The sequence below is a fragment of the Leucoraja erinacea genome, chromosome 1, assembly GCF_028641065.1.
Source record: "Leucoraja erinacea ecotype New England chromosome 1, Leri_hhj_1, whole genome shotgun sequence".
NCBI classification, from domain to species: domain Eukaryota; kingdom Metazoa; phylum Chordata; class Chondrichthyes; order Rajiformes; family Rajidae; genus Leucoraja; species Leucoraja erinaceus.
The window spans coordinates 28,465,779-28,537,867 of NC_073377.1; the positions used below are offsets into that span (position 1 = coordinate 28,465,779).

At 43.6% G+C, this 72,089-nt stretch overlaps 1 long non-coding RNA gene across 1 annotated transcript; it reads left to right on the top strand.

The window, feature by feature from the left end:
• The first annotated feature begins 31,794 nt into the window (after nt 1-31,794).
• LOC129698429 (uncharacterized) lies at nt 31,795-33,488 on the top strand. The gene is made up of 3 exons (XR_008723673.1): nt 31,795-31,981; nt 32,091-32,258; nt 32,410-33,488. It is a non-coding gene; the product is annotated as an uncharacterized LOC129698429 (long non-coding RNA).
• The last annotated feature ends 38,601 nt before the right edge of the window (nt 33,489-72,089 follow it).

The window sequence follows — 72,089 nt, forward strand, 5'->3', positions numbered from 1 at the left end:
TGATATTTTTGAAATAACTTCAGAAGTTATTAATACAAAACTGGACCCAGACACAAAATTAATAATACTTGGAATATCAGAACAAAGTTTAACACTCACAACAAACCAAATAAATTTCCCCAACTACAGTATAATAATCGGGAAAAAATTAATATTAAAATTTTGGAAAGGCCCTACAACCCCCACAATTAAAATGTGGATTGCGGAAATGTTGGAGACCCTATACTTTGAAAGAATTAGACTCGTCTTAATGGACAAAGAAGATATTTTCGTTAAAATCTGGGCTCCATTCATTAAAAATCTGAAGGGATAGATTGGCACAGCACGAGGACCCAACTAAAACTTGAACTCAGGATCGGATGAAAAGCTATACTTTCTACGAACCTATCTCCATTGACGTATTACAGGTAACCCATTCCACCTCTTCCGTTTTTCTGTTTTTTTTTTAATTTGTAACTTTCTACCCTCACTTTCTCTCTCTTTCTATAAAAAATGAAAACACCAGAAGCAGAAGTAATTGATCATTGAAAATTTTAGTAATGTATGACTGATGTATATTAAAAGTCTTTTTACTATAATATGTAACTATACTTTATAATATGTCTACTTCTAATAAAAATATTATAAAAAAAATAAAATAAATAAAGTGTAAAGATGTCACGGCCGATCATTTATCTTCTTGGCATTTTCCAGCACCGTCACGTTCTCACCTTAAAACTATGCCTTTAAATTAGTCATAGAGTGATACTTTCAGCTCAACTTTCCCACACCAGCCAACATGTCCTTGGTACATTAATCCCACCTGCCCGCGTTTGGCCCATATCCCTAGAAACCTGGCCTGTCAATGTACCTCTCTAACTGTTTCTTAAATGTTGAGATAATCCCCACAACTACCTTCTCTGACAGTTTGTTCCATACATCCACCACCCTCAGATTCCTATTAAATCTACCCCCCTTCACCTTAATATTCTTGATTCCCCTACCCAGGGGAAAAAATGTGCATTCACACTATCTATTGCCCTCATGATTTTATACACCTCGAAAAATCACAACCTTAGCCTCCTGCATTCCAAGAAAAAAAATAAAAGTGGCACAGTGGCGCAGTGGTAGAGTTGCTTTCTTACAGAGATCTGGGTTTAACCCTGACTAAAAGTGGTGGCTGTAGGGAGTTTGTGCATTCTCCATGTGACCACGTGGGTTTTCTCTAGGTGCTCTAGCTTTCTCCTACACTCCAAAGATGTACAGGTTTGTAGATTAATTGGCTTTTACAATTGTAAAATTGTCCTAGTGTGTAGGATAATGTTAATATAGAAACATAGAAAATAGGTGCAGGAGTAGGCCATTCAGCCCTTCGAGCCTGCACTGCCATTCAATATGATCATGGCTGATCATCCAACTCAGTATCCTGTACCTGCCTTCTCTCCATACCCCCTGATCCCTTTAGCCACAAGGGCCACATCTAACTCCTTCTTAAATATAGCCAATGAACTGGCCTCAACTACCTTCTGTGGCAGAGAATTCCAGAGATTCACCACTCTGTGTGAAAAATGTTTTCCTCATCTCGGTCCTAAAAGATCCCTTATCCTTAAACTGTGACCCCCTTGTTCTGGACTTCCCCAACATCGGGAACAATCTTCCTGCATCTAGCCTGTCCAACCTCTTAAGAATTTTGTGAGTTACTATAAGATCCCCCCTCAATCTTCTAAATTCTAGCGAGTACAAGCCGAGTCTATCCAGTCTTTCTTCATATGAAAGTCCTGACATCCCAGGAATCAGTCTGGTGAAACTTCTCTGTACTCCCTCTATGGCAAGAATGTCTTTCCTCAGATTAGGAGACCAAAACTGTACGCAATACTCCAGGTGTGGTCTCACCAAGACCCTGTACAACTGCTGTAGAACCTGCCTGCTCCTATACTCAAATCCTTTTGCTATGAATGCTAACATACCATTCGCTTTCTTCACTGCCTGCTGCACCTGCATGCCTACTTTCAATGACTGGTGTACCATGACACCCAGGTCTCGTTGCATCTCCCCTTTTCCTAATTGGCCACCATTCAGATAATAATTCCTGTTTTTGCCACCAAAGTGGATAACCTCACATTTATCCACATTATTCTGCATCTGCCATGCATTTGCCATGCATTTGCCCACTCACCCAGCCTATCCAAGTCACCTTGCAGCCTCCTAGCATTCTCTTCACAGCTAACACTGCCCCCCAGCTTCATGTCATCCGCAAACTTGGAGATGTTGCATTCAATTCCCCTCATCCAAATCATTAATATATATTGTATATAGCTGGGGTCCCAGCACTGAGCCTTGCGGTACCCCACTAGTCACTGCCTGCCATTGTGAAAAGGACCCGTTTACTCCTACTCTTTGCTTCCTGTCTGCCAGCCAGTTCTCTATCCACATCAATACTGAACCCCCAATACCGTGGGCTTTAAGTTTGCATACTAATCTCTTATGTGGGACCTTGTCGAAAGCCTTCTGAAAGTCCAGATATAACACATCCACTGGTTCTCCCTTATCCACTCTACTAGTTACATCCTCAAAAAATTCTATAAGATTTGTCAGACATGATTTACCTTTCATAAATCCATGCTGACTTTGTCCAATGATTTCACCAAGTGAAACTGTAACGTAATGTCCAAACTTCGATACTCTAATCCACGACTGATGAAAGCAAAGCTTTCTTAACAACCATATCTCTCTGTAATGCCGCTTTCAGTGAACAATCTGCTAGTACTGGAGTCACAAGGAACTGCAGATGTTGCTTTTAAAAAATGCACAATGTGCTGGAGTACTTTAGTACATCAGGTAGCATCTCTGGAAGGGTCCTGAACCAAAACATCACCTATCCATGTTCTCCAGAGACCCTGCCTGACCCGCTGAGTTACTCCAGCATTTTGTGTCTTTTTATGTACTAGTATTCATTGATCTCCCTGTTCTACCACAGACCCCAGTGTCCCATCATTCACTGTGAAGGTTATGCCGTGGTTTGAAATCCCAAAGTGCAAAATCTCACAAATATCTAAAGTAAACTCCATTAACCATTCCTCAGTCTACTTGCCCAACTGATCAAGATCCTGCTGTAATTCTTGATACAGCAGGCAGTGAAGAAAGCGAATGGCATGTTGGCCTTTATAACAAGAGTAGTCGAGTATAGGAGCAAAGAGGTCCTTCTGCAGTTGTATAGGGCCCTTGTGAGACAACACCTGGAGTATTATGTGCAGTTTTGGTCCCCTAATTTGAGGAAGGACATTCTTGCTATTGAGGGAGTGCAGCGTAGGTTTACAAAGTTAATTCATAGGATGGTGGGACTGTCATATGCTGAGAGAATGGAGCAGCTGGGCTTGTACCCTCTGGAATTTAGAAGGATGAGAGGGAATCTTATTGAAACATATAAGATTATTAAGGGTTTGGACACGCTAGAGGAAGGAAACATGTTCCCCCCGATTTTGGGGGAGTCCAGAACCAGGGGCCACAGTTTAAGAATAAGGTGTAAGCCATTTAGAACGGTGATGAGGAAACACTTTTTCTCACAGAGAGTTGTGAGTCTGTGGAATTCTTTGCCTCAGAGGGTGATGGAGGCTGGTTCTCTGGATACTTTCAAGAGAGAGTTAGATAGGGCTCTTAAAGATAGCGAAGTCAGGGGATATGGGAAGAAGGCAGGAACAGGGTACTGATTGGGGATGATCAGCCATGATCACATTGAATGCCGGTGCTGGCTCGAAGGGCCGAATGGCCTACTCCTGCACCTATTGTCTATTAACTATTGATAAACATCTGCACTGTCTATGACCTCGCCTATTTTAATGTCATGTGCAAACTTACTAATCATGCCTTGTACATTCTCATCCAAATCACTGATACAGATGGCAAACAACATTGGACCCAGCACCAACCCCTGAGGCACACCACTTGCCTCAGGCCTTCAGACTGATTGCTTTGGCTTCAAGTTCTTAAGTGCAAAGTTGGCAAGTAATGCTGAAATTCTAAATTATGTTATTTTTACCAGCTTTATTAATGATAGATTGTAAATACTGGTTAGAATAATAATTTTTAATAACACATTTCAAAATACTTAAATTTTACAAGGCAAGTGGAAACTAGCCTGCAATCTGTGTGCTAAACTTTGATCTACACTTAAAATTATCTGTGTCAACACCATCCATTTCATTTCAGCAAAATAATAAATGATCTGTCTATTTTCTCTGCAAACACAGGCATGTCAATACACTTTATGTTAAAACATTCAATGCCATGTTCGTACACAAATCAAATTTGTCTTTTCATGTCATCTGTAAATGTATACGAGCCATTTTCCAATTATAATACATCAGGAGAGCAGTGGGTAGTAAATATATGATAGTAAATTGGCATGAGGCCTGAACTAGTTCCAAGGTTAGGGCCTATTTGAGTTCGATCAGTATACTATTGAGTGGAGTGTGTTCAGTACAGATGAGACCAGTGTCATAAATGGTGTTCAACTTCCACAACTGTCAAGGTACTCATTTTTAAATCATTAAGGATGGCTTTGCCTATTTCAAATACACACTGGGACTCTTTAAGTGTGCTTACACTGCACTGTTTAAAATTAAACTCATTATGGTTCTTGTATGGAGATGAGATGGAAGCAGACATGTGATAAATGAAACAGAGATTTTTAGTTTATTGTCATGTGTACCAAAGTACTGTGAAGAGCTTTTGTTGCATTCCAACCAATGAAAAATGAAACTGAGTGAGAGATTGAAGGACCGTTATTGACCCCTGTGTCTTCAGCAGTCATGATCCAAATCTTAGGAATGCTTCACTAAGCCTCTCTTACATTAATTCCTTATTAATAACATTCATTTATGTCTAGCTTTTTGACCATGTTTTGGGGGAATCTGTCCTGTTATTATATATCTTTGTATACATTTTCCTTTGATTCATATCCTATAAAACATCTAAGGATATCTTACTGCATTAAAGTTGCTACATCCTTGCTATTTTTTAATGTCTGTGATTGTCATTGAATTCAAAAAGGAGAGATAGAGTCATAGAGTGATACTGCATGGAAACAGGCCCTTCGGCCCAACTTGCCCACATTGCCAACCTGTCCCAGTGACACTAGTCCCACCCACCTGCCTGGTCGATATCCCTCCAAACCTGTCCTATCCATGGATCTGTCTAACTGTTTCTTAAATGTTGGGATAGTCCCAGCCTCAACTACCACTTCTGGCAGCTTGTTCCATACACCCACCACCCTTTGAGTGAAAAGGTTACCACTCAGATTCCTAGTAAATCTTTTCCCCTTTACCTTCAGCTTATATCCTCTGGTCCTCGATTCACCTACTCTGGGCAAGAGACTCTGTGCACCTACCCGATCTATTCCATTCATGATTTTATATAGATACAGTGAAACTATTTTCTTTGTGCGGTCTCCAGAAGAGAGCATAATAGAACTGGAATAGTCAGGAAGCTCCATTAAAACAAAAGATGGTGGAAGTCTGGTATTCTCTCCTTAAGATGTAATAGATGCTGGCTATACTGACAAGTTCAAACTGAAATTGATTGATATTTGTTGGTTAAGCGTATCAACGGATTTGAAACAAAGGCTGGGAACTAGAGTTGAAATAAGATCATCCAAGATAAAATTGCATAGTAGGATGCTCAAGGGACTACATGACTTATATAACTTTAATCTAACACAGATGATGTGGCAGTAAAGATTATATATGATACCAGCAAGTCTGAATACTGCCAAGTAACATTAACAACATCACTGCATCTGGCTCTGATAACATCATTTATTTCCCATTTGCCAAATAATAACCTTTATCCCATTTGTTTCACCTCAACCAAGATGCTGTAATCCCTTATCGCATATGCTAATATTTAGTGTGATGTGTTATTAAATATCTATTTGAGAATCCAAATATGTCCTGACCTCCATATTATATTGGGATGGGTGGTATTAATTTTTCTCATTCCTCTAGAGAAGACTTGACAAGGTGGGACCCATTAGGTCCCATGTTCACACGGGAGGGCTGGTTCCCCAACACAATATTCCACCTCTTCACCAATTCCAATATTGGTGGCCAGTGGGGGGGGGGGTGTCAGGAGGGCTGAAGGGACTGGTTTTCAGAGGGCTAGTATGGACATTGTGGGTCAAATGGATTCTTGGGCTGGCAGCTCAGTCACTCGTGGCTGGTCGACTTGCAGCTCAGTCACTCAAGCCTGATGGGCTGGCAGCCCAGTCACTCGGGCCTGGTGGGCTGGCAGCTCAGTCACTCAGGGATGGTGGGCTGGCAGCTCAGTCACTCAGGGATGGTGGGCTGGCAGTTCACACAGCTATTCCTTGAAATAGCATTTCACGCAGAGTGCAGGCCACCAAATTCAGTTTCATAGCATTTCAGCCAGAGTGCAGGCCACCAAATTCAGTTTCATAGTACTTCAGGCAGAGTGCAGGTCACCAAATTCAGTTTCATAGCATTTCAGCCAGAGTGCAGGCCACCAAATTCAGTTTCATAGTACTTCAGGCAGAGTGCAGGGCACCAAATTCAGTTTCATAGCATTTCAGGCAGAGTGCAGGGCACCAAATTCCATTTCATAGCATTTCAGGCAGTGTGCAGGCCACCAAATTCAGTTGCATAGCATTTCAGGCAGTGTGCAGGCCACAAAACTCTAGTTCATAGCATTTCAAGAAGAGTGCAGGCCACCAAATTGCCAAACAACTCATTACATTGTCCTTAAGGGCTAACAAATCATTTATTGCAGACATTGCAGACTCACAATTCCGTTGATTCACAGCTTAGAATCACAGTTGTGGACTCTCCCTCACAATCTTCCAGAGTGATTGACTCATGTCCAGGCATCCAGGGATTTATAATCCTGCTCCCCCCCTCCCCCCCCCCCCCCCCCAGAAGAGGGCGTTACCTTCATCGTGGTGATTGACAGGCGAGGGGTCCAATCAGCTGATCTCAAGATTTTTTAAACACACATAACTTTTTTTATTTTTCATCGATTGGAAAAATCCTCAGAGCTGCCTCAGCGGAGGAGGACTGTGAGTAAGATGGCCAATCATAGCAATATATGGTAGTGTTTCTTCTAAAATCATTATACAGCGCAGGCAGGAAGTGGTCAAGATGAGACTTTAAGTTATATAGATGTTTGACAAAACCCCACATGAAAAACTGATGAGCAAAGCTGAGTCCCTTAGAATAAGAGAGTCATTGGAAGGAAAGGAGAGAGCCAAGATAAAATAAATAAAAAATGCTGGAAATACTTGGGAATTCAGGCACTTTATGTGGAGAAATAGAGTGAACCGGAGCACTGGGGGAAAACCCACGTGGTCAGTGGGAGAACGTACAAACTCCGTACACATAGTCAGGATCAAACCCGGGTCTCTGGCGCTACCGTTGCGCACTGTGTTGCCCTTATCAAGCTCATGACATTTTATTTCAAAATTGGTTCTGATGAAAGATCATTGATGTGAAACTTTAGATTTGTTTCTCTCTTCATGCTGCCTGGCCTATTGAATATTTTCAGGATTTGCTGCCCTATTGCAGTCTCAGCATCACCGCTCGAGTTTTTTTTAATATGAGGGCAGTAGATAGTGGTCAGTGCTTATGTCTCTATTTTATTTATCTAGATTAATATCTCGAATATAGGTGTGTAGCATAATGGTTAACACAAGACTTGAAAATTTGATAAAAGATAGGGATGATAGAAATGATACAAGAGGGTGTAAATAGGTAAAAGGTCAGGGTGGATGAATGCAGTCAAATTAATATAGAGGAGTCCAGAAAGAGTCTATAAAACTGGACGGTCAGCAGCCACATTATATAAAGTTTGGCTTTGTTACAAGAAGTTGGAAGGAAGTTGTGGATATAGTAACTGTGCAGCCTGGAGAAACCATTGAGAAGAAAGACCACAGATGCATACATCACTTTTCAATCAAACTCTATGTCGGATCATCGAGCCATGCTCACTGACAATGTATCATTACGATTACCTATACCCCCTTTAATTAGACTAACTGTAGTGATTCTCATTACCGCGAGTGCTATTAAATCGTTATAAAGCTGCTTTATAATGGAACTATCTTCTGTCTTGTATTTGTAGAGTTTCAGTTTGTGTTCAGTTCCGTGTACCATGTTATAGGGAAGATGTTATCGAGTTGGAAAGGGTGCAGAGAAAATTTACAAGGATGTTGCCAGGACGAGGATCTGAGCGGATAGCAGTAAAAGGATTAGTCCAAGTTGGATAGCAGTAAAAGGATTAGTCCAAGTCAGCATGGATTTATGAAAGGAAAATCATGCTTGACTAATCTTCTGGAATTTTTTGAGGATGTGACAAGTAAAATGGATGAAGGGGAGCCAGTAGATGTAGTGTATCTAGACTTTCAGAAAGCCTTTGATAAGGTCACGCACGGGGGACTGGTGACTAAAATTAGAGCACATGGTATTGGGGGTAGCATGTTGACGTGGATAGAAAATTGGTTGGCAGACAGGAAGCAAAGAGTAGGTATGAACGGGTTCTTTTCAGAATGGCAGGCAGTGGCGAGTGGAGTGCCACAAGGCTCGGTGTTGGGGCCAAAACTGTTTACCATATATATTAATGATTTGGAAGAGGGAATTAGGAGCAACACTAGCAAGTTTGCGGATGACACAAAGCTGGGTGGCAGTGTGAAATGTGAAGAGGATGTTAGGAGGTTGCAGGGTGACCTGGACAGGTTGAGTGAGTGGGCAGATGCGTGGCAGATGCAGTATAATATAGATAAATGTGAGGTTATCCACTTTGGTGGCAAAAACAAGGGGGCAGATTATTATCTCAATGGGATTAGGTTAGGTAAGGGGGAGGTACAGCGAGAACTGGGTGTCCTTGTACACCGGTCACTGAAAGTTGGCGTGCAGGTACAATGGAATGTTGGCCTTCATAACAAGAGGATTTCAGTATAGGAGTAGAGAGGTTCTTCTGCAGTTTTATAGGGCTCTGGTAAGACCACATCTGGAATATTGTGCACAGTTTTGGTCTCCTAATTTGAGGAAGGACATCCTTGTGATTGAGGCAGTGCAGCATAGGTTCACGAGATTGATCCCTGGGATGGCGGGACTGTTATATTAGGAAAGATTGAAAAGACTAGGCTTGTATTCACTGTAGTTTAGAAGGATGAGGGGGTATCTTGTAGAAACATATACAATTAGAATCTGAAGAAGGGTTTCGGCCCGAACCGTCGCCTATTTTCTTCACTCCATAGATGCTGCTGCACCCGCTGAGTTTCTCCAGCAATTTTGTGTACCTACAATTATAAAAGGACTGGACAAGCTAGATGCAGGAATAATGTTTCCAATGTTGGGCGAGTCCACAACCAGGGGCCACAGTCTTAGAATAAAGGGGAGGTCATTTAAGACTGAGGTGAGAAAAAACTTTTTCACCCAGAGAGTTGTGAATTTGTGGAATTCCCTGCCACAGAGGGCAGTGGAGGCCAAATCACTGGATGGATTTAAGAGAGAGTTTGTAGAGCTCTAGGGGCTAGTGGAATCAAGGGATATGGGGAGAAGGCAGGCACGGGTTATTGATTGGGGACGATCAGCCATGATCGCAATAAATGGCGGTGCTGGCTAGAAGGGCCGAATGGCCTCCTCCTGTACCTATTTTCAATGTTTCTATGTTTCTATGAGGGAGATGTTGAGCAGGCTGGGACTCTATTCCCTGGAGCACAGGAGGATGAGGGGTGTTCTTATAGAGGTGTATAAAATCATGAGAGGAATAGTTTGGGTAAGCGCACATAGTCTCTTGCCCTGATCCCCAATACTAGGGAACTGAGGATCTAGTGGGAAGGATGAACTGAAAGGAGTCCACATTAGTCAGGAACTGGTGTTAGGTAAACTGTTGGGACTGAAGGCAGATACATCCCCAAGGCCTGATGGTCTTCATCCCAGAGTACTGAAGGAGGTGGCCCTAGAAATCATGGATGCATTGGTGATCATTTTCCAATGTTCTCTCAACTCTGGATCAGTTCTTGTGGACTGGAGGGTAGCCAATGTAACTCCGCTTTTTAAGAAAGGAGGGAGAGAAAAAATGGTGAATTTAGCCTTACATCGGTACTGGGGAAGATGCTTGAGTCGATTATTAAAGATGTTCTAGCAGCGTATTTGGAAAGCAGTGACAGAATCAGTCAAAGTCAGCATGGATTTATGAAGGGTAAGTCATGCTTGACTAATCTTCTGGAATTTTTTGAGGATGTAACAAGTAGAATGGATAAGGGAGAGCCAGTGAATGTGGTGTAACTGGAACTTCAAAAAGCCTTTGACAAAGGTCCCATGCAAGAGATTAGTGTGCAAAATTAGAGCACATGGTAATGGGGGTAGGGTATTGTCATGGATAGAGAACTGGTTGGCAGGCAGGAAGCAAAGAGCAGGAATTAATGGGACCTTTTCAGAATGGCATGCAGTGAATAGTGGGGTGCTGCAAGGCTTGATGCTGGGACCCCAGCTATTTACAAAAATATTAATGATTTAGATAGGAAAATTAAATGTGACATCTCAAGTTTGCGGATGACACAAAGCTGGGTGGCAGTGTGAGCTGCGATGAGGATGCTTTGAGGCTGCAGGGTGACTTGGATATGTTGGGTGAGTGGGTAGATACATGGCAGATGCAGTATAATGTGGATACATGTGAGGTTATCCACTTTGGTGGTAAGAACAGGAAGGCACATTATTATCTGAATGGTGTCAGATTCGGAGAAAGGGAGGTGCAACGAGACCTGGGTGTGCTTGTACATCAGTCACTGAAAGTAAGCATGAAGGTACAGCAGGCAGTGAAGAAAGCTAATGGCATGTTGGCCTTCAGTGTGAGAGGATTTGAGTTTAGGAGCAAAGAGGTTGTACAGGGCCCTGGTGAGCCCGCACCTGGAGTATTGTGTGCAATTTTGGTCTCCTAATTTGAGGAAGGACATTATTGCCATTGAGGGAGTGCAGCATAGGTTCACCAGGTTAATTCCCAGGATGGCAGGACTGACATATGATGAAATAATGGGTCGACTGGGCTTGTATTCACTGGAATTTAGAAGGATGAGAGGGTATCTTATAGAAACATAAAATTCTTAAAGGATTGAACAGGTTAGATGCAGGAAAAATGTTCCCGATGTTGGGGGAGTCCAGAACCAGGTGTCACAGTTTAAGAATAAGGGGTAGACCAGTTAGGACTGAGATGAGGAAACATTTCCTTACCCCGAGAGTTGTAAATCTGTGGAACTATCCACCACAGAAGGCAGTGGAGGCCAATTCACTGGACGTTTTCAAAAGAGAGTTAGATTTAGCTCTTAGGGTAAAGGAATCAAGGGATATGGGGAAAAAGCAGAAATGGGGTACTTATTTTAGATGATCAGCCATGATCGAAGGGCCGAATGGCCTACTCCTGCACCTATTTTTCTATGTTTCTATGTTTCTATGTAGGGGAATCAAGAACCAGAGGGCATAGGCTTAAGGTGAAGGGATAAAGATTTCATAGGAATCTGAGGGATACTTTTTTCACACAAACGGAGGTGAGTGTATGGAATGAGCTGCTGGATGAGGTAATTGAGGCAATGTTTAAGAAGCAATTAGACAGGTACATGGATAGGACAGGTTTAGAAGGGTATGGGCACATGGTACAGATAGAACACGTTTGTTGGTATGCGCAAGTTGGGCCGAAGGGCCCATTTCTATGTTGTATGACTCTATAAGGCCCTGGTTTACTTCCCAAACAACAGTGACAAAGTAGGAGGAGGAAGAGGGGTCTGAAGGGGGAGGAGGAAGAAGGGTAAGCGATTGGTAAAGATGATACTAAAAGCTTTTCATTTGCCCAACCCCTCAGAACATCATCTGGGGGACCAACATCGCAAGGGACCAGCAGAATAGATGATACTGAGTTCCTGGTTGCCTGTCACTTTAATTAACCATGCCTCTCCTGCTCCGGACTCTCACTCTTTGGCTTCCTGCACCATTCCAACAAGGTCCAATGTACGCTCAAGCTACAATACCTTGTCATTTATCGAGACACATAACAGATCGCTTTCTCAGTGGCTAGGGGCACCAGTCTGAAGCCAGTCCACTTGGGACAAAAGCTTCTCATAGTTCATCAAGGCTATCTGCGCAGATTAATATGGAAAGGAGAGACCTTCCAGCAGTCAATAATGGTTCCAGGATGTCCACATCCATCTGCAAAGGTATTAAATCACACGTTGATGAACATTTGCAATGATTTTCTTTTAAAGAGCATTTGACAAAGGTTAGTCATGTACAGTTATCGAATATTAACATGGTTCTCAATTAATCCATGTAATGTATTGTTCAGAGACAATTCACATTGGAGTGATGGCCCGGTCTTTGTTGCCTGCATTACCTTTCCTCACTAAGAAAGATTGTGAATATTATACATGTCATATGAACTTACTCAAGCAAAATCTTGAATGCAACTGGACACAATGATGTTTTCTTCTTAAAAATTATAGCCTCACTACAGCCAACCACACAATTGTGAAATAATTAGACTCCTGGCATGGCTGCCATATTATCGTGGCGATGATTGCTTTTGACTTCTGATGTAAAGGTAATAACTACCTTGTCATTCTTATCCCCTAATGTTTCTGCTCTTACAAGACTCATCATGGCCACCTTTGAAGAAAGTCATATGAAGAGGGGGGGAGGGGGTTCGCATCTCAAGATGAAACATCTGTTTCATATTGTGCCCTCCCCTGAGGCTGACTTTACGCAAGAGATTAAAAGCAACAGGATTAGGTGAGAGAGCATAGTGAAATGTGATGGCTTTTCTCGGGAAAACATGTTCTGATCCAATTATTTTGAACTGAATGCAATGCAATGGTTCTGCCTCATTGGGCATCTTGAGGTGGTCGATTGGAGCAATGACTTTCTGAATAAGGGTCTCGACCCGAAACGTGATCCATTCCTTCTCTCCAGAGATGCTGCTTGTCCCGCTGAGTTACTCCAGCTTTTTGTGTCCATCTTTTGTCTTGAATGTTTTTTTTCTCATTGCTAATTTCACTGCCATGAAATGATAGCTTCAAAAAGCATCTTTCCACCCAATAAATTCTAACCAGCAGAAAGTGTTGCCGTGCGCATTATTGATGGGGTAAATCCAATTTAGCCCTCAATAATTGGATCCGTTCAATGTTATGTCCATGAAAAAAAGCCATCATATTTCCGTCATGTTCATAAATTCATAAGTTCCAGGAGCAGAATTAGGCCATTCGGCACATCAAGTCTACTCCATCACTCAATCATGGCCGATCTATCTCCCTCTCAACCCCATTCTCCTGCTTTTGCCCCATAACCCCTGACACCCTTACTAATCACTAATGTAAACTAATGATCTCTCGCATAATCCTATGGCTCACAATCCCTCGCATAAAGCAAAACTCCTGGAAAAGAAATGTGGATAAAATCTTTCATTTCGGCACGCAACCTCTCTCGTGTTCTCAGCTTCATTGGCTAATGTGCTGACTAACCAGCATCAATGTTGAGCAAAAGTCTCAGGGTTGAAGATTTCAACCAGAGGTTGAACCTGCAGAATGGAGTTCATCCACGAGAGCTCGTTTCAGTGCCAGAGTTTATTATTTGTACAAGGTGCCATTCCTCAGGAAGTACAGAGATTTTATGATAGTTTAAGTTGTAAGATCAGAGAATGTTTTATATTCTGTGCAGATGGGCTTGCACACCAGGACACGAGGGGAAATTAAATAATCATGATTTTACAGCCTCTTTACAAAAATCATTCCCCTCACAGGGAGACCCTATATGCCCCTTTTTGCCAATGCCTGTCTCCTCCACTTAGTTGGGACATGAAGTGTGAATGCGAAGCTTGCATGTATTGCATTGATACAGGCAGGAGATGCAGCCTGGAGTGATGTAGGCAACACAATGTCATTTTCAAGAAACCACTGGGATTTCCAACAGCAATCCAGCAACTCACATGGCTTGTTTGATATGTGCGCAGCTCCTGTTGTTCGAGATTACATTGGCTTTAGACTTCAGAGATCAGCACGGAAACAGGCCATCTCGACTCTCTGAGTCCAGGCCGAACAGCAATCCCCCCGTCACTAGTCCTATATACATGCGCTCAGACCATTTTACCCTCCAATTCCCTTCCATCGACTATAACTATCCAATTTATGAGAGGAAAAACGAACCTCGCCTCCACCACGTGGTCACTGGAAGAACGTATTCATTCCGTACAGCTACCACTCCTGAGTAAGAATCGAACGTGGGCCTCATGTTACCCTGTAAACTTCAGCAACTAATTCTCGTCCCCTGTGCCACTGTGAATCTTCCTACTCTCAGTGGGAAAGTTAAAGACCTTTGGAACATCAAAAACTAATGTATATACTGTACTGTAATTTAAAAACCTCATCAAGTGAATATTAACCTTTGCGCTCCAAAGTGGACAAAGCCCAGGACACTTGTCAACCTTTCTTTTAACTTAGTTGCTGAAACCCAGAAGGGTCTCAAAATCTGTTGTTCGAGATAGATAGATAGATAGATAGAGATGCTGCCTGATAGATAGCTAGATAGATAGATAGATCCGGCATAGATGGGTGGATAGATAGATACAGCGATAGAATAGCTAGATAGATTCCTTGTTATTGTCATTCAACAATAGTCTAAAGGAAATTGCAGCAGTCATGTTATATAATACAATAAAAAACAACACGGACACATGTTTCCCCTCCACTTTTAGCTGAGTCCACCCCAGCTGGCACTCACTGTGACACAGGCAAAAGTCAATCAGGTCCCAGCAAACCTATACTGTCCCTGCCTGCTTCAGTCTCCACTATTTTCCCTGTACCCAACAAGGCAAGGATTGCTGGTCTTAATGACTCCAGGCCTTGGTGTGCTGGCCTTTATAAATCGAAGCCATTGAGTATAGACTTGGGATGTAATGTTAAAATTGTGAGAGGCAATCGGAGCCCTCGGAGGAAACCACGTTTGGTCACAATTATAGGAAGGATTCAATCAAAATAGAGAGAGTACAGAGGAGATTTACTAGAACGTGGCCTGGGCGCTTCAGCAGCAACTCTATCGTCCCCTGTGCCACTGTGAGGCCTCCTAACTGGTGTGAACAAGTTAAAGACCTTTGGAACATAAAAACTAATGTATCTACTGTACTGTAATGAATCAGTGAATATGAGAATTTGGTGGGAAAGTGGACAAATCACAGGACACTTGTCAAGACGGTTGTTCAGACCGAAGAATGGGTCTCAACCCGAAACGTCACCTAGTCCTTTTCTCCAGAGATGAGGGGGAACTTCTGAGTAACTCATTTAGGGGTGGCACGGTGGAATGAGCGATCCAGTGAAGGTGGTGGAGGCAGTTATTGTTTTTTCATTACAAATAAAGGAAATTGGAGAGGCTGTTCAGAAGACAGAAAGGGAATGGAAGGTTATGGTCCACTTTTAAGCTCTGTATATGGGACTAGGGCACCAGTCTACACAGTGTTTTTCAATCGGATCCCTGCAAACCGTCGAGATGGCCTGCCTGCTTCCGTGCTCCACTATTTTATATGCACCCATTAAGGATTGTGGTCTTAATGACTACAGGCCTGTCGCGCTGACTTCTGTAGTCATGAAAACCCTTGAAAGGCTTGTGCTGGCCAAGCTGAAAATATCATGAACCCTAAAACAAGCTGCATGCAGTTTGCATATCAGGCCAATAGATCTGTGGATGATGCAGTCAACCCTGGCCTGCACTTCATCCTCCAGCACCTAGACCGCCAGGGCACCTGAGCAAAGACTTTGTTTGTTGATTTTAGCTCTGCATTCAACGCCATTGTGCCAGAACTACTACACTCCAAACTTTCCAAGTTGACTGTGCCTGAACCCATCTGTCAGCGGATCACCAGCTTCCTGACAGACAGGAAGCAGCATGTGAGGCTGGGAAAGCACATCTCGGACCCATAGACCCTCAGCATAGGAGCACCGCAAGGCCCTCTCCTCTCCTCTACTCTCTCTACACCAACGACTGTACCTCCACTGACTCCTCTGTCAAGGTTCTCAAGTTTGCGGACGACACAACCCCGATTGGACTGATCCAGGATGGGGAGGAATTTGCCTACAGACAGGAAGTGACACAGCTGGCATCCTAGTGCCATCGCAACAACCTGGAGCTCAATGTTCTTAAGACAGTGGAATTGATTGTAGACTTTAGGAGAGCTCCCCCTCCCCTCACCCGACGAACCATCAACAACACCACAGTCATATCTGTGGAGTCTTTTAAGTTCCTGGGAACCATCATCTCCAAGGACCTTAAATGAGGGGCCACCATCGACTCCACAGTCAAAAAGGCATGACAGAGGATGTACTTCCTGCGGCAGCTGAGGAAACACAATCTGCCACATGCAATGATGGTCCAATTCTATACGGCCATCGTAGTCAGTCCTCACCTTCTCCATCATGGTCTGGTTTGGCTCGGCCACCAAGTATGACATCCGGAGGCTGCAACGAATCGTCCGATCAGCTGAGAAGGTTATTCGCTGCAACCTTCCCTCCATTGACGAACTGCACACTGCAAGGGCCAGGAACTGAGCGGGTAAGATCATCTCTGACCCATCTCACCCTGGCCACAAACTCTTTGAATCACTTCCCTCTGGAAGGCGACTCCGGACTGTCAAAGCTGCCACAGCCAGAAATAAAAGCAGCTTTTTCCCCATTAGTAGTAGCTCTACTCAATAACCAAAAATCTATAGCCTCCTTTTGCTCTGGTATTTTATTTAATTCACATGTTTAATCGATGATGTTTAATGTTTTATGTGTAATTTCTAACTGTCACTGTATGTCACTGTCACTTGTGGGCTGAGCACCAAGGCAAATTCCTTGTACAAAGGACAAGGATAAAGGACATTTATTGTCACATACACCAATTGGTGTAGTGAAATTTGAGTTGCCATTTGCAGCACAGCAATAAAAATAAGTCACAACATTAAAGAAGAATTTAACATTAAAAATAAAAACATCCCCCCACAATGGTTCCCACTGTGAGGAAAGGCAGCAAAGTCCAGTCTTCTTCCTCTTGTTCACCCCGTGGTCGGGGCTTATTTGAGGCCTCCACAGTCGCTGCAACGGCAACCCAATGTTTCAGGCCCTCTCGCCGGATGATGGAGCTCTGGTGTTGGGAGAACACCTTTCAGCGGCTTGGAGTGTATGGAACGGCCGCTTCCTACCGGAGATGGCGGCTCCCGAAGTCCACAGGCCGCGCTGGTCAGAGCTCCAACACTGGCGATCTCGGCGAGAGATCCCAGGCTCCGCAGTGTTCAAAGTCAGCGCCACCCACGGCTGGACACTCCACAACATCAGATCCGCGATGTTGGAGTCGCCGGTCACAGCACTCCGGAGCTTATCGCAGGACGGCCCTCGGTAAGGCATCGCCCGCTCTGCGCTGGTACTTCAACGCTGCGCCGCCACCGAAACTGAAATTCTGGCCGGTCCCGGCAGGAAACGCCGCTCCAGTCCCGTTGGTAGGCCACAAAGAGGGGGGCGAAGATGCGGCTCGGAGGAAAGACGCATCACCGACCTGGTAGGGACTGAGATAAAAGTTCCCCCCCCCCACATTAAATGACTAGACCTCCAAAACAAGACTTTTTTAAATACCAAAAATTTAAAAATGGGTGAAAGGACGGACAGCTGCAGGCTGGGCAGCCATCCTCAACGGCGCCCACACACATTGTATGTGAATACTTGGCCGATAAACGTATTCATTCATTCATTATAGAGACCCGGGTTTGATCCCGACCATGGGTGCTATTCTGCCCCTGATCGAATGGGGTTTCTCCGAGATATTCAGTTTCCTCCTCCCACACTCCAAAGACATACAGATATGTAGGTAAATTAGCTTGGTAATTGTAAAAATTGTCCCTAGCGTGTACAGCATAGTGTGCGGGGATTACTGGTGCGCGCGAACTCGATGGGCCGAAGTGCCTGTTTCCCTAAACTAAACTAAAGATTTTGTGTCTATCTTCAACATAAACTGGTGTTGACCAAATGGAATCAGATGGGCAATCAAACCACCTTAGAACCGCAACCGCAAGAGATGCAACACTTGTCCCTTTACCTCCCCCCTCGACTCCGTTCAAGGACCCAAGCAATCGTTCCAGGTGCGACAGAGGTTTACCTGCATCTCTTCCAACCTCATCTATTGCGTCCGCTGCTCTAGATGTCAGCAGATCTATATCGGTGAGACCAAGCGGAGGTTGGGCGATCGTTTTGCAGAACACCTCCGCTCGGTCCGCAATAACCAAGCTGACCTCCCGGTGGCTTAGCACTTCAACTCCCCCTCCCACTCCGTCTCCGACCTCTCTGTCCTGGGTCTCCTCCATGGCCACAGCGAGCAGCACCGGAAATTGGAGGAACAGCACCTCATATTCCGTTTGGGGAGTCTGCATCCCGGGGGCATGAACATCGAATTCTCCCAATTTTGTTAGTCCTTGCTGTCTCCTCCCCCTCCTCAGTCCCCTGCTGTCTCCTCCCATCCCCCAGCCTTCGGGCTCCTCCTCCTCCTTTTCCCTTTCTTGTCCCCGCCCACCCCCGTCCCCGATCAGTCTGAAGAAGGGTTTCGGCCCGAAACGTTGCCTATTTCCTTCGCTCCATAGATGCTGCTGCACCCGCTGAGTTTCTCCAGCTTTTTTGTGTCACCTTAGAATATCAATACATATATCCCTAATCTTATCTTCATGCGTCCTCCTCGAGAACTCCAAGTGTGATCAATGTGAACAAGGTCCAAGAAAAACGAACTGAAAATTGCCTGAAGCATTAGCCGGAACAGACGCCTATAGAATAGGCTTAACCCTCATGCATATGAAAGGCAAATGCTGGAGTACATTAGGCATACGTGGACAAGATATTTGTTTGTATATATTGCCTGTAATTAATCCAAATAAACTCTCCGTAATCATTGCATTCCAACAGCAACATGCAGCTAATGAAGTAAAGACAACCATTCCCGTATTCCTCTATAAAATACTGAATGTTCTGTTTAGCGAAATAAAAATAATGTATGAAAGGCAACCACAGTACACTGGAGTCAGCCCAAATATAACTCTCAGTCATCAGCAACACTTTCAAATTACTAACAAAAAGACAACAAGGGCAATCAAAATCCGAATTTTACTGACAAACACAGATTATTCCAATGAGATCTGCCAGCTTCTGGCTGTCAAAACTGAAGCAATACCCAGATCTGGGCAGTTGTGGTGTCAAAAGTGGGCATCCAGAATCATAAGGAGTCCAGCAGTGAAACCTAGTCTTACCAGCATTGCCCACCATTAAGCTGAAGAATTGCCCCATGAATGGCAAGGCAGTGACTAGTGGGGTACTGCAAGGCTCAGTGCTGGGACCACAGCTATTTACAATATATATTAATGATTTGGATGAGGGAATTGAGTGCAACATCTCCAAGTTTGCGGATGACACGGAGCTGGGGGGCAGCGTTAGCTGTGAGGAGGATGCTAGGAGGCTGCAAGGTGACTTGGATAGGCTGGGTGAGTGGGCAAATGCATGGCAGATGCAGTATTATGTGGATAAATGTGAGGTTATCCACTTTGGTGACAAAAACAGGAAAGTAGACTATTATCTGAATGGTGGCCGATTAGGAAAAGGGGAGATGCAGCGAGACCTGGGTGTCATGGTACACCAGTCATTGAAAGTAGGCATGCAGGTGCAGCAGGCATGGAAGAAAGCGAATGGTATGCGAGCATTCATAACAAAAGGATTTGAGTATAGGAGCAGGGAGGTTCTACTGCAGTTGTACAGGATCTTGGTGAGACCACAGCTGGAGTATTGTGTACAGTTTTGGTCTCCTAATCTGAGAAAAGACATTCTTGCCATAGAGGGAGTACAGAGAAGGTTCACCAGACTGATCCCTGGATGTCAGGACTTTCATATGAAGAAATACTGGATAGACTCGGCTACTACTCACTAGAATTTAGAAGATTGAGGGGGGATCTTATAGAAACTTACAAAATTCTTAATGGGTTGGACAGGCTAGATGCAGGAAGATTGTTCCTGATGTTGGGGAAGTCCAGAACAAGGGGTCACAGTTTAAGGATAAGGGGGAAATCTTTTAGGACCAAGATGAGAAAAACATTTTTCACACAGAGAGTGGTGAATCTCTGGAATTCTCTGCCACAGAAGGTAGTTGAGGCCAGTTCATTGGCTATATTTAAGAGGGAGTTAGATGTGGCCCTTGTGGCTAAAGTGATCAGGGGGTATGGAGAGAAGGCAGGTACAGGATACTGAGTTGGATGATCAGCCATGTTCATATTGAATGGCGGTGCAGGCTCGAAGGGTTGAATGGCCTACTCCTGCACCTATTTTCTATGTTTCTATGTTTCTATGAATCCTGTGACAGGTCTCAAAATCCCCATTATTTTCAATTAGGATTGTAGGGCAATTAGGAGCAAAAATGACTGGACATTTTGTTAAATTGTTTTGCTTTAATGTAACATTTTTAAATTAGTTTTTTAATGTTTTCCAGTACATATGACAATGCTCCTTCCTGCCTCATGAACTGCTGCCTCATAGCTTTAGCACCTCAACCTCCATCCTGATCTCTCATGCAAACTGTGAGTAGTTTTCACATTCTTCCTATGACCACATAGGTTTGGTCTAGATGCTCTGCTTTCCTCCCACATCTCACATCCCAAGGACGTGCAGGTTGGTTGCTTAATTGGCCACTGCAAGGTACTCTTCGCCTGCAGGTGCGTGGCAAGATCTGGGGGGAGGATGTGGCAATGTAGGAAGAATAAAATCGCATTAGTGTTGGATTAGTGCAAATGGGTCCTTGGTGGTGGGCCTGGATTCAATGGACTGAGAAGTCTATTTCTGTGCAGAATTACTCTCCTATGTCTTGCCTGGAAACAGTAGTCTCTTTCTGAGGTGAAATAGCCACAGTTAACCCATTAAAGATCATTCTAGCCATTACAGCAGGAAAAACCCTGCCCCATGATGTGTTGGATGTCAAAGCATAACTGTGGTGTCTTGAGGCAAGTAACTAGTAACGTATTTTCAAGTCAGGATGGTGTGTGACCAAGATGGGAATCTGCAAACGGTGGTGTTCCCGTGCACCTGCTGCCCTTACCCCCTCTCTGTGGTGGAGGTCACAGATGTGGGAGGTACTGTTGAATAATGTGGCGAATACCCAGATCCACACACTGGTGTCATTGTGCCTCGGTGCTGGGACGAATGAATAGTTAGGATGGTTGACAGGATGCCAATCAAATGGGCTGATTTGGCTCAGAAGGTGACGAGCTTCCTGAGAATTCTTGGCACTGCACTCATCCAGATGAGCATAGAACAGTACAGTAAAGAAACAGACTCCATGGCCCACCATGCCTGCACCGAACATGATGCCAATCTAATTTAATCCTATCAGCCGGTACATCCCTCTATGTGTGCCTGTTCATATGTCTGTCAAAATGTCTCTTACACGGTGTTATCATATCTGCTTCTGTCATTTCCAATGTAGCATATTCCAGGCGCCTACTGCTTTGTGTAAAAAAAAAAAACTTTCTTTGTGTGTCTCCTGTGAACTATTTTCCTATCAGCTTAAAGTGAAGCCATCTGGTATTTGACATTATCACTCAGGGAAGAAGTTTCTGACTATCTACTCTCCCTATGCCTATCTTAATTGTATATAGTTCTATCGGCCAGCTCTCAGTCTCCGATGCTCCAGCAAAAACAAGCCAACAGCTAATATACTCCAATACAGTCAACATCCTGGCGATCCCTTCTTTACCTCGTCCAAACCTTTCACATCCGTCCTGTTGTGCGGTGACTAGAACTGCATACGGATATTTCCAATACTCCAAATGTTCCTTTCATAAACATTTATACAGCTGCAACATGACTTTCCCACTTTTATATTTGATGCCCCAATTGATGAAGGCATGCCATATGCCCTCCTTACTGCTCTATCCACTTGTATTGCCCTAAACTGCTTGTAGCTTACCATACATTAAATATGCTTCCTTTTCCGAAGCTTAAATATCTTGTAATGCAAGGTTCACAAATATTGCCATCGTTATCATTCATCATTCGTTAATTCGTCAATGCATTTCGTTGTCTCTGTACTGTACACTGACAATGACAATTAAAATTGAATCTGAATCTGAATCATTCTAGATATATGCCAGTCCTGAATTCTAATCAGTTGGCCTTCAAAATACCCTCCTATGTCAGCCTCTCCCAATCCACAGCCCCCAGATTCCTGACTAATATTGTTGTTGTTAACTATCCCCCAGTTTAACACTGTTACCCAAGGACTTTATCAATAGTTTTATCCTTATCCATATCTCTATTAGAAACATAGAAACATAGAAAATAGGTGCAGGAGTAGGCCATTCGGCCCTTCGAGACTGCACCGCCATTCGATATGATCATGGCTGATCATCCAACTCAGTATCCTGTACCTGCCTTCTCTCCATACCCCCTGATCCCTTTAGCCACAAGGGCTACATCTAACTTCCTCTTAAATATAGCCAATGAACTGGCCTCAATTACCTTCTGTGGCAGTGAATTCCAGAGATTTACCACTCTCTGTGTGAAAAATGTTTTCCTCATCTCGGTCCTAAAAGATTTCCCCCTTACCCTTAAACTGTGACCCCTTGTTCTGGACTTCCCCAACATCGGGAGCAATCTTCCTGCATCTAGCCTGTCCAACCCATTAAGAATTTTGTAAGTTTCTATAAGATCCCCATTCAATCTTCTAAATTATAGCGAGTACAAACCGAGTCTATCCAGTCTTTCTTCATATGAAAGTCCTGACATCCCAGGAATCAGTCTGGTGAACCTTCTCTGTGGCAAGAATGTCAAGAATGTCTTTCCTCAGATATAATCCTCTGATTAAACCTTATGAGTGGAATGTATTCCATCATATTACTGGTGTGTACCTTATGAATGATGGAAAGACCTGGGGGCATCATCAGGATGACCAGCTTAAAGCCATGCTATCTATGTAGCTGGTGCAACTAATTGTCTGGCCAATGGTGAGTCCAGGATGTTGGCGATGGTACTGCTATGAAAAACCATTAGGTTTCAATTATTAAAGAAGTAATAATGGCGCATTTGGATAGCAGTGAAAGGATTGGTCCAAGTCAGCATGGATTTATGACGGGGAAATCCTGTTTGACTAATCTTCTGTCATTTTTTGAGGATGTGACAAGTAAAATGGATGAAGTAGTGCCAGTGGATATGGGGTATCTGGACTTTCAGAAAGCCTTTGATATGGTCCTACAGGAGATTAGTTGGCAAAATTGGAGCACATGGTATTGGGGGTAGAGTATTGACATGGATAGAGAATTGGTTGGCAGACAGGAAACAAAGAGTAGGAATAAATGGGTCCCTGTCAGAATGGCAGGCAGTGGCAAGTGGATTGCCGCAAGGCTCGGTGCTGGGCCACAACTATTTACAATACCTGTATATATTCATGATTTGGATAATGGAAATAAAAATAACACTAGCAAATTTGCAGATGACACAAAGCTGGGTGGCAGTGTGAACAGCGAAGAGCATGCCAGGAGGTTGCAGGGTGACTTGGACAGGTTGAGTGAGTGGGCAGATGCAGTATAATGTTGATAAATTGAAGGTTATCCACTTTGGTGGCAAGAACAAGGAGGCAGATTATTATCTCAATGTTGTCAGATTAGGAAAAAGGGAAGTGCAACAAAACCTGGGTGTCCTTGTACATCAATCACTGAGACTAAACATGCAGATACAACAGGCAGTGAAGAAAGCTAATGGCATGTTGGCCTTCATAACGAGAGGATTTGGGTAGAGGGGTAAAGAGGTCCTTCTGCAGTTGTACAGGGCCCTGGACCACATCTGGAGTAATGTGTGCAGTTTTGGTCTCCTAATTTGAGGAAGGACATCCTTGCTATTGAGGGAGTGCAGCGTAGGTTCATGAGGTTAATCCCCGGGATGGCGGGACTGTCATATGAGGAAAGATTGGAAAAACTGGGCTTGTAATCACACAAATTTAGAAGGATGAGGGGGATCTTATAGAAACATATAAAATTATAAAAGGACTGGACAAGCTAGATGCAGGAAAATGTTCCCAGTTGGGAGAGTCTAGAACCAGGGGCCACAGTCTAAGAATAAAGGATGTAACTAGTAGCGTGGATAGGGGAGAACCAGTGGATGTGGTATATCTGGACTTCCAGAAGGCTTTCGCCAAGGTCCCACATAAGAGATTAGTATACAAAATTAAAGCACACGGCATTGGGGGTTCAGTATTGATGTGGATAGAGAACTGGCTGGCAAACAGGAAACAAAGAGTAGGAGTAAACGGGTCCTTTTCACAATGGCAGGCAGTGACTAGTGGGGTACCGCAAGGCTCAGTGCTGGGATCCCAGCTATTTACAATATATATTAATGATCTGGATGAGGGAATTGAAGGCAATATCTCCAAGTTTGCGGATGACACTAAGCTGGGGGGCAGTGTTAGCTGTGAGGAGGATGCTAGGAGACTGCAAGATGACTTGGATAGGCTGGGTGAGTGGGCAAATGTTTGGCAGATGCAGTATAATGTGGATAAATGTGAGGTTATCCATTTTGGTGGCAAAAACGGGAAAGTAGACTATTATCTAAATGGTGGCCGATTGGGAAAGGGGGAGATGCAGCGAGACCTGGGTGTCATGGTACACCAGTCATTGAAGGTAGGCATGCAGGTGCAGCAGGCAGTAAAGAAAGCGAATGGTATGTTGGCTTTCATATCAAAAGGATTTGAGTAAAGGAGCAGGGAGGTTCTACTGCAGTTGTACAGGGCCTTGGTGAGACCACACCTGGAGTATTGCGTACAGTTTTGGTCTCCAAATCTGAGGAAGGACATTATTGCCATAGAGGGAGTGCAGAGAAGGTTCACCAGACTGATTCCTGGGATGTCAGGATTGTCTTATGAAGAAAGACTGGATAGACTTGGTTTATACTCTCTAGAATTTAGGAGATTGAGAGGGGATCTTATAGAAACTTACAAAATTCTTAAGGGGTTGGACAGGCTAGATGCAGGAAGATTGTTCCCGATTGTTGGGGAAGTCCAGGCAAGGTGTCACAACTTAAGGATAAGGGGGAAATCCTTTAAAACCGAGATGAGGAGAACATTTTTCACACAGAGAGTGGTGAATCTCTGGAACTCTCTGCCACAGAGGGTAGTTGAGGCCAGTTCATTGGCTATATTTAAGAGGGAGTTAGATGTGGCTCTTGTGGCAAAGGGGATCAGAGGGTATGGAGAGAAGGCAGGTACGGTATACTGAGTTGGATGATCAGCCATGACCATATTGAATGGCGGTGCAGGCTCGAAGGGCCGAATGGCCTACTCCTGCACCTAATTTCTATGTTTCTAAAGGGGAGGCCATTTAAAACTGAGATGAGAAAAAAACATTTTCACCCAGGGAGTTGTGAATTTGTGGAATTCTCTGCCACAGAGGGCAGTGGAGGCCAATTCATTAGATGAATTAAAAATAGTTAGAGCTCTTGGGGCTTGTGGGGTCAAGGGATATGGGGAGAAGGCAGGCATGGGTTACTGATTGTGGATGATCAGCCATGATCACGATGAATGGCGGTGCTGGCTCGAAAGGCCGAATGACCTCCTCTTGCACCTATTTTCTATGTTTCTATGTATCTATGTTCTGGCCCATTAAAAAGAAGATTGCCGAAACTTTCTCAGGAAGATCTCTTCTTTCCCTCTATTGATTGACCCAGCAGCTAGTTCCCTTTGCAGCAGAGTATTGTGCTCCCATTTAGCATCCAAATTAGTGGCTAGACAAGTGTCACCAAACAATAGTCAGTGGTGATAGACACAAAATGCTAGAGTAACTCAACGGGTCAGGCAGCATCTCTGGAGTAAAGGAATAGGTGACGTTTTGGGTCGAGACCTTTCTTCAGTCTGAAGAACGGTCTCAACCCTAAACGTCACCTATCCCTTTACTCCAGAGATGCTGCCTGACCTGCTGAGTTGCGGCAGCATTTTGTATCTATCTTCAGTGTAAACCAACATCTGTAGTTCCTTCCTGCACAATCTTCAATGTTGCACTGTTATCCTCTTCTGTGGTAATAATGTTGTCAAATTTTCCCCTTGTAGGATGGATACGGTTTATTCGTCAAGATTAGATGAAAATAATTCCTGAATTTCTGTTGTTTGAAAACAGCAGCCACCTAGCAAGGAAGAGATTTATGTCAAGGAGACTCTCTGAAGCCTATCACTCGAACTTGTGTTCAAGCAGCTCAGATATTTTGAGTTGATGGCATGAAATCTAGTCAACACATCAAGCCTAACAAAATAATTGATCAGAAGTCCAACCATTAAGACTACAGGTTTCCCCCTAAAGTATAAATATTGGACCACTTTATCTACATCCACATGGGACATAGAAAGTATATAGAACATCCACAGACTCTCCTTGCAGTATTTGTTGTGTGGTGCATTCAGTGAACCATATCACAGACTTCTATCTGAAGCTGTACACTATAATCATGAAGAGACTGTGACAATCCAATTAGCTGACACGAATATTATCAAATAGCTTCAACCCATGTCTTTGTTGCCATATGCAAAAGATACGGCAAAACTGACAATGTGTATTTACTTCATAAAATTTTGTCTCCGAATCTGTAATTTTCATTTTCATTTTCACAGCAATTGTTCAGAAATAGTGCCTTGAAAATAACTATTCAAGAATAGTTCTCATTAACAAACAACACAAATTATATAACTCACCTGTGACGTTGTTTCTTGTTCACTTGCTTCAGCAGAAATCTAATATCAAGTTTCAGAGTATTATGTTATCCGCCAACCCTGTCTGTAAATGTCAACATTTTTCTAATAATCCTAAAGCAAAACACTTAGAATTATCCCCCCAAATATCGTTGGTTTCACAGAAGCAAGAAACAGCTTTCATTATGAAAGGAAATGTAACAAGCCCGATCTTGTTAACGACCTTAAAACTGTCAACAACAAATGTTCAAAGAAACAGCAAAGGTTGCATAAGTCTTTAAAGACCAAATCGAATAAATGTCAAGATATAATACAACCCTTTACAAATGCCATAGGCCTCTTGACAAAGTCAAGGATGCATTTTTTCTTGACAAGTAAAGCAAACATGATGAATTCATATCTCAGCCAAGGATTGTTTCAAATATGGATTTAAAATGTATTTTTGGCACAGATACAATTAACATTTTAAGGCTATGCGACAACTGTAGTCATATTTTAAAGAAAACGTTTGAACATGTAGCTATTTGCAACACTTTAATAACACCACATACCAATTAATCTATCATAATATTTTAAATTAAAATATCCACATTGTGCCTGGGGTCCTATGATATAAAATGCATGCATTTGGCGGAAATATAGTAACACAGTGGAGAAAAAATGTGAAGAGGTCATATCTGAATCAGAGAATACATGCAGGCAGGTAGAATGTAGAATTACAAAATTACAAAATGCAGATGCTGTAAGTACTCAGCGACTCTGTATACCATCTCAGTGTACTACTGCTATACACTTGCACTGTATCCGAGATGCTTTTGTATAAGGTGTCAGGGGTTATGGGGAGATGGCAGGAGAATGGGGTTAATGCAAGGCTTCGGCCATGGACCCTGCGGATGGTAACATCGGAAGCTGACCTGGTTGGTGACCGAACTCTGAACTCGGGCAACAGCAGCTTTGTCCGCCCCGAATCGTGGGGCTTGAATCGGCCCGTTCATGGGGCCTTTCATCGGCCGGCAGGGGGCTTCAACATTGGGTGCCTCGATGGCCTCGATGCACCAGTTTGATTTTAAGCCGCGCCGGGCGCTGAAAAGCCCTGCGAACGGGCCGATTCAGCCCTTAGAAAGCGTCTGATAAAGTCCGGATTACAAGTCCCCCCCGTCCCCCCCAAGATTTTAGCTCATGCAATAACGTGCCATTGAAAAAGTGAACCATAAGGTGTCTTTTGAGAGAGTGTGGTTGGAGTTTTTTCAGCACAAATGTGGAAATACCAATCTTAATTCCTGAATTTCACCAGCATTTGCCCTCCACCGCAGGTCTGGAGTTCAACAGTGGGACAGGAGTGACAGGAGTCAACAAAATATCCCCAGAGGAGATTTACAGAATGTTGCCCTGGGTTTCACAACTAAGTGCTTTGAACAAGTTATAGCTGGTGCTTTGGAGCGCAGACAGTGGGGGGACTAGAGGTCTTTAAAATGATCAGAGGGATGTTAGAGTTTGTGGAAAAGCTTTTCCTTTGAGAGTAGTTGATTAAACAAGGGGATTTTAATTGTGGGATTTATTATAACATAGGGGGCTATTTTTCCAAATAGTGGGGATTGTCAAATGAGCTTCCAAGTGAAGGTGGTGGACAGCTTTTTACATTGAAAATAAAGATTGGATCTGCCACCTTCTGGAGGGTTATGGTCTGAGCAGGTGTTTCATGGGGAGATGTTTATGGCACGGACCCAAAGGGTCTGGCCTGTTTCCGTGCTGTAAGGTCCATATGCGACATTGGTTTCTGAGCTTCCCATCTCCAGATTAGGGAACGGTGGCAGCAAAAGGCTTTGATTGTTGGTGCTGTGCTCACTAACAGTGCCAATTCTTTTTAAAAATTTCAATCCTGACTATGATTTTCCTTTTTTTTTTAATTTTGTTATTGATTCTAATTGTGCACATTATAATAGGCTAATTTTTTCGGCTGGGGATTTTCAAAATATTAAAAAAATCTTGACCTTTTCGAAAACCGATCTCTGGACCTTCATACTGTTTGCAGTGGAGTTTCATGGCCGCAAGACACTTCCCAAAGTTCTCTGTATATTGTCTGTGGTGTATAAGCGACATGTCTGAGCCATCCATCTCCAAGATTAACAACGGTGGCAGCAAAATGCAAAGTGGTGGAGTTAACATTGCCAGGGACCCGGGTTCAATCCTGACTATGAAATTTGTACATTCTCCCCATGAACGGCATGGGTTTTCTCTGAGATCTTCGGTTTCCTCCCTCACTCCAAAGACGCATCTTATACGATATGATACAATAAAATTTTATTCATCCCTGGAGGGAAATTGGTCTGTCAACAGTCACAACACACAAGGTACACAAAAACCTAAACGTGCTTAAACGTGCATAAAAAAAAGAAAAGGGCAAGCGACTGTTGTCTGGCTGCCGTGTGCACAGCGCTTTTACCGGAACAAACCGGAACGAACAACAAACAAACGAACACACGCTAATCCCCTGGGCAGAGGATTCTGAAACTAGAGTGCCCCCCCCCCACCCTCTCCCACACCAGGTCCCCCTTTGTTCATCATGGCGGTCCCCCCACGCCAGGTCCCCATTGTCCTCCCCGCCCCCCCATCCCCCCGCCTACCTCACGTTCCATCACCACCGAGGCTCCCGACGCTGTTGAAGCCACCGCTACCACCGAGGTTTGCGCTGCCGCCGATGTCCCATCATTGCCGAGGCTCCCGTCGCCACTGAGGCTCAAGCTGCCGTCGAGTCTCCCACTGCCATCACCAAGGCTACCATCGCCATTCCTTCGACCCAGGCAGGCCTCGCCGCCCAGCTTCACCGTAGTCCCCTGGGAGGCCTGTGGGGCGAGCCGGGCCTACCAGGGCACGCTCCGGTCGTCAGTTGTCACTCAACATTGGACGGTCATCAATCGTCATTGCCATGGTTGTTCGACGGGCGGATCGGGCCCTTGCAGCTCCCCAGGCCACTCCCGCCACTTGCACGGCTCCCCGGGACACAGTTATTATATGCTTATTAACGTATTATTACTGCAGCAGTAGAGTAGCTGCCTTACAGCACTTGCAGTGCCAGAGACCCCGGTTCAATCCCGGCTACGGTGGCAGTCTGTACGGAGTTTGTATGTTCTCTCAGTTTCCTCCCACACTCCAAAGATGTACAGGTTTGTAGATTAATTGGCTTGGTGTATGTGTAAATTGTCCCCAGTGAGTGCAGGATAGTGTTAATGTGCAGGGAATCGCTGGTAGGTGCACACTTGGTGGGCTGAAAAGCCTGCTTATGTGTTGTTTCTCTAAACTAAACTCAACTAATGGGGATCCAGATAATGTAAATTCAGAGCATTGGGCATGTAAGTGGAGAATGGAGACTTTCAGCTCCACACAACAAAATCTGGAGATGAACAAGTGGACTAACTTTCACTAACTTTGAATAACTACGAAGATTGTGAATTTGCTGGCATGCAGGAATTGAACAGATGTTGGCCTTGGCAGTGATGATAAAAGGAGCAGGAAATATGTACACAATGGAATTTTATACAAATTATGGAGCAAAAACTCGAGATTATTGAAAAAGTTTCAAGAGAGTCGAATTGAATGAGGTGAATGTGTCAATACCAACATCATCTGAGGGTTGTCAGTATTGCAAGTTTAGGATTCATCTCCTACATAGTTCTGCATAAAACTCAAATGAAAAATGTGAACATATTAAAAATAACAATATGCTTATTGAATTTTCTTTGCAAGCTTTGTTTCTCAGTTCTATAGATATTGTTAATAGAAATAAAGACCAGTTGCGATGGTTAGGGACGGAATGTCATGTGATGTAACTGTAGTGAATTAACTGAACCTGAAACGATGTGTGTGATTGTAGATCAACAGTGATGCCTGCTAAATACCGGCATCATGTTTTGATGCTCTGCCATTTACGATGTCTTATTAAAACTCAACTGCATTGAGGGAACACACGTGAGGACAATAAGATGGGGAAAGAGATTTGAGGAACAGACTATAAGGGATCACAGCAAGCAGGTTGTTATTCAGAAGAGGGATTGACGAAGGCCCTTGTATCCTTATCATCTAGACAATCAAAATAGTTGGAGGGTTCAGCTGCAGAGAGTGAAACATATTTGGGTAAATCCAACCAAACCAAACCTCCCAGTCGTATGTAACTCAGATAGAAGTAACCAATTATAACAAATTTATTATAAAGAATTTAGGGATAACAAGATTATTAAAGGCAGCATGTAAGGAATAACTATATAATGGGCTTGTCCCACAGGCGATTATTTTGGCGACTGCCGGCGACTGTTTTAGTCATAGCAGGTCGGCGACAAACTGGCGACTGGACCCCCCTACGACAATGTCTACGAAAATGTTTACAACAACCTACCACCTAGTCGACATCAAGCTACGGCAAGCTACCGCCAACCGGCAACCCATTATGACGGCTACCTACGACAATACCTACGTCCACCCGTGACAAGCTATGACAAGGTAAGACCATTCAGTCGTCGGTACCTGTCGCCGGATGACGTAGGTAATCGCCAATGGAATTCGCCAAAGTCAGCACCGGCGACAACCTATGTCATCTTGGCGACAACCTACGTCAGGAGAAGTCAAGCTACGACAAGCCCACGGTTGCCGACTGTTGCCGAAAAGTTTTGAACATTTCAAAATCCATCGGCGACCATGAAAACGCTGTGTCTCTTTGGGCAGCTGAGGAGATTACTCAAGGCCATACAGGTGACACCCGGGCAATCATGTGGTGACAGCGTAGTCACCTGTAGTTGCCTAAAAAATTGCCTAACTAGGACAGGGGATGAAAGGGCCTGTCCCACTTCCATGACCTAATTCACGACCTCTGCCGAGTTTGCCCTTGACTCATACTCGCAACATGGTCGTCACGAGGTCGTAGGAGGTCATAGGAGGCCCCATCTGCTGCCCCATCTCCTGCCCCATCTCCTGCTTCAGCTCCTGCCCCAGCTGCTGCTGCAGAATGGCACAGCAGCTGAATGTGCTGTTGTATAGAATCTCAGGAGACTGTTGCCCTCAGCTGCGCCGGCAATGAAGAAGAAGAAGAGGGTGGTCACAAGGCCTTACCAGGGAACAAGAGGGAGACCTGGTAGAATGGTATCAGGCCCACCGAGAACTCTACGATAAGGAGCATCGTAATTTCAGGAGCCCGGATCTCCGCAACGCAATGTTTGAAGGCAAGGCGAAGGAGTTCCCTGGCTGCTCTTGTAAGTACATACTTTGTAGTTTGTCTATATTTCTGTGGTTGCAATTGCAGTTCCAATTAAGATTACAATTTGCTCAACACTGATCTTCATTTATTCTTTGTTTTCACAGATGACCAACTGTGTCAATGGCTCAAGAGTCAGAGGGTACGGTTCGGGAGGCTGTCTCACAGTCTTGGCACGTCTGCCTCCGTCAGTAAGCCACTGACTGACAGAGAGCAGTGGATAGTGGAGAAATAGGGATTCATGTGGATCCGAGTGCAGAGGGAGCGTCGGGAAGGTGATAATTTAATAAAATGATGTAACAATTATAATTTGTTGGAAAGTGTGATAGTCAAAAATGATATTTGACAATGATAACTTGGTGGTCACCTTGCTTGCTACATCCTGATGGCCTTGCACATTTCTGATACACATTTACTTTCTTCCAGTTTACCATGGGGAAATCATCGTGCGCTACCTCGAGTGAGGGCGAGACGGATCCCCCAGTGGGATCCTCTGGGTCTGGCGCTGCGGACAAACAGCTGCACGCCATGCGGAAGCAGGCCTGCACAACTGCGGCAGAAGGTGACGTGCCTGATCAACAGCTTCAGCGGGTTTGTTCGCGGATGTAAGTGCTTTTGGGTGAACCATCAGCAAATTTCTCATTTACTCCGCCCTACGCCCACGTTTCTCCATCGCCTCCCGAAAAATACTTACCAGGATTGCACTCTCTTTGTTGCAGATCATGCAACAGGCTAAGACCACTGCCGAGACAATAAACGTCTTGTCACAGCCATGGACGCCACACGAAAGAATCGTCTACGCCTACTCAACGCTACTGAGGGAGGAGATGTTGCAGATCCCCAAGTTGCAATGGCACAGCTACTCCTTGGAGGGCTTAGTCTTGGCAAGGGCGCACAGATTTATTCAGCCAGTAAAATCTTTTAATCAAAGTTTATTGAATTTATAAACATTTGACTTGAATGCTTTTTATGAATTACTCACTACAAATTCCTTGGTGTTGCAGAGTCCGATGAGGCACATGCCATTCATGCCGCACCAACAAATGGGGATATTGGCACCACAACATGCTCCCCAGGTACACTGTGAAACCTTTCTGAGTCTTGAGCCTGACTCAAGATTGTGTCTCACACACAGCTTGTGAAAGGTTGTGATTTGTTTTATATCATTTGTTTGGCTCCCATACATATTGATATGCTTATGTGTTTTGCCCTCAGGCAATGATGGGATCCCGGCCTAAGGCATACCCATGGATGGCAGGCCCGCCCAACATCAGGGCAGCCAGCTCAACGCCACATCATGCGGCATCCGGCATGGATAGGCTCGGAGCAACAGATTTCCTGGAGCGATTGGACGGTCCCGACACAATCGCCAACTTCAGCCTGAATCTCTCCGACTATTTGATGGATTGCCCAGTGCAAATGGGCCGTAAAGAATGATGCTCTCTCCAACATTCACTATTCTGTTTACTTGTGTTGCACATTAAAGTTTTATTCCCTGTTGTTTTTCACTACGTCATTTATTTGCTTGCACTAAATAAACAAATTAATTCTTATAAAGTCATTGGTCTTTGTACTTATCGCAAATAACCTCACCCACAACTTGATTATTAAACTTCATTGTAACCTTTTCGTGTAGTGGAAAAAGCAGTTTGTTAATCATGGCATTGATCTCACATATGGAAACCACGTCTAATCATGGAATGCATCTCACATATAAAAGCCTCTATTTATTAGATAAATAAAACACACACAGGCATTGAACTGCATTGAAATGCAAAATGTGTCATGGGACGTCATATAAAGCAGACAAAGGCATTTAACCACTTTTAAAGTTATGGCATTTCAAAGAAAGTGCCATGTGTGAGGTATTATTATTACTAATTTCACATACAAAAATCCTCCATTAACATACATAGATCCTCCTTTTATTAGATCAGTTCCTGCAGTGGTGGTTCTCTGTTTGTGGTGTGGGATGTTTGCTGCTGATCCTCACCACATATTGTTCTGCCAGGATACACTGCCACACTCAGTGTTGTAGTAAGCATAGAGATGGTCCCTCTGCTCCTTTGCTCTTTTGTTGCTGGTGTTTCCTTGCAATGTGCCTAGTGCCACCATCGGTGCAGCCTGTCTTGCAGCTCTCCATGAACCTGGTGTGACGTCTCCTGTCTGTTTGTCCATCGTGTCACCCTCCACCATGGCTGCTGCTGCACCTCTGCTGCAGATCAGGTTGTGGTGGACAAATGCCGCGTAGACAATGGTCTGCACATTCTCGGGCTCCTGCTCCATTGTAGTCAGCAGGAATCTGAATCTGTTAGCATGGATACCAAAAGCATTTTCCGCAACCCTCCTAGCCCTGGACAGCCTGTAATTAAAGATCCTTCGCTCCCTTGACATCTGCCTGTGAGGGTATGGCTTCATCATCCATGGCCTGAGTGCGAAGGCATCATCATCAACCAGTGCGTAGGGGATGTCAGGATTGTCTTCTCCCGGCAGAGGTACTGGATCAGGAAGGCCTGCTCTCCCTTCTTCCAGTGCTTGCCCAAGGGAGGTCTCTCTCCAGATCCCTCCATCTGCGGCACTGCCAGATGTGCCCACACCCACAAACAGTAAGTTGTAATTTGCATGGACCACAGCTAACAGCACGATGGAATGGAACTTCTTGTAGTTAAAGTACGTAGAACCTCCCCTGGGTGGACACCGGATGGACACATGCTTCCTGTCAACTGCCCCACATGTGTGCAGGAAGTTCCATCTGGTTTGAAAGCCGTGCGCCACTCTCCTCCACTCGTCAGGTGTACTAGGGCAGTCAATCATTTCTTCATATGCATTGTTGATGGCGTCACAGGTCACTCGGTCAACCATGCTAATGGTGTTGTGAGCCACACAGAAGTTGTACGAGAGGCTCGTGTAGGAATCCCCGATGCAAGGTAGCGGAGGGTGATGGCTAGGTGCAGGCCTGGTTCCAGTGGCTTCCTCATGAAGGTGTCAGAAGAGGACCAACTCGTGTCTTTAGCTCCTGAAACAGGTCAGGCGGGATCCTGGTGAAATTTATAAAGGCAGCCTCATCTTTCCGCTGCAGATCCGTCACCATGATCTCATACTGGCCCAAAGTGGGTCCCATCCGGAACAAAGACCTCGGCCACACAGACCTCTTCCTGGGTTTCTTGATAGCCGTCCTTGTTGAACTCCTGCCCAGCTGATCTATGAGCATGAGGGCTGCTGCAAACAGAAGTCTCTCTTGCTGTTGCAGCAATGCAGTCTGCATCTCTTCCATTTTGGTGGCAAAAACGGGAAAGCAGACTATTATCTAAATGGTGGCCGATTGGGAAAGGGGGAGATGCAGCGAGACCTGGGTGTCATGGTACACCAGTCATTGAAGGTAGGCATGCTGCATAAAGAAAGCGAATGGTATGTTAGCTTTCATTGCAAAGTTTGGTATAGGAGCAGGGAGGTTCTACTGCATCCAGGGTCTTGGTGAGACAAAGATTGCTCAGTTTTGGTCTCCAAATCACAGGGAGTGCAGAGACGGTCTTCCCCGGGATGTCTTGATAGCCTTGGTTTATACCTCTAGAATTTAGGAGATTGAGAGGGGATCTTATAGAAACTTACAAAATTCTTAAGGGATTGGACAGGCTAGATGCAGGAAGATTGTTCCCGATGTTGGGGAAGTCCAGGACAAGGGGTCACAGCTTAAGGATAAGGGGGAAATCCTTTAAAACCGAGATGAGAAGAACTTTTTTCACACAGAGAGTGGTGAATCTCTGGAACTCTCTGCCACAGAGGGTAGTTGAGGCCAGTCCATTGGCTATATTTAAGAGGGAGTTAGATGTGGCCCTTGTGGCTAAGGGGATCAGGGGGTATGGAGAGAAGGCAGGTACGGGATACTGAGTTGGATGATCAGCCATGATCATATTGAATGGCGGTGCAGCCGAACCTACCCCTTTTCTATATGTTTCTATGATGATCAAATACATCAGGCAGCCCCCGTTTAATGAGTAAATCGCTCGCGCGCGAACTTCGCGCAAACTCCACTTCCGGTTTATCGTGCCACACGCACGCAATCGCATGTAAGTGGGACAGGCCCTTTGCTCTCTGCTGCCTGTTATTCAACCAACCTCCTCACCTTAACTCACCACTGAGCCAGTTAAACGCTACAAAAACCACATGGCTGGGAGCTGCAAGTGCCAGTCTGAAAAAATAAGCTCTTAACGTTTTGAACTTCAATACAGGCCCCCCTAATGTTTGCACCAAACCAGACTCTATTTTAAATTTAATTCCTCCCAAGCTTTAAATTACCAGCAAGCCTTCAAGCTTCAACTTTAACTAACAGTTCTTTTATCAAACGCCTTCTGGAACTCCACGCGAATAACATCCATTGACCAGGCAGGCCTTTTATCTTTGTACAGATCCTCCCCAAAACCCTTATGGGAATTTTAGGGGTCGGAATGCAGGATATTTTTATGAAGCTTGAGAGAATCATTTTTAAATTGTCAGGTTTGGTGCTAGCTATAGGGTGCCTGTGTTTGAAGTTTAGAAGCTAAAGAGTTTTGGTAACGTAGCACTTCAATGTCAGGATCCCTGCTGTAGGGCTCCTGCTATGCAAGTACTTGCAGAATATGGCTCCATAAATTCTTCATGGAATGGGAATTACAAGGCTGTAAATACTGTAGTCCTTACAGACTAATTCAACATAATCAGCTTCCTCTTTTCAATGCTAAACTGTCCACACGGTCTGGGTAATCGGCTCCAGTGCACAAGATCAGGCTGAGAAAGTGGACAAAGCGTTAGCTCATAGCATAAAGTAGATAGTACTGTCAACATTAGTTCTTCCCACATGAATCTAAAGAGAGATTGGAAAAATACTTTGTGAATAGAGATATGTTAACGATTGCGACCTCATTATATTAATGTAAACCAGCATTGAGAGAATTGCTATGTCACTCTTAAACAAGAATGAGTCATAAACAAAATAAAATACACAAAGTGCTGGAGTGACTCAGCGGTCAGGCAGCATCTCTGGAGAACTGGCAAGTGATAGGTGGATGCAGGTGAGGAGGGAGGGGAATGGGGGTTGCTAGGTAGATGGCTGGACAAATGACCAGAAGGCCAGAGATGAAAAGGATTGAAGAGTTGCAAATTGTGAAGCCAAAGGAATGAGTGTAGGTGGAAGTGGAAGTGGAGGAGGAGATAAATAAATATTGGATAGGCAATATATTGGGTTTTGACCCTTTTTCAGGCTAATTGAGGGATCTGGAGGTGAGGGGGAGTCAGGACAAGGGCATGCAAGTGATTGGTGGATACAAGTGAGGGGGGTTGGGGGGGGGGGGTTAATAAACTGGTGGTGCAGAAATAGGTGAGAGTCCTGATGGGACACAAGCAAAAGAGGGGGGGGAGGGGAAAGGAAAGTGTGTGTGGGGGGGGGGTGTGTTAGTTATCTATAAACTATGAATTCAGTGTTGATACAATTGGGTTGTCGGCAGCCCAAGTGGAATATGGGGTGCTGTTCCTCCAATATGTGTATGGCCTCACTTTGGCAATGGAGGAGGCCCCAGTATAGAAGGGTCACTGCGGGAATGGAAAGATTCATTTTCCCATTTCTGTGCTGACCCTTCTGTCCTGGGCCTCTTCCATTGCCAGAGTGAGGCCGCACATAAACTGGAGGAACAGCACCTCCCATTCCGCTTGGTTAGCTTACAACACAATGGCACAAAACATTGAATTCGACAACTTTAGGTAACTAACCAACCACACACCCCCCCCCCCCCCCCCTCCCCCCCCCCCCCCCCCCCCCCCCCTCTCCCTCCCCCCCTCCCCCTCTCTCCTCCTTCTCTACCTGGCTCCCTTCCTCTCCCCACCAGCCCCCATCCTTTCCCCTGTGTCCCAACTGGACTCGCAAATATTTATTTATTTCCTCCTCTTCCACTTCCACCTACACTCCTTCCTTTGGCTTCACAATTTGCAACTCTTCAGTCCTTTTCATCTCTGGCCTTCTGGTCATTTGTCCAACCATCTACCTACCATACCCCCCTTCCCCTCCCTCCCCACCTGCATCCACCTATCACTTGCCAGACTTGGTCCTGCACTCACCTCTCTTTCGGCTTTCCTCCCAGCGCCGCATACCACCACAATCAGTCTAAAGAAGGGATCCGACTCGAAACGTCATTTTGTCCAAGGACGCTGGCTGAGCCGCTGAGTTATCCCAGCACTTTGTGTCTCTTGCTTGTAAGCCTTATCGAAATCCACGTAGAGTATATAAACAGTACTAACCTCATCCATACACCTTGTTACGTCTTGCGTTAGCTGCCTGAATTTTCAATGACTTCATGCTAACTTCTGGCGATTATGCCCATTATATAATAATAACGCTGTTCAAAATCAGTAGTTATTTCACATGGTTTTCCGACTTACAGAGAAAATAATTGAATAGAGAAAAATAAAATTCTAGAAAAAAAGCAGGTCAGGCAGCACCTCTGGTAAAAGAAAATGCATCTCAGGTCAACTGCCTTCCAGCAACAGTTTTCAATTTTATTTCAGAATTATGCCATATGCAGGGATTTTTATTCAAATGCTTTTGCCAATAAACTTAAAATTATAAACCAATTTTAACTTCTGCTACTGCCTTTTTAGGAAAGAAATATTACCTTTCCTCAGACACAGTATTTTATAAGTTGCCTGAAGTGCTTTGAGCTTTCATTTGATTTCATCTGACACTCCTGCATTAGTTAAATTGTGAGAGGTCAAATAAATTCTCAATGACGTTCTGCCATATTGTGATTAATCTTGCAGATAAAACCCCGTAATATCACTGAAGCAATTATCTGAACTCATGAAATATTATTTAATTCTGGAAACAGTTTTTAGCCCATTCATTAAACTGACTAAAGTTATTGGTCATAGAAACTGATGATTCCAGCACCATAACTGTATTCAAGATTGATGAATCTTTAATGAAGTAAAACTTCATTGTTCAATGAATATAATAATCTTAGAACATAGACCATAAAACAATATAGCACAGGGTGTGAGCCTTTTGACCCACCATGTTTGCGCTGACCATGATGCCAATCTAATCCGATCCCACCTCAATTGCTTAATGGTTTCTTTGTTGTCACCTGTACAGATATACAGTGAAGTGCTTGTTCTGCATAGTATGTGTCACATCATACCATACAGGAATACAATAGATTGTCTTGGAGCAACATGTAGAGAGTCGCCAGGTTCTGGCACTTCCTTGCAAATTCCAAGTCTGATCTGGAGCTAAGGAGATATACAAATGATTTTATTTGTCAAATTAAGACCCGATGTCCTGGGGCCACTGGGTCAATGCAGTGGGCATTAGAACGCTCTGGCTCAGTATGATCTGTAGGCCTATCTGTCACCGTTTTGTACAGTTGTAGGTTGTGTTCGATATACTAGCTTAACTGACTGCTGTGCCAGGACTCCAGGGTCTGAGCTATGGGGAGAGATTGAGCAGGCTAAGTCTCTATTCCTTGGAGCACAGGCGGATGAGGGGTAATCTTATAGAGGTGTACAAAATCATGAAGGGAATAGATCGGGTAGATGCACAGAGTCTCTTGTCCAGCCTAGGGGAATCAAGAACCAGAGGACAACGGTTTAAGGTGAGGGAGAATAGATTTAATAGGAACCTGATGGGCAACCATTTTCACACAAAGGGTGGGTGTATGGAACAAGCTGACAAATGAGATAGTTGAGGCAGGTACTGTCGTGAAGTTTAAGAAAAATGTTGACATGAAAATTGATAGGACAGGTTTAGAGGGATATATGGGCCAAACGCAGGCAGGTGGGACTAGTATAGATGAGATATGTTGGTCGGCGTTGGCAGTGTTGGGTTGAAGGGCCTGTTTCCACACTGTATCACTCTATGACTCCATCAGCTACCTCAGCCAACACTGTGACTTGAGACCACCGGCCTCCAGTACCCCTTTGCTTCCATGCGCTAAGGTCACCATGTCCCATTTCCTGAGCTAATTGTGGAACCTTAGGGCACTTTCCGAGGGTGCAGGAGGTGAATTTGCAGACTATTCACGGTTGCTGATTTCCCCCTTCTCCTTCCATTCCTACCATCACAGTGGAGCGTGCAGCAGACCCTGGGAATGGGGAACTCCACAGTGTGCAAACTCCACACACACAGCACAGGAAGTTAGGATGGAATCTAATTGCTTGAACTGTGTGTCCTATTTGCTTGCACATGGTCTGTATCCCTCTATTCCAAGGGTTCCCAACCTGGGGTAAATTTACCCCCAGGTGGTAAATTGTAACTACCCAGAGGGTAAATTTGTTGATTCTGTATTTGTACCCATTTTTTCTCATTGACTGCTTGTGTTTGGTTCCGGTATACTGGTATCTGTTCATCATTAGTTGTTCATAAATAAGTGAAATCACATTGTTATGTGCTATTAAAGTTGCCAGGGGTAAACGGGATGAAAAAGGTTGGGAACCCTTGCTCTATTCTCTTGTGCTGCATATTCTCTTGTGTTTTCATGCATCTGTCTAAATGCCTCTTAAACAATATGTTTTTCCCACCTTCCCTGGCAGCATGTTACAAGCACCACCACAGTCCGGTCAAAAAACATGATTCACAAACCTTCTCTAAACTTTGTCCCTCTCATCTAAAACCTAGGCCCTCTTGTATTAAACTCATGGGCATTGGAGAGCATACACGAAATCTCAGCATTTTCAGTGATGTCCACATCACATGGATGAGTAAATAAACCTTACCCCACAATCCAAACTCATCCCTGTGTAAGTGAAGTTTTGGGCTCAATGTATCTTTCAATGTTGTTGACAGTGCCTGAGCCTAATCAATGTTGGTTCACATGGTTTGTTCAGAATAATCAAATATCACACGAACAATTGTGAATCCTGCAAACATTTCCACTATTGCTGAAAGGTCATCAATTAGTATTGTTAACTCTGGTCCTGTACCCAGTCCGCTTGGTGCTTTCAATATTTTCTATTTCCATTTCAGGTTTGTAACACCCATTATATATTGTGTTCATAAATTCTTAATTAAATATTCAATGTTTAGTCTTTGTTAAATTTACCTTAGAGATACAGCACGGAAGCCAGCCCATCGGCCCAACAAGTCCACGCCTACCAGCGATCCCTGTGCACTAGCACTATCCTACACACTCTAGGGACAATTTACAATTTTACTGAAGCCAATTACCCGCAAACGTGTAATCACAAATCTGTGGAGGAGTGTGGGAGGAAACCGGAGCACACAGAGAAACCCACACAGGTCACGGGAAGAATTCACAGATTCCGTTCAGGATCAAACCCGGGTCTACGGTACTGTAAGGCAGCAAATCTACTGCTGTGCCACCCTAAATGTTACCAATTGTAAATTTACAAAACCAGTAGTTCATAAAGGGTTATTCAGATGCTTTGAAAATAGGGTGCAGAAACCTCATTCTCACTGGTTTTTATCTGGCTAATGGAAGTACTGCTGGTACTACATGCTGTTGATAGTTAAATGACACACAGGTGCGAGCAGTTTGCATTCCAGCTGAGCTCAGTTTCACATTAGGCTGCTGGATTTCATTGAACACATCAAAATAAAGTCCAATTACAAAACAACTGGACAGCACTGCTGTAATCTGGCCCACTTAATGGGCGGCAAAACTCATAATTTATCTCTTTGTTTTGTTAAACTACTGACAATTACACCAACATCACACATGAAAGGTCAATGCGGTTATAACTTAAAGGCCAACAATGACCACAGTGTTGGAACAAAATCTCACAATAGATATAATCAAATTAAAGATTTCATCACCACAGTGGTCATACTTTTTAAAGTATTCAGCAGTCGGATGGGGATCCTATGCTTGTTTCTGGCGAATTCTTAACGCAGTTTCCGAGATTGCTGCTGATTCAATTGGGTGGTGAGTCACCATCTCTCTTGCACAGTTTCAGGCCAGCATGTCACTGGCTCCTTGTTTGCTTGCTCTGTTGTCTGCGTAAATGAATTTTTGGGCTCAGAGTTTCTTTCAGTTGAGTTGACAGTGTCTGAGCCAAATCATTGTTAGTTCACATGGAATAATCAATTATAACATTAGCGATTGCAAAACCTGTTAAAAAAAAGGCGTAATTACTCAATAGTCCTTTCTGTCTGGTTGCTGTCACATTTATAACAATGTTGAATGATTAATCAAATAAAGACTTGTCCCAAACCTGTTCTGTTGAACTTGCACAATAAACGCAGGCTCTTTAATCTGACATATTTATTTAATCAACTCCCACACGCAAACTAGTCAAAAAAAAGTCTAAAACCACCAAGGGTTCCGTCACTTTGGAGCCAGGTTGAAACAGTGATGAATAAAGTTGGGGCGTATTGATAAGAGCTGAAAGTACTTTGTGTTTTGTTGCTTCTTACCATCTACGAAGAAACTTCAAATCACAATCTAAATGCATCAACGGGACACAAAATCCCAGCATTTGATCTCAAGACTCACCTGCTGCAGTAGAGAAATATAACACTTTTCGCATAAGAACTGTAATGGAGATAAGTCAAAACCTAAAGAAAACTATAGAAAGAATAGGATAAATAAGTGACAGGAAAACTAGAAAAGGAAACAAAGGAAGTTGAGGACATTTTCAAATGCAAAACTCCTGGGATACTCTCGAAACAAAAATAGACTAGCTAGTTTGGAATTAGGAGATTTATGGTTCCAAAGCAGTATTAATCAGTGAACATTATATCGGTGACAGTAGTGATGAATCCTATGCCTTTCCAGGATATTAGACTTCATAATGAAAAGAGAAAAACAGACTGTCAATAATAGATTGTGTTGTGGTCAGCAACGTTGTGGAACCAGGCCTTTTGAATTATCCATTCCTCCACTTCCCCAAGATGTCATTGAAATCAGTACCTTAGATTGTTGACTATTTGTTCTTAGGGTGTGGGCATCACTGATCTACTGTAGCTAGCATTTATTACTAAGTCTCTATAATTGTCTTAGAGAAGATCAAGGTGAGACTCACAGAGGCATGGAGCTATACAGCACAGCAGTAAAGTTGCTGCCTCACAGCACCAGAGGCCCAGTTTCAATCCTGACTATGGGCACTGTCTGTGCGGAGTATGTACGTTGCCCCTGTAACCACATGGCTTTCCACCGGATGCTACAATTTTCTCCCACATTCCAGGAACGTGCAGGTTTGTAGGTTAATTGGCTTCTGGTAAATTGCCTCTAGTGTATGGGATGTAAAACTGGGATAATATAGAAATAGTGTGAACAAATGATTGCTGGTCAGCACAGACTGGTGGGCAGAAGGGCTTGTTTCCACGCTGAATCTCTCAACTAAACTAAACTAAACTAAACTAAACTAAACTAAACATACCCTTCAGCCCACCTTATCCATGCCGACTAAGTTGGGGCACACTGGGCTAGTTCCATTTGCCTGCATTTGGCCAATTGCCCCCTAAAACCCCTTCCTATCCATATATATGTCCAAATATATTTAAAGACGTATTAAAAACCACTTCCTGAACTGCTACCATTTCTATTGTGAACATACTCCCCCAGTGTTATTAGAATAGAGTTCTGGGATTTCGACTTTGTGAAGATGAAGGATAGGCGGAATATTTCCAAGTCAAGATTGTCTGCAACTGGGAAGTTTGAAGCTTCGGTAAGATTCTGCAATACCACTTGTACTTTGACATATATTACAGCCTTTGTGCACCTGACGATGTTGTCAACTAGACAAGCTGCATTGTGCCGGATGCTAACAACCATAATAATAGCTTGCAAACATCCAATTAAGTGGATAGAATTCAACCACAATCCTAATTTGCTCCTCACAAATATTGTAAAATGTAGAAAATGCTGCCTAAATAGCATACCAAGAAGCTTCAACAAAAAAAAATGCAGGAAGAACTCAGCGGGTCATTAGATCATGTTCATAAGAGATAGTAGAACTAGGCCATTTGACCCATCAAGTCTACATTCAATCATGGCTGATCTATCTCTCCCTCCTAACCACATTCCCCTAAACGAGTACAGGCCCAGTGCCGACAACAACAAAAAACAACAGAGGGATGAGTGGACCATGGATCACTGTGGAAAACCAAAAGGGAAGGAGAGGGGAAGGAGGGACTGGTGATGGAATCCCATTCTAGCTGGCAGAAATGGGAAAGAAGGATCTGCTAGATGCACATGCTAATGGGATGAAAGGTGAGGATCAATGAACTATTTTCTTTATTCATCTGGGGGAGATGGGTGGGGGGCAGATATCGGGAAATGGAGGAAATGTGAGTGCGATTTCGAAGTGAAGTGAAAATATGTTCCCCTGGATATTCCAGATGGCCTGGAGCGAAAGCCATATCTTGAGAGAAAGGGATGCAATCCTCACCAGAGGCAGGGTCATCAGATAGGAGCTGCATGAGTCAGTGTGTTTATGGTAGATATCAGTGGATAGTTTGGTTCCTGAAGTGGGGACAGAGAGATCCAGAAAATGGAGAGAAGTGTGAGAAGTGGCCCAAGTTAATATGAGGGCACAGTAGACAATAGACAATAGACAATACACAATAGGTACAGGAATAGGCCATTTGGCCCTTCGAGCCAGCACCGCCATTCAATGTGATCATAGCTGATCATCCCCAATCAGTCCCACGTTCCTGCCTTCTCCCCATATGCCCTGACTCCGCTATTTTTAAGAGCCCTATCTAGCGCTCTCTTGAAAGCATCCAGAGAACCTCCCTCCACCGCCCTCTGAGGCAGAGAATTCCACAGACTCACCACCCTCTGTGAGAAAAAGTGTTTCCTCGTCTCCGTTCTAAATAGCTTACTCCTTATTCTTACTTGCAGAATCTCTTGTGCTTCCTGCTATTGTAATCATTTCATTTATGTCATTATATAATGGAAACAGAAAGTGCTAGAAATATTAAGAACATCAGGCAGCAACTATACAAATAATCACAGTTATAGCCAAACTAGGAGTGGCAGGCTCGTAACGATACCTTCCTAATAAATTTGTGGTCAAATTCTAACACCTTAAACTGACACAAAATGATTGTCACAAAATGTAGACGGGAGGCTTGATTGTATTCATGTATAGCCTTGATTCTGAGTGGATAGCACACAACAAAAAGATATTTTCACTATACCTCGGTACGTGAGACAATAATAAACTAAACTAAATTCTATTTGTTAAATCAGCTTTAGTGAGACAAATTTACTGAACATTAATTATGAGATTATACTTCACAAGTTTGAACCTGTTTTCCCTTGTACTTTTGCAAATTTAATGTGTAAGGTCAAATTTGCATTTATTGCTTTCTTGCAAGCATGAGTATTAAAGAACATACACATGGACACAACCATCCAAAACGCAAAATGTTCTATTTCAAATCCCTTCCTTACTTACACCCGAGGAGATTTCAATTCACTGTGCCCTTGGGCAGGTTAGGGATGAAGGGTTCTGCTTCCTAATCCACATCTCTATATATATTGCAATTGCTATTATTAGATACAGCTAGTTAAATAATTTAATCATGAGTAAAACATTGTTGCATTATTGTAGCAATAATTACTCTCTAATTTGTTCTGTGATCCTATGTAAGACTGTAATAAATCAATCCAATTTAATTCAATTTAATCTCAATTTAAATTCTATTGTATTTCATTTTGACTGCATTGTTATATATTAGCTAAATTCTTAACATCTTTTTTCCCTGCCTTCACAAACTTCTATTACTCAGCTCGAAGATTTATAAATCAGAGGTCATAGGGCCAAAATTGTGGCATTCTCGAGTCTAGCCAGCTGCAAGAGTGTTATGACACTGACCTTTTTCAAAACCAGAAAGAAAACCCACTGAATAACTGTGGTGGCATATGTATGTTCATGGGATTGTTTCAGTCACACCACCTAGACTCACCTCCACAAAGCATTCCATGTTCCCAACATGTTGTGTATCTATGACCATTGACAGTGCACAATGCAATGCTTTTCAGGCAGATGCAGGGTATTGAGAGAGATGCTGCAAAGGCACATGCAGACATTCCACATTAAGATGCAATAGAACAGAAAGGGCAAAGCATAGTTCCTAGGGATCCCCCCACCCTCCACTCCCACCCCCAGTACAATGGCTGATGCCAACCTTAGATAGAGAACCCCTTTGTCCAAGGTCCCCCCAAAACTAACAAGGCTAAAGTATAAGTTATGGAGTTTAAGAGGGAACTGCAGATGCTGGAGTATCGAAGGTTACACAGAAAAGCTGGAGAAACTCAGCGGGCGCAGCAGCCTCTATGGAGCGAAGGAATAGGCAACGTTTCGGGCCGAAACCCTTCTTCGTCCAAGAAGGGTTTCGGCCCGAAACGTTGCCTATTTCCTTCGCTCCATAGATGCTGCTGCACCCGCTGAGTTTCTCCAGCTTTTCTGTGTAACCTATAAGTTATGGAGATTCTGCTTTGGATAAAACAAATCCTGCCTCTTCAGAAAACTATAATAAAACCCTTCTGGGATAAATTATCTTTACCTCATAGAAAACGTGGGCTCAAGATACAATCAGGCACAAGTGAACGGCATGTTAATGAGAAAGGTTTGTTTGAAATTTGGATTTAATGCATGATTTTGTGATTAATTGGTAATTAACATAACATGAATGTGCTCCAAGCACTAATCAGTAACCAAGGAGTTTGCATGTTCTCCTTGTGGCCACACGGGTTTCTTCCGGGTGCTCTGGTTTCCTCCCATATCTCAAAGACCCCATCAGGGTTTTTAGGTTATTTGGCCTCTGTAAATTGCCACTAGTGTGCAGGGAGTGGATAAGAAAGTGGGACAACATAGAACTAGTGTGAATGGTTGATCGATGGCCAGTATGGACTCTGCGGGCTGAAGGACCTGTTTCAAAGCTGCTTCTCTAAACTAAACTAAACTAAAATACTGGGCCTTGCAGGAAGTGTCTTCAAATAAACATTGGAAGAGAAGATGTCAATGTCAGTGGCTTCGCTCAGGCTAATATTCACAGCAATGAGGCACAGGTCACATTCAATCCACACCAGCTTTTGAGCTACAACAGTCACTCACCTGTCACCAGCCCCTCAAAAACAAGCCCTCAATTTACAACGCAGCCACAACAAACAATCTCCAGGAGAAACAGGGAAAAATGCTCCAAGTATGTTCTCAAACATTCTTGTAAAGGTGCAACATCATCATTCTAGCGCAGTTCCCAGCGAAGAATGTGCTAAGTACTCGCCAACAAAAGCTTGCCAAAACTAGATGGTGGCGCAGTGGTGTAACGGTGGAGTTGCTACCTTATCGCGCCAGAGACCCAGGTTAGATCCTGACTATGGGTGTTGTCTGTATGGAATTTGTATATTCTCCCCTTGACCTGTGTGAGTTTTTTCCAAGATCTCCGGTTTCATACTATTGGGAGTATAAAGATGGAGTTGAAGGGGAAGTGAGTACAGGAAAAGTTACAAAAGACTCCCGAATTAATGGAAAGGAAAGTTCGAGAAGGGGTAAGATACTAAGGTCAGGGCGAGCGATGTGAGAAGTGAGGTGAATACATAGAAACATAGAAAATAGGTGCAGGAGTAGGCCATTCGGCCCTTTGAGCCTGCACCGCCATTCAATATGATCATGGCTGATCATCCAACTCAGTATCCCATCCATGCCTTCTCTCTATACCCCCTGATCCCTTTAGCCACAAGGGCCACATCTAACTCCCTCTTAAATATAGCCAATGAACTGGCCTCAACTACCTTCTGCGGCAGAGAATTCCACAGATTCACCACTCATGTCTGACGATTTCTGATAGAATTTTTCGAGGATGTACCTAGTAGAGTGGATAAGGGAGAACCAGTGGATGTGTTTTATCTGGACTTTCAGAAGGCTTTTGACAAGGTCCCACATAAGAGATTAGTATGCAAACTTAAAACACATGGTATTGGGGGTTCAATATTGATGTGGATAGAGAACTGGCTGGCAGACAGGAAGCAAAGAGTAGGAGTAAACGGGTCCTTTTCACAATGGCAGGCAGTGACTAGTGGGGTACCGCAAGGCTCAGTGCTGGGACCCCAGCTATTTACTATATATATTAATGATCTGGATGAGGGAATTGAATGCAACATCTCCAAGTTTGTGGATGACACGAAGCTGGGGGGCAGTGTTAGCTGTGAGGAGGATGCTAGGAGGCTGCAAGGTGACTTGGATATGTTGGGTGAGTGGGCAAATACATGGCAGATGCAGTATTATGTGGATAAATGTGAGGTTATCCACTTTGGTAGCAAAAACAGAAAGGAAAATTATTATCTAAATGGTGTCAAATTGGGAAAAGGGGAAATACAATGGGATCAGGGTGTCCATATTCATCAGTCAATGAAAGTAAGCATGCAGGTACAGCAGGCAGTGAAGAAAGCAAATGGCATGTTGGCTTTCATAACAAGAGGAGTTGAGTATAGGAGCAAGGAGGTCCTTCTGCAGTTGTACATGGCCCTAGTGAGACTACACCTGGAGTATTGTGTGCAGTTTTGGTCCCCTACTTTCCTTGCAAGGAAAGTGGATCACTGGTAGGTGTGGACTCGGTGGGATGAAGGGCCTGTTTCCGCGCTGTATCTCTGAAACAAAAAAAACTAAAGTGTATGTGTTACATATATTACATTACATTGTTTCAATAATATGCACATGTTCAATTAATATACATATTTTCACGCTGTATAAAAACTATGAAAACATAAATTAAAATTTATTGTACAACAACAAAGTGCTGGAGGAACTGTGGGTCAAGCAGCATCTCTGGAGATAATGGAAAGTTGACTTTTCGGGTTGGGATCTTTCTTTAAATTGATGGCTTGTTGTCTGTCCATTCCCTCCACAGATACTGCTGGACCTGCTGAGTTCCTCCAGCACTTTGATTTTTGGTCATGATTTGATCAAAGGTCAAATCATAAAATATTTTCAGCTCGGTCAAGGGATAAATCAAGTGAGGAAAATGCAAAAGAAAAGCTAGACAGGCCATGAATCTGAATTAACATAAAATGCTGGAGGAAGAAGAGTAAATGTTTCATGTCATCAGAACATAAGAAAAGTTATTGAACTGAAATTGTAACTCTATTCCCCTTTTCACAGATACTGTGGAAATCCAGTATTTCCCATTGTTAAAACATAGAACACGGAACAGTACAGCACAGGAACAGGCCCTTCAGCCCACAATGTCTGTGCCAAATATGATGCCAATCATAACATCGTGCAGTTAGGAAACTTCCAGGCTTCCTGATCCATGCCAAATGTAATGTTTATTTATGCTAACCCTGTCAAGAGGGAGGGCGAGCAACCAGAAGTTGTGCACATTGACACAAATGAACTAGGTAGCAAAAGGCGCACTTAAAGCTGGAGTAACTCAGCGGGACAGGCTGCATCTCTGGAGAGAAGGAATGGGTAACGTTTTGGGTCGAGACCCTTCTTCAGACAAAAAGAGATGTGCTCCTGCAGAGCGAATATTGGGAGTAAGGCATGAGATTATAAACAGTACCCAAGGTTAGCATTCTCCAGATTAATCCTAGCGCCAGGCACGCATGAGGTTTGAAAAAGGAAGATAGGGCAGATGAATGCATGGTGAAGGAGTCAGTGCAGGGGGCAGGGATTCTGATTTTTAGACCATTGGAATCTCTTCCGGGGCAGAGGTAACCTGCACAAGAGGGATGGGTTGCACCTGAACTGGAGGGGCACCAATATCGTGGCAGGAAAGTTCGCTAGTGCTACTCGGGAGGGTTTGAACTGGAGAAGCAAAGTGGTGGGAACCAGAGTAGTAGGTCAGAAATTGTGAGGAATGATAGCAAAAATGGATAGAAATATTTCTCAAAGAGAGAGCAGTCAGGGAGAGGTGAAGGAATATAGCGATGCTGATTGGCTGAAGTGTGGGTCTTTCAATGTATAGTGGAGAAAGCAGATGAATTAGAGCCTGGATCAGTGCTTGGGAGTATGATGTTGTGGCCATGGCGGAAATGTGGTTGCGAGAGAAACATGACTGGCTGCTCAATGTTAGAGGCTTTTCTTCATCTTCTTCTTGCACAGCCTAAAGTTGTAGGACAACTTATTCTGTTTGATCTTCTGTTTGTGCACACCAGGTTGATTGCATTAGTCGAAACAGGGTGGACCATGTGAAGGTTGCAATCTCCCACCCCAAAGGGGCTATTGATGTTTCAGGTGTGATCAAGAGGGAGGCAAAAAGAGGTGGAGTTTGGTTACTAACCAGGGAGGATGTTATGGTGGTACTCAGAGAGGACACACTGGAGGGTTCGTCCACTGAGAAGGTATGGGTTGAACTTAATAGTAAGAAAGGTGCAAGCACTCTATTGTAATTGTACCAAACGACCCCAATATCAAGTGGAAGATGGAAAAACAGATATATAGACAGATTATCAAAAGATGCCAAAGCAACAGGGTTGTCTTTGTGAGTGACACTTTTGAGTGGGACTTGCTCAATGCCAAAAATGTATCCAAGAGGGTTTTTTGAAACATTATGTAGATAGTCCAAACTGAGAAGGGAACCTACTGGACCATGTGTTGGGAAATGAGCCTGGCCAGGTGACTGGTGTTACAAAGGAAGAGTATTTTGGGGATAATGATCACAACTCCAGAAGTTTCAAGATAGTTTTGAATAGGGAGGATGGACCTTGAGGGAAGATGCTAAATTGGAGCAAGGCGATCTATAATTAATTATTCTAAGGGGAATAAAACCGTGAGGGGAACAGATAGGGGAATGTCAGATTCAGATTCAGATTCAGATTCAGAAAACTTTATTGTCTGTCGTAACAGAAAATCTTCTTTGACGTGGTTCAACATACAGACAGGACAATGTACTGATAAGCAGTCATACAACACAGATTCCTGCGAGCGCACACAGTGTGTATCGATCTTAAGAGCAAATATAAAGATTAAAAACTGTAAAAATAGACAAGATAAAAGTTGTGGATACGTGTAAAGTGACAACGCGTCAGGGTTAATTTGTCCATTGTTCATTTTTTATTTAAGCTGTCTATGGCAATGGGTATGAATGAGTTTTTGTAGATGTTGTTCTTGGATGTCCAACGTCTTTTACCCAGAGTAGGGGAATCAAGATCCAGAGAATATAGGTTTAAGGTGAGTTTAGAAAGATTTCAATGGATCTTGAGGGACAAATTTCTCTCATAGACACTGGTGGATTTATGGTTTGAGCAGCCAGAGGAGGTAATTGAGGCGGGTACTATAACAGTATTTAAAAGACATTTGACAGGTAAATGTACAGAACATGTTTGGAGGGATATTTGCCAAATGTAGGCAAATGGGACTAGCATAGATGGTCTGGAGAAGGGTTTCAACCAGAAACATCACCCATTCCTTCTCTCCAGAGAAGCTGCCTGTTCCTCCAGCTTTTTTTGTCTATCTTCGGTTTAAACCAGCATCTGCAGTTCCTTCCTACACATAGATGGGGCATCTTGGTCAGCATGGACAAGTTGGGCCGAAGGGCCATATTTCCATGTTGTATGACTCTATGACTCTATCATTCTATAAACCCAGCCTTTTCAATCTCTCACAACTATAACCCTTCATTCCAGGCAACGTCTTGTTGAACCTCTTCTGTACTCGCTCTATTCTACCACATCCCTCCTGCAATGTGGCAACCAGAACCATTCGCAACATTCCCAGTGTGGTCTAATGTCATGCTTTGTCTAACCTCAACATGATGTCCTCCTAACTCTCTATCTTCAATGCCTCAGCCTATAAAGCAAGCTTACCAAATTACTTCTTCACCACCCTGTCCACCTGTGTTGCTACTTTCAGTGAGCTATGGACATGCATCCTAAGGTCCCCCTGTACATATATCAATGCCCCTACGGTCTCTGCCATTTACTCTATGAAATTTGACTTCTCAAAGTGCATTACTTCCCACTGATCTGGATTAAATGTCTATCTGCCACCACTCTGCCCAATAGTCCATTCAACAAACTCTGTCACTACAAAGCCTACTAACCTGTATGTCTTTGGAATGTGGGGGGAAATTTCAGCTGCCTGGTGAAAACCCACGGAGAGAATGCGCAAACTCCGTACAGACAGGACCCGCAGTCATGATCGAACCCGGGTCTCTGGCGCTCTAAGGCAGCAACTCTACCGCTGCACCACTGTGCCGCCCAAAATTATTCATGGCGTCACTAATTTCCATGACACCTACACACGAAATTTCACTAAGAATATTTTTATCCTCCTCTATGAAGGACGATCTGAAGTGTGAATTTAATTGGATTGCCATTTCATTATTTCCCCTTGTAAATTGCCCCTTTTGAGACTTTTAGGGACCCACAATTGGCTAGAATAATTATTTTCTCTTCACACATCTCTATAAGCTTTTATGATCTCTCATTATAAGCCTACTCTCTTAGTCTACTTTTCTCCTTCTTAAGCAACCCCATTGTCCTTGTTGGTTCACTTCTATACTGCTCCCATTTTCTGATTTGCTACTTTTACTGGCCTTTTTATATATTCTCCTACGGTTCTTGCATTAGCAATAATTACTATTTGAAATTCAGCCTCTTCTGTTTGATTTTTTTTTGCACCAGACAGCATTAAATAATTGTTGTAATTCATCAATGTAGTCTTTAAATGCTTTCCGTTGCCTCTCCACTGAAAGCTGCTTGAGTAATAATCCCCAATCTATCACTGCCTCATAACTTTATGGTTTCCTTTAAGTATTCACTGTTTCATTCTTCTTATTGACTACTTCTATTGAAAATGTTCACCTCAACTTCTTCTTTGGTAGTGCTTTGAGCACAAAGATGAATTGCTTCCCTTAAGTACTGTGAATGTGTTTTAAAGTTTTAAATCTCCAGACAAAGCTACAAGTGGGGTGATGCTACTAGATATTGAGATGGAGGGTGGTTTGAACTCTCTCCAGTGCCAACCAACAATCCCCGCACACTATCACTTTCCTTGCACTAACGCTAACACACTAGGAACAGTTTACATTTTTACTAGGCCAATTAGCCTACAAACCTCTTTGGAATGTGGGAGGAAACTTAAGCTTCCTGGTGAAAACACATGGAGAGAATGTGCAAACTCCGTACAGGCAGGATCCGCAGTCAGGATCGAACCCGGGTCTCTGGCGCTCTAAGGCAGCAACTCTGCCGCTGCACCACCATACTGCCCTAAATTATTCATTGTTCAACATTTACTGAAACACTTTACACACCATCTTATTCAATAATGACAATGCTATTTTATTTATTTTTCCATAGACTGTTTCATAAGACCTTGCATGCTTCTGATGCTTGCCAGAGCTGGTTGGTTCAAATTCCACGCCTGAACCTAACATAAGGCACAATTAGTTGTTCGTTCCCCTCATGGCTGAACATTGTGCAAGATTTTAGATTTCTAGACTTCTAGAGAGATGACAGCGCAGAAGCAGCCCTTCGGCCCATCAAGTCCACACTGACCAGTGATCCCGTAGACTAGCACTTTCCTACACATTATGAACAATTTACAATTTTTACCAAAGCCAATTAACGTACAATCTGTATGTCTTTGGAGGGTGGGAGGAAACCAGAGCACCCGGATAAAACCCACGCGGTCACAGGGAGAATGTACAAACTCCATATCGACAGCACCCATAGTCAGGATTGAACCCAGGTCTCTGACGCTGCAAAGCAGCAACTCTATCGAAGCGCCACTGTGCTGCCCTTATGCCAATATTTGAATATCTTTAATCCAGTTATTAGCCATAGTCATACTGCGCAGAAACAGGCCCTTCAGCCCAACTTGCATATGCCAACCAACATGCCCCATCTACATTAGTCCCATCTGCCTGCATTTGGTCCATATCCCTATCAGCGTTTCCTATCCATGTATCTATCAAAATGCTTCTTAAATGTTGCAATAGTATTATTATTGTTATTCTAGATTTTCATTTTTTCAGTTTGCATTTATAGTTTATTAATTAAATATCACATAAAATTGGTTATCTATCCCTTCTCCTGAGGCATTGACAGTGGTTAACGTGTGGTTTGTCCAGATCTCTGACAAGCAGTGAACAAAAACAGTTGTTATTAACAGGGTAATCCTGCAGATTCACAGCTAAACATGATCCTGTCCTCTCATGATATGCACTAGTCAGATGCAGTCACAGGATAGCAATTAGAAGGTGGAACACCAGCTGATTATTCCCCTTTTCAGACATGCTGAGGCCAATTGCAAAATGGCAATTACGATCCTGTTTACAATCAACTCAGACTTGGGAATGTATCCGCCTCTTCTTAAGTGGCAACAGAAAATCTGATGGCAAAGCTTATCACCACCTCAATATGCCAGCTTTAAACTTTAATCTCAGGCAGTAAGTATCTCTGGAGAAAAGGAATAGGTGAGGTTTCAGGTTGGGACCTGTCATCAGACTGATTAGGTTGGGGGGAGGAAGCTCAAAGCCAGGCAAGTGAGGGGGGCGGGGGAGGTTGATAAGCAGATGGTTGGACAAAGGCCAGAGATGTACAGATAATGGGCCTGTCCCACTTAGACGACTTTTTAGGCCACTGCAGGAGACGATGCAGTCGTCACATGTTCGCGGGTGGTTGCCGGGGAGTCACCCTCATGGCCGTGAGGAGTTCCCGCATACTGGGAACTAGTTGCGGCCTCATTATGGTCGCCGTGAAACCCAACTGAAGCTTGAGCTCAGGATTAGATGAAAAATTGTACTTTATAATCTACGAACCTATCTCCAATGACGTATTATGTAATTAATTCCACCTTTTCTCTTTTTTGATATTTGTAATTCTTTTTTCTCTCTTTCTCTCTTTCTATCTATATAAAAAAACACTAGAAGCAGAATTAATCGACAATTGAAAATTTTAATAATGTATGATTGATGTATATGAAAAGTTTTTGTTACTATAATATGTACTATACTTTATAATATGTTTGCTTCTAATAAAAATATTTTTTTAAAAAAAAGAATTTTTCAACAGGTTGAAAAATTAGCGGCGAGTAGGGAGAATTCCTGAGCCGTAGGTGGGTCGGCAGGAGGTCCTAATGGGTTGCCAGGAGGTCGAAGGTTCTCGGGGGTTCTCATAGGTTGCAGCCGGTGCTGACCGGTGAATTTCATTGGCTCATTGGGGAAAAAAAAGTACGTTTTCAGAACCAAGGATAACCAACCGGTAATGTTAAATGTCCGCCGAGCTTCACAACCGTGTATCTCTGGCTTCTTAAAAGTTGTCCCGCGCTTGCCCTGTCCCCCGCCTGCATAACGGGCTGGTGAAGGAAGTGATGTGTGTGTGTGTGTGTTCCACTCTGACAGTCGCCGTTCCAGTTGTCGGTTTTTCAGGCGATTCGCGGCAACATAACAGTCGCCGGCAGTCCGCTGAAAAATCGCCTGTGGGACAGGCCCAGTAGGGTGGAAGAGTTGTGAATTGTGAAGCTAAATGCAGCCTCCCCTCAGCCTGAAGAAGGGTGTTGAAGAAGCACGCAACAAAAGCTTTTCACTGTACCTTGGTACATGGGACAATAAACTAAACTGAAACTAAAATTGTAGTATTCAATGTTCATACTGCATTTTGTTACATTGTGAGCTAGTCAAGTGGAATATGGAGTGCTGTCCCTCCAGTTTACGTGTAGCCTCACTCTGGCAATAGAAGAGGCCCAGGACAGAAAGGTCAGTATGGGAATGGGGAGCGGAATTAAAATGGCTAGCGACCAGGAGATCCAGCAGGTCCTGGTTGACCGAGTTGAAACTACACTTACGCTCACCAATAGAAAACAGTTCTAAGCTTGCTGGTGTAGAGGATGTAAATTTAAGGTTTTACTTCGGAGTCACGTGAGTGATTCCATGAAGAACCCGCTCAGCACGCATGCGCGGCATTACGTTCAGCAGAGCAACAGCGGCGCAGCGGGAGTCAGGCGCTCCCGCTGCGGAGGTGAAAGAACGGGCCGTCAGGTAATCTCTGAGGTCGGGGTTTTCTTTCACAGGGAGCCTTCTGCTTTCAGGCAGAGAAGAAAGGCTCTTAGATAAACCTGTCCCCCGCTCGACTCCACGGAGGAGCGTTCCATCAGGGGGGGGTGGGGGGTCAGCAACAAGGCGGTAGGACCACTTACCCGGCGCTCCGCTATTCCCCGACACCGCGCTGGAAGTAAAAAGCCACGGAAGAGGCGTCCGGCCGGTGGCTTCCAACTTGTCGGACGGGGACGTCTCTCCACCCACACGGGGGGACAGACAGCCGCCTGAACAGACCTGTCCCCCGCTCGACTGCATGGAGGAGCATTCCATCTGGGGGGGGGGGGGGGTGGGGGGGGTAGCAACAAGGCGGACTATTTCCCCGACACCGCGCCGAGCCCAGCCCGCTAGCGCCTGATCAACGGGCTGTAAGTAAAGCCATGGAAGAGGCGTCCGGCCGGTGGCTTCCGGCTTCCGACGTGTCGGACGGGGACGTCTCTCCACCCGCCCGGGGGAGAGACAGCCGCCTGAGCCACTGGAGCGGCTCCTGGAGCAGGAGCTCCAGCGAGACACGCTTCGTGAGGGGCGCTCTCACAGAGGAGAGTTCAGGCACTCCCTCCACAGTGCCTTCTGCACTGTCCATTGCTTCTTCCTTACCCGAGGGTAGCTTTGGTGACCAGGACTGGGCTGGTCAAGAACAGGGGACAATGGCTGAAGATCTCGGGAGTATGCAAGGGGTGCAGGAACAGGAAGAGCTGCTAGGTGTGGTGGACCGCTGCGTGGCAACCCCAAGTGCAGGAGGCCGTTCAAGGCTCTACAGGAGAGGTGGCAGCTCCAGAGAACTGTGAGTCCCTTAAAGTGCCGGCTGTAAACAGCCAAAAGTGGGGGCACGTTGGGGCAAACATTCGGAACCAGGAGCTAAAACTGCAGCGGATCCTCAGGCTCCTGACGTCAGCCATCACATCGTCTGCTCGTTCCGTGGAACAATATGGTGATGACCTTCGTAAACAAATCATAAGACCTGCCATAAAATCCTAAATTTGCGGGGTTGTGCAAAACCTCAGCCACTGAGTCAGACCCACTGCTCTTTGGCAAAAACCTCACAAAGCATATGAAGGATATGGAGAGGCCTTAACAAACTTTTGGTCTCATGAGGGCAGGCCCCGGGACGAGCAAAACCAAAAATAAGCAGCAGCACCCCATCGCGTCCATCAGTCGACGTCTACCATATGGGACTGATGAAAGCTCGGGGTCCGCATTCTATCACCGAAAGTCTTCTTTAGACCAGGGCCCAGAGCGGACCCCATGGAAAATGTGCCACCCCCCAACGTCACCGCAACGTCAGACGACGTGCAACACTCGTTGGACCGGCAGGAAACAGAAGAATACCCAGAACCATGGAGGTAGGTGGGTCTGGTTCCTACCAGTATATCGAGTAATACTAACACACGGGAGTCTATCACAAGTGATCAGTATATACTCAATGGCATTAGTGGATACAAATACAATTCATTCTAGAAAAACTGCCACCAGTTCAACATTCACCCCAGAGGGTATTTTTCCCCTCTCCGTTAAAGAAACGAGAGGGACAAGCTGAACTGGTGAGACTAATTACAAAGGGTATCATGGGAAAACCTGAACCCTTGCTATTTGTATCAAATATATTCACTAAACCCAAAAAAGATGGTGGATATCGCATCAGCATTGACTTAACTTCACTAAATGTGTTTGTTAAGTATATACATTTCAAAATGGAAACAGTTGTTACTGCCAAACAACTAAATTCCAAAGGATACTTGATGGCAAGCATTGATCTTAAAGATGTTTACTATTTAGTACCATTCACAAAGATCATCGCAGATACCTGAAATTTACCTGGATGGGGCAGCTATAGCAGTTTAAAGCGTTACCCAATGGGTTCACATCAGCCCAAGATTGTTCACCAAGACACTAAAACCAGCTCTGGCAATATTCAGAAGACAAAAACATATTGTCATGGCATATCTTGATGATATCTTAAATGGTAGGCAAAACCATGGAATTGACTAAGTTAGCCGTATCAGCTACAAAACAGTTATCCAAAACCCTGGGATTGTCTTACATCCAGATAAATCTAAGTTGAAGCCATCCACAATCATGGACTACTTGGGCTTCACAATTAATTCAGTCTACGTGACTGTAACATTGCCAAGAGACACATAGTTGAATTGGCACAATCATGAAACAAACTACCAACTACTCGACAAGTAAGAGCAATTGGGAAAATGGTAGCAGCATTTCCAGCTACATAATTCGGACCTTTACACCAAAAACGACATACAGGTCATTATGATCATGTCATGAAGTTACCCACTGAAGCAATATCAGAACTACAGTGGTGGGCAAAAAACTTTTAGCATAGTTTATAGCCCTATTATCATCACTAACCCTATGTTAGTTATCCAAACAGATGCCAGTGCTCAAGACTGGGGAGCAACTAACTCTATATCTAGCACAGGTAATAGAAGGACTAACCCGGAGTCATCATTACCACTTACACTGGGCATTAATTATCTAGAGATGGGTGACTTTTATGGTTTAAAGCATATGCACAAATATGCATCACTTGCATGTACGGTTACAAATAGATAAATACTACGGTGGTGGCCTACATTAACCATATGGATGGCATAAAATCGGTATCATGCGACAAGTTGGTCAACACAATTTGGCAATGGTGTGTCAAAAGACATATTTGGCTATCAGCAACTTACCTGCCAGGTAAGCTAAATACAGTGGCAGACACCAGGCCACGTAAATTTAATGACAACATCGAATGGATGTTAAAACCCCCAAATTTTTTTTCGCAAAAGTGATCAAGCAATTGGCACACCAGATATCGATTTATTTGCATCAAGGCTAAATCACCAGGTACCTATGTATGTTCCTTGGGAACCAGACCCTGAGGCAGCAGCAGTAGATGCGTTCGCGTTGGATTGGGGAAATTCTTCTTCTCTGCATTTCCTCCCTTCTGCCTCATCAGTCGGGGACTACGCACAATACGAATGGACTCTGCTTCAGGTATTTTGATAGTACCCGACTGGCCTACGCAGCCATGGTTCCCAATACTCCATGACATGGTTGTTGAAACTCCGATGGTATTCCCCAGTGACCCAGAGTTATTAACATCTAATGTCGGGCACAAGCCACCCGTGCCATGAAAAAATCAAACTCCTGGGTTGCAGATTCTGCACGAACCACTTCTGGGACTGGGATTATCATAACAAACCGTCGACACCATGTCAGCATCCCTCTGAACATCCACTAAAAAACAGCACTTGTCCAGCATCAAAAAATGGGAGAAGTACTGCTTGGATACAGGGACCACCTACTCAACCGCTACAGTTACCAACGTACTGGAATTCCTGGCGAACCTTCACCACGATGAAGGACTCAGCTACAGAGCCATCAACACAGCTAGAAATGCCCTGCCTGTCTATTTAAAGCCAGCTCCAGGACAACAGGCCATGGGGTCCCCCCAGCTGGTGGTCAAACTAATAAAGGGTATTTACAACTCTAACCCCCTAGACCAAGGTACACCCATACATGGGATGTCAGTGTGGTTCTGACATACCTCAGGGGATGGCCACCAGCCAGATCCCTCAACCTGGAACAATCTATGCTCAAAACACTCGTTGATGGCACTTGTATCTGCACAGAGGGTCCAGTCACTACACCTATTGCGACTGGACAGCATGCTCACAGCTCCAGACCAGATCTCTGTCATTATCCAGGGACTGATCAAACAGAGCAGACCAGGAACACCTAATCCAGTCGTGGAATTCCGGGCTTACCCGCCAGAACCACGGTTATGTGCCATGACCCACCTACTATCCTACATAGACACAACCAAAATATTCGAAGGAGATGAAAAAGCCTTGTGGGTCAGTCATAAAAAATTTTATGGTCGGTGACGAGACAAACCATTGCGAGATGGCTCAAGCAGGTGCTAAAAACTGCTGGGACAAACACTAACATGTACAAATTTTATTCCACCAGGGCAGCATCCATGTCGACGGCTAAAAGAATGGACGTGCCTATAGACCACATCCTTGCTACAGCAGGATGGTCGGGGGAAAGACCGTTCAGAAATTGTATAATAAGCCGTTGGCAAAACCTGTTTTATTTGCAGGAAAGATTTTACAGACTGCAAGTATTTAATTTAAGCCCAGGGGAGCAATTTAATTTCTTTGTTGTTATTGTTAAAAAATACCATTGTGTTTTTCTACAAACAGATTAATTGGTTGATTACGATAACACACTTCCTCCCTCAAGGACTTCGGCAATGCGTGAAATAATAACTGTTACACGTTTTGAAATCACAGAGCTTTGAAGTCTTCACGGAATCACTCACGTGACTCCGAAGTAAAATAGTAAGATTAAACGAGAACTTACCAGTTTGAAATTTGATCTGTATTTTACGAGGAGTTACGATGAGGGATTACGTGCCCTCCGCTCCCACCCTCAATAATATGGATCAAACTGATAAACTGATGTCTCCTTGTCTTTGCTATGTTTACTTCAATAACTGTGTCTATCTGTGATTCCATACCGCTGCTTTGAAGTATGCCGTGCATGCGTGTTGACGGGTTCTTCATGTAATCCCTCATCGTAACTCCTCGTAAAATACAGATCAAACTTCAAACTGGTAAGTTCTCATTTAATCTTACTATTTTTTGTTTCTATTCTCACAAGATAAATTAAAAGATCAGTATTAGGGATTTCTTTCCCCATTGTTATTAACAATCTACATCTCTTTAAAGCCTTAGTTGATTCAAGTGATGTTGGGACTTACCACTTTGTTTACATTCTAATCCTGCACCACAATTTGAAGGGTAGTCTTCAAATGGACAGGGTGAGATCGCTCATCTTTCAGCACTTGGTTCCCTGACCTACTGAGTTCCTTTAGCAGTTTATTTTATGCTTAAGATTCCAGCACCTCGAGTCTCTGGTGGACTCCTTGAGAGTTTTAGTAGTGTGGACTAGTGGGTTATGTCAGTATATATTATCAGTATATATTATCCAACCATTGGTTTCTTAGATATATTATCCAACCATTGGTTGCATAGATTTCTAACTAGGAGTGGAGCTCAAGCATTGGAGGCAGGTTTACACTTCAGGAATGGCACCATGGCACATCTGTTAGAATTGCAGCCTCGCAGCTCCAGTGCTCTGGGTTCAATCTGTTGCTCTCCAGTTTGCAGGTTCTCCCTGTGACCACGTGGATTTTGCCTGAATGCTCTTGGCTTCCTCCCACACCCCAAGGACTTGCAGGTTAATTGACACTGTTAAATTGCCTCAATTTTGTTATTACATGGTGGAATCTGGGTGTTGCAATTTGTGATTTATTTGTTTGTTTTTAATTCAGATTTCCAGCATACTCAGCTTAACAATTGTTATTTCATTGCTGATTGTCGAAGGTTACTGTGCACAATTTGTCTGATGCATTTCTCTGGTTACTTTAAACATATTACTTGTTGTCAAGCTTAATGCTTAGTGTTTGAAAAGCTAATGCATCGTGCTTCAAATACTTTTTTAAATGTATTGATTGATTTAAGTTGTGCATTTTGCTATGGTGAAATACAAATTCATAACCTTGAGCCTACCAATTCAGTATTATTACCTTACAACAGAATATTTCTTGCAATTTGCTCAAAAGAATAGATTCTATTTAAATGAAAACTCATGATGCAAGTTTATAGGAATTTGATTAGGCCGCATTTGGAGAATGGCGAGTGATTCAGGTTGCCTTGTTACAAGAGGGATGTGGAGGCTTTGGAAAGGGTGCAGAGGATGTTCACTAGAGTGACGCCTAGATTAGGGGATAAGAGCGAAATGGAGAGACTGGATGGACTCGGATTGTTTTCTCTGGAATGCCAGATATTGTGGTAAAACCTGATGGGAGCGCACAAAATTATGAGAGGCAGAGATAGGGCAGACTTCCAGAATCCTTTTACCAGGATGGAAATGTCAAATATTAGAGGGGCAAAGTTTAAGGGAAATGTGTGGGGCAATTTTGTTTTACATAGGGTGGTGAGTGCTTGGAACGTACTTCCACTGGTGGTGGTTGAGGCAAATACAATCATTGTATCTATGATATATGGATATTCAGACACTGGAAGGATATGGATTATGTGCGGGCAGAAAAGATTTGGTCTTGGCATCATATTCAGCACAGACATAGTGGACCGAAGGGCCTGTTCCCATGCATTACTCTTCAAAGGTTCAAAGGCTATATTTAAGAGGGAGTTAGATGTGGCCCTTGTGGCTAAGGGGATCAGGGGGTATGGAGAGAAGGCAGGTACGGGATACTGAGTTGGATGATCAGCCATGATCATATTGAATTGCGGTGCAGGCTCGAAGGGCCGAATGGCCTACTCCTGCACCTAATTTCTATGTTTCTATGTTTCTAAAGGTCAGTTTATTGTCACATGTACCAATTAAGGTGCAGCAAAACTCAAATTATCATACAGCCATACTAAGAAAAGCAACAAGACACACAACTACATAAAAGTTAACATAAACATCCACCACAGCGGATTTCCCACATTCCTCACTGTGATGGAAGGCAATAAAGTTTAGCCTTCTTCCATTTTATTCTCCCGCGGTCGGGTCGGTCGAACCATCCACAATTGGGGCAATCAAACTCTGTCAACCAGCGATCGAAGCTCCTGTGTTGGGGCGATCGTAGCTATCTCGTCGGGGCAGTCGTAGCTATCTCATCGGGGCAGTCGAAGCTCCTGCAGTTTGGAGCTCCTGGAGTCGGCCTCTAACCAGCGACCGCGAGCTCCATGATGTTAAAGTCCGCAGGCTCCCATGGTTGGAGCTCCAAAGTTGATCCCTGACTGGGGCCGTGAGCTGCACGATGGTAAGTCTTCTAGCTCCCACGGTGGAGCTCCTGAAGTCGGTCTCCAGTTGAGGCCCGCCGGCTCCTCGATGTTAGGCAGCAATGCGGACAGGGATATGATACGGAAAAAAATTGCATTTCCGTCGAGGTAAGAGATTGTAAAAAGTTTCCCCAAGCCCCCCACCCCCCCACATAAGACAAGCTAAAGAACACTAAAACATACATTTAACACATACTATAAAAAAACAACAAAGGAGGAAGCAACGAGACAGACTGTTGGCGAGGCAGCCATCGTTGACGCCACCCGGTGTTGTGGTTCTATGTTCTGTGTAAAATTCTTTCTTTTAAATTACACATTCAACATGTTTTCTCTTGTGATATTGTCTTTCTATGTTCCTTGTAAAAAAAACAGTCAATCCTGGTAGGACAGCTCACTATTACAATGCATTATTTCCCCAGATTACCCCAAAACATCATAATTTGAGGATTTTTCCCACAGTCTGTACTTAATGTCAGTGGTTTACAACCTTTCGTGTCTATAGGCCTTTTCCATACTGTAGCAGACATAATTTTTTATTCTTTTTATGAGTCCCTTGCCTTTCTAAATTGTTTCCAGCCTGGTCATCTGGCTTTTTGCCAGCTCAATGAATCTTTCATTTGCTTGCTACCTTGACCTTTTACTGTGGCGTCGGTTTCAAATGTGCCAAATGGTCACCTTGATTTCCTTTCTCATCTCCATTTCCAACTACTAAGAGTTGAAGTTTTTATTCTTTATTCTGACGTTATTAATACATTTTAACTAGACTATAATTGGTGGGGTTTTTTTATCACACAGTTGATTTTATATTGTTATGTCGTTTAAAATGAAATATTATTGATATAAAAATGAGCATAGTTAAAGAACAGAAATTGAGACTGGTGGTTAATTAATGTTTCTTCGACTGGATAATTGCAAACACTGAGTCCCCTGTGAGGTCTTTAGTTGAAGCATCTCAAAATATATTAGTGAGTTGCTCTTGTAAAAATACAACAATATTTTGGCAACAATATTAAACATTTCAGATGGTAAATACATAAGAAATATGACCAATGGAGAACAATACACAGCTTCAAGACAATATAAATAATTTAATAGCTGGTAGTTGACAGGTGAAACTTAATATGGTCTGAGCAGAAACTGTGTGGAAGGAAGGAGAAGAAACGTGTGGGAGGCAATTTTTACTGAATACTTTAGTAGCAGTAAAATAGAGCTAAGAAGTGGGCTCAAAGTTTAATGAGTCTGAAGAAGGGTTTCGGCCCGAAACGTTGCCTATTTCCTTCGCTCCATAGATGCTGCTGCACCCGCTGAGTTTCTCCAGCAATTTTGTGTACCCTCAAAGTTTAATGACAGTTTAACTATTATAAATAGATGGCCAGAAGTTTGGTAAACAACTGATTTCCACTTAATGCCCCAACACAATAATTCATTAAAGAGTCTATGCCATGTTATGTGATGAGCACTATACGTTGCACCCACCTCGCACCAACCATTTGTTTGGGAGTAAGTATAATGATCTACTTACATGGAATTATTTTCATATAAGCAACCTTGATATCTGATTGAGAGCAAAGCTCATATCCAGTATCATATTAAAAAATCGACATGAACTTAACAGGTGTCAGAGGTTATGAGGAGAAGGTAGAAGAATGGGGTTAGGAGGGAGAGATAGATCAGCCATGATTGAATGGCGGAGTAGACTTGATGGGCTGAATGGCCTAATTCTACTCCTATCACTTATGACCTTAACCTTCATATTCACTTCAATGTTTTTTTGCCTGCCATCACAGTGAGGAATGTGGAGGAGTCACTGTGGTGGATGTTTATGTTAAAATGTATTTTGTGTGTTCCATTGCTTTTTATTTGTATGACTGACTTGGCAAATGAAATTCCTCTTATGTTCCTCAAAACATACTTGGCTAATAAAGTATTATTGTGATTGTGATTGTGATTATGATTGTGAATGTTAGTCACTGTTGTCAATTGAGAACAGAGAAGAATGACACACAAATAACAGTTGGAAAAATAACTTTTCATTTGTTAGTTAATGGATGAATATTTGCCACTATAATTAAAGATTGTTAAATATATAGGAAATCTAAAATAAAAATGCTTAGGAAGGAACTGCAGATCCTGGTTTATATAGAAGATAGACACAAAATGCTGGAGTAACTCAGAGGGACAGACAGCGTCACTGGTGAGAAGGAAGGTGACGTTTAGGGTCGAGACCCTTCTGATGAGTCTGAAATGCTCAGCATGTCAGGCAGCCCCTGTGAAGAATGAATGTTATCGATCTTTAATCAAAAATCCATCCTCCTTCCCTTTGACATTTCTGTCCTTGACTTCCTGGTAGTATTACATCAGAGCTCAGTGTATGCCAGAGGAACTGGGAACTGGCTTATTGGGCTCAGTGGTCTTCAATACTCAACAATGAATCTAGTAATGACAAATAATCAACCTTTGCAGTTCATCTTTGTTTTCAGGTAATTCTGTTTCCATCTTTATAACCAATTATCTATTATTCATTAATAATTCACCATATTTATCATTACATTTCTTCTGCCTTCTACATTTCTATCTTTTGTTTCCCTCCTTCCCTTCCTGCCTTTCTCTGCATCTTATCTTTTAAGTCTTCCTTAGAAAATAGAACGGCACAGCATAAGAACAGGCCCTTCGGTCCACAATGAATGAATGAATGAATGAATGCCAAACCTGACACACATAATGCCCAGACCAACTCTTATCTGTCCGCACATAATCCATTTCCCTCCATTCCCTGCATATCCATATGCTTTTCCAAATTGTCTCGTCAATTATAAATGCCACTATTATATATGCCTCAACCACTACTGCTGACAATGTCTTAAACCCTCTCACCACCCTCTTGCCCTGCACATCTCCTTTAAACTTTGCCCCTCTCATCTTATAGCTATGCCCTCTTGTATTTGATTTTTCCATCCTGGGAAAAAGATTCCGACTGTCTACCCTGTCTGGGCCTCTCATAATTTTATGTACTTCTATTAGTTCTCCCCGCAACCTCCGGCATTCCAGAGAAAACAATCCATGCTGTCCAACCTCTCCCTGTTGCTCATACTTCCCTTGCCAAAGCCTCCACATCCTTTCTGTCATGGGAAAACCAGAGATGCATGCAATGCTTCAAATAATTCTGATCAACCTTTAATACAAACTCTGTTATTCTCCCCACAGATACTACCTGACCTGCTATGTATTTTCAGTGTTTTCCATATTTTATTTCAGTGATCTGCTCCTTTATGAATAGCATGTTAGAACCTTGTCCATTCACCCGTAAAGGCAAACCAACCTTGTTATCGTCTATTAGAAGAGACAGTATGTCCATCATTGCAGCACCTCATCAACGTTGCACAGAAATGTCAAACTAAATAATGTGTGTAAGGTCAGAGTAGGGCTTGAACTAGCAACTTTCTGACAAAAAAAGAGAACTGTTACCAATAATCCAAACTGAAAATTAAACTCATTGTATTACATAAATCCTACACTTGTCATCACCTTTCATTTTTATTTTGGCGGAAATGGTAGGAAATGTAGTCAGTGCTCAGATCATCAAATCCATCAGTTTTTGGTTCCCAGTTTTGTGGCTACTTAAATCTGAGGTAACTGAAGGCAACATAAAATGAATTAATATTGAACTTTCAATACAAAGGGGCAACATTTGGGTGGGATAGTGGTGCAGTGAGTAAAACAGCTGCCTCACAACTCCTGCAACCTGGCTTTGATCCTGACTGCCAGCACTGTCTGAGTGGTTTTGTACATCCTCCCTTTGACTATATATTTTTTCTGCCAGATGCTCCGGTTTCTTCCCACATCCCAAAGATGCCTGGGTTAAAATTCTAATTTATGTAACACTTGCATTCCCTCTCTCCCCGCTTCTCCCCCCACCCTGGTTGGCCTACTAGTTTCACTGTCATCCTGCTTCATTTCACTGGTCATACACCTTCATAATCACCATTTCATCAGCCAACGATGAACCATTGTGGGCTCCACCTTTCCTCGATCATTCTTGCTCTCCTTGATTTGATCTTTTCATATCTTCCATTCTTCTGATCTTTGTATCTTTTCATACATCTACTTTCCCTTCCCCCTGACTCTTAGTCTGAAGAAGGGTCCCAACCCGGAACATCACCTATTCCTTTTCTCCAGAGATGCTGTTTCACCCATTGAATTACTCTAGGATTTTGTGACTGAAATAGACAATAGACAATAGACAATTGGTGCAGGAGTAGGCCATTCGGCCCTTCGAGCCAGCACCGCCATTCAATGTGATCATGGCTGATCATCCCCAATCATTACCCCGTTCCTGCCTTCACCCCATATCCCCTAACTATGCTATTTTTATGAGCTCTATCTAGCTCTCTCTTGAAAACATCCAGCCAACCTGCCTCCAAAGAATTCCACAGACTCACCACTCTCTGTGAGAAAAAGTGTTTCCTCGTCTCTGTTCTAAATGGCTTATTCATTATTATTAAACTGTGGTTCTGGATTCCCCCAACATCGGGAAAATGTTTCCTGCCTCCAGCATGTCCAAACCCTTAACAATCTTATATGTTTCAATGAGATTCCCTCTCATCCTTCTAAACTCCAGAGTGTACAAGCCCAGCTGCTCCATTCTCTCAGCATATGACAGTCCCGCCATCCCGGCAATTATTATTATTTTTTTAATATATTTTATTAGAAGCGATTGTACAAGGATAAGGCGATCAATATAACAATTATACAATTATTGTACAGCTTCATTTTTAACGTAAGAACCTAAATTTAAAAAAAAGAAAATAGAGAAAAAAATGAAAAAAAGGGACAAAAGAAGTGAACGAATTAAAATAAATAAAAGAGAAAAGAAATAAGAAACAAAAGATGGAGATATACCTTTCTCCCTTCATTCAGTAACTCAGTAAAAGGGAACCATGTCTTAAGAAATTGATCTGCTTTTTCCGCCGAGACAAGCCTAATATTTTCATTCCAGGAATTCACCTTGTAAACCTAAGCTGCACTCCCTCAATAGCAAGAATGTCCTTCCTCAAATTAGGGGTCCAAAATTGCACACAATATTCCAGGTGTGGTCTCACTAGGGCTCTGTACAACTGCATAAGGACCTCTTTGCTCCTATATTCGATTCCTCGTGTTATAAAGGCCAACATGCAATTCGCTTTCTTCACTGCCTGCTGTACCTGCATGCTTACTTTCATAGGCTGATGAACAAGGACCCCCAGATCCCGTTGTACTTCCCCTTTTCCCAACCACGCCATTTAGATAGTAATCTGCCTTCCTGTTTTTGCTACCAAAGTGGATAACTTCACATTTATCCGCATTAAACTTAATCTGCCATGCATCTGCCCACTCCCCCAACCTGTCCAAGTCACCCTGCATTCTCGTAGCATCCTCTCACAATTCACACTGCCACTCAGCTTTGTGCCACCTGCAAATTTGCTAATGTTACTTTGAATGGGTTGATAGTTTAATTTTTTTTGTTTAGTTTAGAGATACTGCACGGAAAAAGGCCCTTCAGTTCACCGAGTCCACACTGACCAGTGATCCCCGCAGACTAACACTATCCTACATACAGTAGGGACAAATTACATTTAAGCCAAGCCAATTAATCTACAAACCAGTACGTCTTTGGAGTGTGGGAGGAAACCAAAGATCTCGGAGAAAACCCACGCGGTCACGGGGAGAACGTACAAACTCCGTACAGGCAGCATCTGTAGTCGAGATCAAACTCAGGTTTCTGGCGCTGTAAGGCAGTAACGCTACCTATGTGCCACTGTTCTGCCCACTTCTTGGCATCAGTATATTGTTCTTTGTGTATAGGGAGGTGGTAAAATCTGTGGGAATGTGGGAGAATAAAATTGGAATAAGGTAGAATTAGACCACTCCCTCTGTGACTCCCTGTTCGACAAATCCTTCCCCATCCACCCTTCCCTAATTCCTAGATATAAAGCGGGATAGGCAGCATCTCTGGAGAGAAGGAATGGGTGACGTTTCGGGTTAAGACCCTTTTTCAGACTCATTCCCTAATTCGTGCCACTTATCCCTGCAATTGCAGGAAGTGCACTTGTTTACACATTTGGGATTAATGTAGGAACGGGTAAAATGCATTGTAGGTGCCGCACGGTCAGCATTGTCATGTTGGGCCGAAGGGCCCGTTTTGTATGGTCACTCTTTCACTAACATTCGCAATATGAGCAAACCCAAAGATCTGTTACAACAATGGGGAAAGACATCATAAATTAGCATGTTTTAGTTTGCAGTTAAGCTCAAATTTTTATTTAAATATGTGCAAAGGCCTCTGAGTTCTGCTGGTATTGATAGCTCTTAAAGAATTTCTTTGGATTGATGTGTACACATTGCTAAAGTTTTAAAAGCCCATGGGAGCAATCAGGAAGGAATAGATTGCATTTTGCTCTCAGGAGAAATGTATTAATCAACTTGTGGCCTTATATGCAATTACAGAGCATTGCAAGGCCAATGGAAAATCCACTTACAAAGCTTATATCTTTGATCTATTGCCCACTGCATCCTAGAGAAGTTGGTCGTGAAACCCAAGGACTTGAATTTTACCTATCTCAGTATCACATTTATTTCAGCATCCAGCTGAATGATACCCGCATTCTGAAGAGTAGAATGAGATAGTGAACTGTCAGTCAGCTTATTGGATGGTTCCAAAAGCATTTTATTACCTGAGCTTTTCTGAAATGTGTTCTTCATTACAAGTGATATTGCTGTGATGATAGGCTTACAGGGGGATCTGATGCAGTTTGCTCACCCTCATTTCAGGCTTCAGGAACGGCATGCTGGAAAGCGCACCAAATAATGTCACAAATATTAAAAATATTGCTCCAGAGTGCATGTTCACCAGACCACGGAGGATATAAATATTAGGCCACTAATAGATGTAAAGGTTCATAAGTTATAGGAGCAGAATTAGGCCATTCGGCCCATCATGTCCATACTGCCATTCAATCATGGCTGATCTATCTTCCCCTCTCAATGTTTGTGTAAATTGTGTTGTGTCTTGGTTCTTCTTCTTGTTTGTATGACTGCAGAAACTCTTGCCTTCTCCCAATAACCCATACTAATCAAGAATTTGTCAACCTTAAAAATATCCATTGATTTGTCCTCCACTGCCTTCTGTGGCAATGTATTCCACTGATTCACCACCCTCTAACTAAAGAAATTCCTCCTCATCTCCTTTCTAAAGGCACACCATATTATTCTGAGGCTATGAGCTTTCTAAAGGCCCGGTGCTTTCAAACGCTCATCATATGTTAACTCAATCACTCCAGGATCATTCCCGTAAACCTCTTCTGGACCCTCTCCAATGGCAGCACATCCTTCCTCATTTAAGAGGCTCAAAGGGTCTGGGCTGCGCGAGCCACGTCGCAGCGGCCTCTGCAGTCCATCTGTCTTTTTTTATTTTCTTGTCTGGTTTGAGTGTAGTTTACAGTGTTTTTTTTTTAACTGGGTATGTGAACCTTTTAAAATATTTTCCATGTACGGTGGAGTTGACCTTTTCTCTGTCGGGTCTCCATTGTCGTTGGGGCCTAGCACCGTGGAGCGGCCTCCAACCGGAACGACCTGGGGCTCCCGTCACGGAGCCTGCGGACCTACTACCATCGCGGAGCTGGCCGAGTCCGGAGCGGGAGGAGCTGTGGTGGCGCGCTGCTGCGGCCCGACCCCGGAGATTCGGAGGCTCCAGCCGCAGGCCCGGTGGACAGTGACACCGGAAGCCCGCGGGCCCCCTGCTGGGAGACCGCTTTTCGGAGCTTCAGCAATGGCGACTTCTCCCGCCCGAGTTGCGGAGTTTTTGAGGATGACCTGGTGCGGGGCCTTACATCGCCCGGCGCAGCTTTAATGGCCGCAGGACTTGCTAGCACCCGCCGGGGGCTCCAACATCAAGACCCGGAGCATGGCCTTGCATTGCCCGGCGCGGCTTTAATGGCCGCGAGACTTACTTACCATCGCCCGCCGGGGGCTTTGACTTTGACATCGGGAGATGAATGGGGAGTGCAGGGGAGAGATAAGACTTTGCCTTCCATCACAGTGAGGAGGAGATTCGCTGTGATGGATGTTTGTGTAAATTGTGTTGTGTCTTGGTTCTTCTTCTTGTTTGTATGACTGCAGAAACTAAATTTTGTTTGAACTTCTGGGTTCAAATGACCACAAATAAAATCTAATCTAATCTAAAACTGATGTCAATGCTCCAAATGTGGTCTGACAAGTGCCTTATCAAGCCTCTGCATTGAATCCCTGTTTTTATATTCTAGTTATTTAATATTTCTTTAGAGTCATAGAGACTCATAGAGTCATACAGTGTGGAAAGAGGTCCATCGGCCCAACTTGCCCACAGCTACACTAGTCCCACCTGCCTGCGTTTGGCCCATATCCCTCTAAACTTGTCCTATCTATGCATCTGTCTAATTGTTTCTTAAACATTTTGATAGTCCCTGCCTCAACTATCCCCTCTGGCAGGTCGTTCCAGACACCCACCATCCTTTGTGTGAAAAAGTTACCCTTCAGATTCCTACTCAATCCTTTTCCCTTCACCTTAAACCTACGTCCTCTGGTCCTCGATTCACATACTCTGGGAAACAGTCCCTGTTCATCCACCCTCTCTATATATTTAATATTTCTATATTTAATATTCATTCATGCTCATACCAACAAAAACATTTATATTCATCAGAGAACATAATCCTTCTCTGAAACATTAAGATTTAATACAGCTGGTGTAATATTGGGTGCAGCTGCAGAGTGCCTCAGACACTACTCCCCTCCCATTGCAGCCACTTTTCTATTTTGCCATAGGTGAGGTCATTAGGTCTTCGTTTTCAAAGTGTGCAAACTGAATTGTGGCATGTGTTCCCAAATTGGTATTCAAAATCCACTGAGGTAAAGAGCTGCTTGATTTATTCAAATGCCTCGAAGAAGTGACTTTGTCACAGGTCTTAATTCAGTTATAAATTGTTTATCAAGCCGCTAACTTTGGGGAGTTGCATTTGCTATTTTTCTAATTATTTTTTTGTACTTTGCAGCTTTTGGACGTTTCTGGATTCTGTGTATGTTTTCAGCCCTCTTTTCAGTGTCAACATTCGGTCATAGAGGGGTTGAATATTGTAGAAACCAACTAAATGATTGTAAATAAAATTTCAGGAAGTTCTAGCACAGATGAATATTCCAAAAGGCTGATTTTACACCCGTATTGCCGATTAATAAACACCCCCGGTACCCTTTCT